General features: G+C 36.5%; 2 protein-coding genes and 2 long non-coding RNA genes across 5 annotated transcripts; 3 read left to right on the plus strand and 1 right to left on the minus strand.

The window, feature by feature from the left end:
• The first annotated feature begins 15,333 nt into the window (after positions 1-15,333).
• Positions 15,334-16,397, plus strand: LOC143177427 (uncharacterized). Its single transcript, XM_076375321.1, has 2 exons — positions 15,334-15,734; positions 15,804-16,397. Exons 1-2 carry the CDS (start codon positions 15,473-15,475, stop codon positions 16,058-16,060), a joined length of 519 nt encoding a protein of 172 aa, XP_076231436.1. The 5' UTR covers positions 15,334-15,472; the 3' UTR covers positions 16,061-16,397.
• A 426-nt stretch (positions 16,398-16,823) lies between these two features.
• On the plus strand, positions 16,824-18,355 carry LOC143177428 (uncharacterized). The gene is made up of 2 exons (XR_013001566.1): positions 16,824-17,470; positions 17,567-18,355. It is a non-coding gene; the product is annotated as an uncharacterized LOC143177428 (long non-coding RNA).
• A 5,879-nt stretch (positions 18,356-24,234) lies between these two features.
• LOC143177409 (uncharacterized) lies at positions 24,235-26,117 on the minus strand. Its single transcript, XR_013001559.1, has 2 exons — positions 25,970-26,117; positions 24,235-25,037 (listed from the first exon to the last, which is right to left on the minus strand). It is a non-coding gene; the product is annotated as an uncharacterized LOC143177409 (long non-coding RNA).
• An 18,690-nt stretch (positions 26,118-44,807) lies between these two features.
• On the plus strand, positions 44,808-47,279 carry LOC143176958 (leucine-rich melanocyte differentiation-associated protein). Of its 2 annotated transcripts, XM_076374640.1 has the most exons (5): positions 44,808-44,953; positions 45,441-45,477; positions 45,862-46,122; positions 46,245-46,505; positions 46,627-47,279. In XM_076374640.1, the coding sequence occupies exons 2-5, from the start codon at positions 45,461-45,463 to the stop codon at positions 46,859-46,861; spliced, it is 774 nt and encodes a 257-aa protein (XP_076230755.1). In that variant the 5' UTR covers positions 44,808-44,953; positions 45,441-45,460; the 3' UTR covers positions 46,862-47,279. The 2 variants fall into 2 exon arrangements, with proteins under 2 accessions (XP_076230755.1, XP_076230757.1); XM_076374642.1 differs by lacking the exon at positions 45,441-45,477 and having other exon boundaries at positions 46,627-47,275.
• Positions 47,280-69,783: the final 22,504 nt, after the last annotated feature.

Below are 69,783 nucleotides of genomic sequence, written 5' to 3' on the forward strand. Positions count from 1 at the left end.
TAAAAGAAATACTATGCAAGACGTTAGCAATTAAAAATTTTTTTTTATTTAGACTCGCTTCTGTTGAAATTGTAAACCTTTAACAAGTTATAGGCCCAGGCCACGTGTTCAATAATTAAAACAGCAGAAACATAAAGAATATTTGAAAAATGATAACTAATCAACACGTAAACCTGCCCCAGCTTGCCTCAGGAAATTTCAATAATTGGAAATTTAGAGTGGGTTGTCTTTTGGAAGAAAAACAACTAACTGATACGTTGGAAAAGGAAGAAAATGATTTTCAATTGGATGCTGATACACGAGTGTTCCAACTAAGCGATGCAAGGGCAAAATCAATAATTGTTCAATGTATAACTGATAAACATCTGGATTTAGTAAAGGATGCAAGAACCGCAAAAAGAATGATGCAAACTATCACTGATATATTTGAACGAAAAACTATAGTATCAAAGCTGATACTAAAGAAAAAACTTCTTACACTGAAGCTACAAAAGGGAATGAAGTTAGAAGATCACTTTCTAACTGTAGACTCAACAATAAGGGAACTGGAAAATGCCGGTTCAAAAATGGATGAGTCAGATAAGTTGTGCCATTTGTTACTAACACTAAGTGAGGAATATAAGTCTGTAATAACTGCGATTGAAATAATAAATACAGACGTCACAATGGAATTTGTGAAGTCTAGATTATTAGACGATGAGTCAAAACTAAGAACTAAAGGTAATCACAGAGAACACGGGGAGGAAGTATCATTCAAAGCTCTTCCAATAGTACGTTATAAATGTGGTAAAGAAGGTCACAAGTCATTTGACTGCTACAAATTTAAAAGAGACGGCAAGTGGTTCAAAAGAGCAAGAGGGAGTAAATTCAGAGGAAATAGTAGGTCCATATCGGAAACTGCAAATAGAGCTGACAATAGGAAGGAAAATGAGATAGCATTTGCAATCATTAATAATTGTACAGTTTCAAACAATATGAATATATTTATACTAGACTCTGGGGCAACGAAACACCTGGTATCCAACGCCATGGAGAAGTATATGTAAAATATACAAATATTGGACCAGGAAGCAAACTTCAAAGTGACCGATGGTGGAGTAATGAAAGCAAAGAAAAAAGGGCTAATTAAAGGTACGTATCAGAACAAAGAAATAATATTTGAAGCACTAATAGTAGATGGCATGGATCAAAACTTGTTGTCAGTTGCATAACTAACAAAAAAGGGTAATACAGTACTATTTGGAATAAATAAAGTTTTAATTAAAAATGAAAAATACACATTTAAATGTAAAGAAGTTAACAAGCTATTTGTACTAGAAATAAACCTAAAAATAATGAGGAACAATGCAATAGTGCTATATCAACAAAAAATATATAGCACAGAAGATTGGACCATCTGAATAGAAATGGGTTAACACTCTTGGGCTTGCCATGCAGCAAAGAAAAGTGTAATAGTTTCATTCGAGGCATATCAACAAGAAAAACATACAGCCAAAAAGATCACAACAAATAGGTGATCTAATCCACACCGATATAGCTGGACCTATAACACCTGCATTCTATACAGATAAAAGATACTTCCAAGTATTAATAGATGATTATTCGCATTTTACAATAGTAAAGTTATTAAATACTAAGGATGAAGCAGCACAAAATGTAATAGACTTTATTGAGTTAATAAAAACACAAAAGAATAAGAAAACAAAAAGAATAAGGTGTGATAAAAGAATTCAAGTCAAGCACTCTCCAAAGTTACTGCAAATCGAAAGGAATAGAAATCGAGTATACAAACGTCTATACACCACTGCAGAACGGTACTGCTGAACGAATGAATCGTACTTTATTGGACAAAGTAAGAACAAAATTAATAGAATCAAAGGTTCCAAAGGAATTATGGGGAGAAGCATTAAGATGCTCTGCATATGAATTAAATAGATCACCCACAGCAGCGAGTAATGGAATATCACCAGCAAAATTGTGGTATGGGATAAACGACTTATCTAAACTTCGAGTTTTTGGCTGTGTAGTATGGGCTGTAAAATTACCAAGAGGAAATAAACTTGATACAAGAGCAGAAGCTTTGACAATGATAGGATATCAAGGAGCTGGATATAGACTGTGGGATGCAAACGAAAACAAATGCGTATGTTCAAGAGATGTAATGTTTAATGAAGAACGAATGGCTCATGAAGCCAAGGATACTCTTGTACTACTTAAAGAACCATCGAATAAAGAAGACGTTGAAGATAAACAGAGAGATGTTACAATTAATAAAGAAGATGATGAAGATACTGCCAATAAACAGATGAATTTGGTGACAAAGCAAAGTACATCAACACGAACAGGAAGAAAAGTGAAGACTCCAAAGCATCTAAATGAATACGAAATATATCAAACGTACTGCTTATTCGCAGGAGACAAAGATCCTGAAACATATGAGAAAGCAGTAAATGATAAAGGTTGTAAAGCAGCAATAGAAAAAGAGTTAAATACACACCGAGAGTTAAATACTTGGAGTGCATCAAATTTACCAAATGGGAAGAAAGCTATCGATACTAAATGGGTATTTCGAAGTAAGGAAGATGAAACTAAGAAAGCTCGAATCGTAGCAAGGGGATTTCAAATGGAGGAGGAGAATTACCTTAATTCATGGTATGCTCCAGTAGCGCGAATGTCAAGTATAAGAATAATGTTGATCTGCGCATTAGAAAACAACTGGCCGGTTAGACAACTTGACATTCCTGCAGCATTCTTAAATGGAACTTTGGACACAGATGTATATATAAAACCACCAAAGGGTTTAGAGGTAAAATCTGAAGTATTAAAATAAAATAAGGCTCTATACGGTTTAAGAGAGTCACCACAGATATGGAATACTAGCTTTAATACCTTTGCAATTAAGAATAATTTTGTTAGATTAATAATGTATGGATGATAGTGTATGTAGATGATATATTAATAACTGACAATGAACGAAAAGTACGAAATCTAATAAGTTTGTTACAGGTAGAATTTAAAGTCAAAGATTTAGGTGACGTACAAAGATTCTTAGGAATGGAAATAAAAAGAGAAAAAGAAATGTATAAAATAATACAAACTCAATTAATAGATAAGGTGTTACGAGTTTTTGAAATGGATGAATGCAGATGTATAAATACATCAATGGAGATAGGATTTAATATAGAAGAAGAAGAACAGAATGATTATGTTCCTTATCGTAGGCTAATAGGCAGTCTAATGTACGTAGCTATAACTACACGACCTGATATCATGTACGCGGTGTCATATTTAAGTAGGGCTTTAGATAGGTCGACCAATCAAACTTTGAAAGCAACAAAACGTGTGTTACGATATTTGAAACAAACAAAGCTGATAGGATTAATATATAAGAAAAGAAATAAGAAAATTGAAGCATACACAGACGCAGATTGGGCGTCAGATAAAAAGTATAGAAAGAGCGTAAGCGGTGGCATAATATTATATAGTAATGATACAATAACGTGGCATTCAAAGAAACAAAATTGCATTGCGTTATCTTCACCTGAAGCAGAGCTTATAGCAGCTACTGTCGTAGCACAGGATATTATCAGTGTTGAAGGCGTAATCTCAAACTTTAAAATGAATACAGATTCAAAGTTATATTGTGATAATAAGAGTGCAATATTTATGTCAAAGAACCACGAAAATTCGAAATGAAGTAAACACGTTGACATAAGAATACATTTTCTAAAGGATTTGATAGAAAAGAAAATTATTGAAATTGATTATGTTAGTTCAGATGAAAATGTAGCGGATATGTTAACAAAGGCGCTTTGTAAAGATAAACTTGTAAAACTTAGAAATAAGTCGGGGCTGATAGAGTAAGAATAAGTCTGCGTAAACGTTAATATGTAACGATTTCATATGCTACTTGTAGTAACACATATGAAATCGAGGAGGAGCATTGAATAAACTGTGATCAGGAGTTGTGTGACGTCACTTCTCCCTAATGGCGTGCGAACTTCTTCCGTTACCGGTGCTTCATTGTTAATGTCTGAGAGATGTGCGTGCAAAGAGTTATCTGATTTAATCAATACATTAAATGTTTAGTTGTTGTAAACAGTGAAAAGAAATACTATACAAGGTGTTAGCAATTAAAAGTTGTTTTTATATTTAGAATCGTTTCTGTTGAAATTATAAATCTTTAACATATAGATGATATATTGATACCCACGAAATCGTAGAAAAAAAATTGTTCAGATGTTCTCTAAGTTATTCAGATATTGATGCGCTAGAAACTACAGATGCGAATTGATGAATGTAAATTTTTTAGAAATCAAATTCAATATTTAGATTATATTGTAAACAAACAAGGGATCAAGCCAAGTGAGACACATTTCATAGCATCAAGTCCCTAGAAATGCAAAGCAATTGCAGCGGTTTTTAAGTCTCAATATTTATTTTTACAAATTTGTATACAACCTTTCCTTGATCTCTTGCCTAATTTATAAACTAATCCGTAAAGATTTGTCGTCGATTGGAATGAATTGGAACCTTTTAACCTCTTAAAAGAAAAATTGACAACTGTTCCAGTATTAGTTTTCCATTCTTCTAATGAACACACTGAATTACATACAGACGCAAGTTGCTATGGATATGCTGCCATACTTTTGCAGAAGCAAAAAGCTCTAAATTACACTCTCTACTATATTTTAGTAGAATAATTACCGAACCCAAAACCCGTTATCACAACTATGGGCTGAATCTTATGGCCATTATGCAAGGTGTTTCTGAACAGTTTGGGATAAATTTATGGAATGATTCTAGAATCCAAAATAAGACGAAAATCATCACTAACGTTTTCGCGTTTGACGCTTCGTTTGTTAGCTATAAACGTCTAAATATCTGGCGAAAAGTACCAGAAATGAGCCCGCGCGGAGGCCTCGAGCAGTGGTTGCCCAAACGGCAATATCGCACTGACGCAAGAGGTTACTCACCGTCGAACAGCTAATCGAAAGCTTGATCCGAAATTGAGCTTTGTCTATTCGTTACACTCCATAGGGCAACTCTAAATATTCACTATGAGATGGAAAGAGTCAGTATGACCATTTTCATGTAAATTGTCTGTTTACTTCACATATCTACATATCACGATTCTCTTATTCGCGAATATTGAAACACTATATGAGGATATCGTTGAATAATACTAAATCTGCCTATTCTTTACAATCGAAAGGATAACTCAAATCACGACCTATGAAATTTTGGAATAGAAAGGGTTAATGTGTATACCCTCCGACGAATCTTTTGATCCAAATCCACAAACGAAAACGTTTCAGACACTACTAGAAATGTTAGCACAAAATTTGGAGGAAAAACGCACACACATTGCAAAGAAAGGACTAGATTTGTAGGAAAACTCGGCACATATCACGAATATTCGCACAAACGTTTAGTGCGAATATCCGTCGCAAAACTAACTGCGACTTATTGGGGAAACTCGTCGAGGACCACCCACAACACCTGGTGTTGTTAAATATCTGGTTCGTTCCCCAAAGGTCTTTAGCTTTACTGAAAGCTTACGCTCTCTGAAAACTGAGTCGCTGCGTGAAGAAAGTTCTTTAATGTTTGACATTCAAATTCCTGGTTTTAATGATGCATTTACGCCTATTGCACTAATCGCCACTGCCAATCGCTAAGTTCCCGTTAATTAAACATGGATCCTTCACCCAATGGTGCATGTTCGATTATTTCCGGAAAATCCTCTTTACGCGTTGGCGCATGTTCGACAGCAAACGCATTGTATAAAGTGTATGAGTCAAACTCGTCAAAAAATGTGAACGGGTTAAAATAAATTTGACATTCATTTTCAAACCAGTCTACTCTGAAATCCTTTCTGGATCTTCATGAGCGATGTCTACGGGACATCACACTCTTCTAAACTAGGACGGCGCACAGTGATCGATTTCATGATTTTAGCGGGACAAAATCCAATTTTTTCATATGAATATTTTACGACAGTATAATTATATAATTGTAGTTGAGGGTCTAACTAGTTCAAAATGCAGTATATTAATGCATATAATTGCCACAAAACCTTAAAAAAATAATGATAAATTTACGCTGTAGCGATAGCATATTTGTCTTAGTAAGATATATTCAAATATAGTAGATGCTTGAACTGTTTTTTTAGCTGTTACGGATAAAAATATAAACTTTGAGTATATGAATTCGAATAAACAAGGTATCTACACACATTATGAGCCGTTATTACATGATTAGACACCTTTAATTACAATATATTAGGTTTTATTTATAATGTAATATTTAAGAGTCATACATGAAGTAAACTAATATTTACGAGGTTATCAGAAAAAAGGTATACAAAGCTATACTTTAATTCTTGTTTCATTCGATGCTACAAAGTCTTGGTTTGCTGTGTACAAAGTTTCGTAAATACAAGTAATTGTCAATTTTATAGACTTGTGACTTTTGCGCAGAGCGAAGAGGCGGCTCAGAATGTACGCATGCCAGTGAACTATACCGTAATGGTGCCCCCACTACGACTGGTATTTTATGCCAGTTAGCGTTCATAAAATTTTAATCCATGGAGCTGATGTAATTGATTCCTTATTATTGCCTATTGGGCATCTATCCGAGGATGTTCAAGAGGCAAGGCATAAAGACTAGGGAATATGTACTTGCAGCTCGTGTTGATTTCACATATTTTTTTTATATTGTAATTTTCTATTCTTTTGCGGGGTCTATTTTTTTGTGGTACCCCTTTTTGTCCTCGACTTTTTCATGTACTTGGCCTAAATTTTTTACTTTTATGAAGTTTTTTGTGGGAATCTCACATCTTTTTACAAAGATTATCAGCAGCCATGAACTGTCTTATCACGGGACGTAATTACGGATAGATTCTACGTAAGTTCAACAACTACTAAAAGAAACCATGTGCACCACATTGCCAACCTATAGGTATTATATTATATGTATGTATAGTACCTTGTGTTGTTAAGTTTATAACAGTGATCTCCTATTTCTATTTTAGTAGTAGGTATTGCTTTGATGTAGAAATTTTTCACTTTTGTTGTTCCGCTTGTTTAAAAGACAGTTAAATTTCGAATCTTTGTTTCGTCCGCGAGAACCGCAGTACGTTAGCATGCATGACCGACCGAAGGTCGCCTTCGGTAGGAGACTACTGCTTGGTTGAGCCTTGATATTTGGCAATAAAACAGAGAGAGCTAACGTAAGTGCGACACTTCTGCGTTACCTGCGTTCTACCACCCGTTTAGCAGCAGCCCGCGTGTGACGAATAGATACACACGTAGTGGTGAACGGTGAGTGCTAGAACATCTGACCATTATCAGCCACCAAGCCTAGCCAGTGCTAGTGATACTGTGTTTAAAGCTCGCGAATCTCGGCTTACAACCGTGATTCGGACGAGGCAAGCCTTCTTGGAAGGCAGGTTAAACAGAGAAAAGGAAGATCCCTCCTCTTTGTACACTCGTCTACCGACGCTTTCTTCAGAGCACCGACTAGATAATAATAGACCTAACATCCTATGTATTTTTTTGTCCCTGATTTTTGGGGTGCTAGCACCCCATTATCATTTTAGTGTCACCGCCAATATTACCGACAAAGTCTCAAAGCAGATTGCAACGCGACGAGTTTTCGAAATTACAATTAAAATGGAGTAGATAGGTTATATTAAGCCCGCAATTTTTGAATATTTATGTAAGAGTAATAATTAATAACTACATTGCGAATTTCATTCATTTATGCCAAAATATAGTAAATATGAAGAATATAAATCAAGTTGTAATATTTAGAAAATAAGACATACGGTTATTTAAGTTTCATTCCTTTATTAAGTATCTTGAAAATTTTAATTCTCTTATAAATATATTTGACACAATAACACAGAAAAAAGAAATACAATAAAACAATGCAAAATGCAAAGTATAGATCTCCCTTTAGAAACATATTAAAAAAATCTTCTAAGAAGGAAGCACTGATATCAGCGATTTTCAGATAAAGAGTAAAGAAAAAACCATCGAAGAAACCCAAGAGTATCAAGAGAAATACACCAATAATTGAGGGAGCTTCCCAAAAACTAACAAGAAATGATAGACCACCAACAAAAGAAACAAGTTACAACACTATCCTATCTTTAGATCTAGTACAAAATACACAGCCATTAGCACGGACAGAGCCGCCCCAGGTCTCACCACGTGGAGGTTGCTGTGCTGGAGACCCACAGAGAAATAGATGGAGTCAAAGTTCCATCGATCTCCCTTTACAAAAATCTTAAATTAACAAGCCAAAGACATGAATGGAAGCCAAGTTCCATGCATGCCTTTAGCTTGGATCTTAAAGTAGGACATTGTCGAGTTATCATTAGGAATGGATTGGTTAAATTAGACTCTACCGCTAATGCAACCGTGAAATAGACGAGCGATGGTGCGAGCTCTACCACCTTGAAGGCCGGTAGGTCGGAGAGGCGCACGGCACTACGTGATTCAGTCAGTTGTCCATTGACTCCCTGCTGCCACACAGGAGCTACCGAAGTAGACCTGATTCCGACAGGCTGGTGAGGAGAATGTTCAAAAGGCGGAATCGTGTAGTTTCCACAGTCGAGTGTGTCTTTTCACACACCCTACTGTGTCTGTGGCGTCGCTCCTAGTACAGACCCCCAAGGGGAGAACACGCTTTACGACCAACGATTCCACGGTTGGTCACATGCTTCTACCAAGAGAAGCAGAGGTGACTTCCTCACCAAAGATGAGGAACAAGTATCAAAAAAGGAAGTTAAGAAACGACAACTCGACAATTGTACAGTGATTTTAAACTGGAAAGGCAAAGACATGGATGGAAGCCAAGTTCCATCCACGCAACTGCCTTGGTTCTCAAAGTAGAGAAGTGCCAAGTAATCGTTGAGAAGAGATTGGGAATATTTAAAATCCACCGCGAAAGGCAACCATGAAATAGACAATCGGTGGTGGGAATTCTTCCACCTTGAAGACGGGTACTAGGAGAAGGCGACTGGCACTTCACAGCCCAGTCAGTTGCCTGACTGAACTGTGGGGTTTCCACCTTCAAGTGTGTCTTTCCACACACCATCCAGTGTCCACGTCGTCTCTCGCTAGCACAAGCCCCCAAGGGAAGAAGAACAAGCTGCATCGACCGCCGATTCCACGGCTGCTAGTTGCTTCTACTAAGAGAAGCAGATGACCTCTTCACAGAAGGTGAGAAGCTAATGATCGTGCAAAAATGGCTAAGAAGTGACAACTTGACAGTGTTACAAAGATTTTGTAATAGAATCTTAAAAGTAGTCTGAGTGATTGAGATTTATATACTAGAAGTGGTGAATCCCTCGACGGATGCGACGTCTTCGTTCTTCAGTCTTCAAGTTAAGAGTAAAGAGAGAACCAGCGAAGAAAGAGTATAAAGACTAATATATGAATGATCGGGGGAGCCTCCCCAAGAATACCCCAACGTTGGTACAGCCATTGGCCCGGACAGAACCGGCCCGGGTCTCACCACGAAGAGGTTGCTGTGCTGGAGACCCATATAGAGATCACAGAAACGAGAAAGGATCGACAGAACAATCCCTACTCGGAATCAAGGGAGAACATATTTAAACAGAAAACAGAACTGGATGATGTTGCCATATGAGTCAATTCTTCTTTTAGTACTTTAATTTGATGTTCACCTAAATCCTGAAATTTTAAAAATTAGAAATGGAAATGAAATCCCTCAGAAAATACGATGTCTTCGTTCGATGAATGTTCTTCATGTAAATGAAATGTGAATAATAATTATAATCAGTGATGATATGAAGAAGAGAATAGAGGGTCATGCAGCAGAGAAGAAAGAGAGGAATAACAGAAGCATGTCAATGATTGCAAAAACAAGGCATGAATCAGAGATAAAGAGATATACATAAATGATTGATGGAGCCTCCTCAGAAACAAAAAAGAAACCACAGATGTTACAGAGAACGAAGAAATGAATACACATCCGTGCGTAACTGCCCTTACATCTAATACAATAGATACAGCCATTGGCACGGACAAAGCCGCCCAGGTTTCACCACGAGGAGGTTGCTGTGTGGGAGACCCACAGGGAGATAGATGGAAACAAAGATCCATCGATCTCCCTTTACAAGAATTTTAAAATGAAACTTATGACTAATAAGGCAGAAAGATGATTGAAAGACAAGTATAAGAAGTAGAAACAGTAATTGGATTCCATTGAATCCAAAACTTAACGGTAATAAAGAGATAAAGTATAACATGTAGCCCGGTAGGAGGTGGGGTACCAGGAGTCCCTCCAGGATCCTCAGGGAGGTCCTCACCCGCCGGAGGACCCGCGGCAAGTGAGACACTCGTGCTCCTGCAGCGGTATTTATACTGTCTTGAGGAAGATGAGAAACCAATCAGAGAAGTTCTTCGGTTGATTAGAATTTCGAGACCGATCTAACGAACAATATTTGGCGAGAAATTGATATTTTTCATAAAATACTCACTCGAGCAACAATTTCTAGCACACATGTTAATAACAATCACACACAGTGTGCATTTGTGTCTTCTTAGTTAACAAATGTGGAAATTATTAACTTTTAGTATATTATTTATCGTTCGATTAATCTCGCAACTCTTGAAAACTTCTTAATGTTTCTTTAACTAACAGTTATAAATGTTAATAACTTGCATCAGTCACTGCTTGCGATTGTTATTAACCCTCGGACGACAAACGCTGGGTCAAAAGTGACCCTGAGACCGCTGGCTCTCTATATGAATGTAAAACAATCTATTGTCCGAGGGATAACAATCTTCTGGTCAGTCGCTTCGGAGTTTCCAGCGGGTCTGAATCGTCCTGGCGATCCTCTGGAAGAACTTCCTGGATTATCAGTTTAAAGATCAAACGATGACATTTTCTGTGTATTTTGTATGAAAAATTAAATTAAAACAAGTTTATATACATGCTAAAACAATCGAGAAAGAGCGATTCTGCATGCAATAATAAACCAAAAATAAAGAATATAAATTGTTTATAATATTTATAATATGTTTTTACGTCTGGGTTAGGTCTGGGTATGCATAAGTAATTAGTGCTTAAACGTAGGAATGAAGGAAGAAATGTAAAAGAAATAATTAAGCTAGATGAAATAAGAAGATGAATATATGAATAATAATAAATACAAGGGTAGAACTGAGTAAATGTAAAACAGAATGAAAACGGAATACAGGTTGTAAAAAAAAGGAAAAGGAAAAAAAAGAAAAAGAAGAATAAAATATGAGGCGTCATAAGGCAGAAACAGATTAGTTGAATAACAGTAGAATAAAATAAATGTAGGGAAAATCTGAAACAGAATGTAGAGTAAAATTTTGTACGAAAAAAAAAATGGTAATAAATAAGAAGAAAGTCCTTTGATAGGATAAATATACAAGCTGAATAAGAAACGTATAAGGGAACAGCATGATCGATATAGAGTAGGAAATTTGTACGTAAAAAAAAAAAGAAAAAGAAAGAAAAAGAGATAAGAGTCCTTTTATTAACAATTAGGGAAGGTAAGTATAGAATATGATTAAGACAAATTGTAAGGATATAGCATCTGGTCGAGAACATCACGAGTATAGAGTAGAAATTTCGAACGACGCAATTCAGAAAGAGAAGGGGGGGAGAGAGGGAAATTTGGGTAGAAATAATGGAACGACATTGAACAATGCATATTTAAATATCAGTCGATTGTATGTATAATTAAAATAAGGGTAGAAAATTCGTACGATAACATTAAGGAACAATTCGAATAAACAATGTAATTGTAAAAAAAAAACATATAATGAATGAGTTGATTCAATTTGAATAAACACAAATCATACCAGAATCCGTTTTAACAAATTATTGACATATCCTATGATGAAAATCCTGAAAAGAGGTTGGAGAAAGAAAGGCGTATAATAGGAAGTAAAGAGGGGAAATAACATTCTGATTCACGCATCCTTCACGAAACTGGACCATATCTACACACAAATGGTGTGGAATAGGCAAGGAGTAGGCAGCGTATCCAATCCCTGGGATAGTCTATTCCATAGTAAACCTTATATGGCAGAGCATAGGTTTAGATGATTCTCCGGTTCTAAAAATCATTCGCTCCATAGTTAAACCGTGAAAGGTGGAACATAGGAGCGAATGAGGTTCAGATGAAGAGCGAATGAGCGAAAGATCCAATGCAACTTGTCCTATAGTTCCTCGGAAACGTAGAACATAAGTGCGAGATGTTTTCCAAAAGAAAAAACAACCCCCTTTCTTTACTTACCATATGTTATACGCCTTGTGTACGAGAAATGGGAATGGCAAGTCAGATGATGGTGAGCCAGTTCCAAATTACCTATTCACAAGGATATGGGGATTCTTACGAATGGCCTCCCTCAAATACGGGAGAAGTATAGAGGCCGGAGAGGGGGAAGGTTTACACCCCTTCTCAGCAATGTAACGATCTAAAAATTGAGCTACGAATTCTGGAGGTTGGAAGTCTTCAAGGAAATAGGTAGAGAGGGGAGGGGAACTAGAGCACAAGGAGTAAAATTATTCGAGGAGGAGGGGGTAGAGGGTGAGGGGGTTATCGATACCGTGGGGTGGAGGGGGGACTAGACTTGCGTATCCGTCAAAGGGAGGGGGAGAGCGTTCGTCTCTGAGCATAAGAAGGAAGGAGAGTAAATTTTTGGAAGAAAGAGACGCGTCAAAAACACTGACGGAACTGATATTGTCGATAGTTCGATCGAAAGACATTGGTTATCTGGTCGATGAGACAATTTCGGTGAAATTCAGTTGGGTCGACAACGGAGAGGGAGGGTGGAAGATTAGTCGGGGGGGGGGGGGGGGGGGGGTACGAGAATACCTGGTCCTAGGTCGCGAGGGAATAGAATTTGCAAAAGATTAGGAAGGCTTCCAACCGAGGATAGAGTTGTAGCGGTTCGACGAGAGTCGAGTTCGATCCCTTCGCAGACGATCGGTTGCGTCTGAGGAGCCGTTTCGTCTCGTCTCGTTTTAATTAGGGAGGAATCATGGCACGGCTTCGATGAGGACGTACTCCCGGTTGAAGGCACACCCTGCATAGGCTCGGGCCAGTAAAGCAGGGGTGATCTGGAGATCAGGGCAGAGGGTAGGAACGGGTTATTGTCTCCATGTTTTGGCATAAAGTCGGACGGTTACGTCTGATAGTGGCCTGGGAGTCACACCGGTGATCACTCCCCCCGTTAAAAACTCGCATAACTTCGCATAGGTCTGGGTATATACAAAATAAAAGGAGAAGTTGCTAAAAATACATTAATTTAATGTATTTATTTTTTAACTAGTTATAATAATTAATAATTAAATCCCCCCCCCCCCCCCCCCCCCCCCTCCCCGGCCTGGTCTACGATTGCCATCGCGACCCCGACCGCGGCTTCTCCCGTACTTCTATTAACGGACTTTCTTTTTAAAGTCCCGGAACTGTAATATGAAAAATAGACACCTGTTATTCACGGAGTTTACTTCGTTCTTGAGCAAAAAATGAATAGATAAATTACTTAGAGCTTTAGCATAAGATCGCCTATGATCTACGTACCTTTTGTCGTCATGCCTCCTCTAAAGCTAGCGCCGACGCAGACGCCGACACCAACGCCGACTCCGACGCCGACGCCGGAGTCAGTGCAAGCTTTAGAGGAGGCATGACGACAAAAGGTACGTAGATCATAGGCGAACTTATGCTAAAGCGCTAAGTAATTTATCTATTCATTTTTTGATCAAGAACGAAGTAAACTTTGTGAATAACATGTGTCTATTTTTCATATTATAATTTCGGGACTTTAAAAAGAAAATCCATAACTGGAAGTATGGGAGAAGCCATAGTCGGGGTCGCGGCAGCAACCGTGGTCCTGGCCTAGAGGGAAGAGGCGGGAACGGGGGGGAAAATTTAATTATAAATTATTATAATTAAAAAGTAAATATATTAAATTAATGTATTTTTAGCAATGTTTCCTTTTATTTTGTATATACCCATACCTAACCAAGACCTAACCCAGACCCAAGAACATATAAATATTATAAACAATTTATATTCTTTATTTTTAGTTTATTATTGCATGTAGAATTGCTCTTTCTCGATTGTATCAGCTTGTACATAAACTTGTTTTAATTTAATTTTTCATACAAAATACACAGAGAATGTCATCGTTTGATCTTTAAACTCACCCCTCAAAATTTCATAAAAATTTTTGAAGATCTCATTGAAAATATCTATAATATCAAAAAGGCTGCTTGTGCCTTGTTGCGCTTGCCGGTGACTTGGACCTAAGCGTTTCAAGCTTCTTTCCGAATCTTTCCGAAGCCGTCCGAAGCAGTCCGAACCGCCGAGCTCACTTTATGTTCGAACCTTAAGGCCGCTTCCCATTGCTGTAAGTTCAGGCCGCGAGCGCGTTCGCCGTCTACTTGAAAGTGTCAAGTCTACGAGCAGGAAGGTCTGAAGTACCCAGCGAGCCTGCACCGTGATCTGCTTAATCACCAAACGAACCCGACCGATCCAAAGCGACCATGCACCGTCATCGCTGTCGCCGCCGCAGGCGGTCGGCAAAGGGTAGGGTCTTCCGTCCCACAGTGTGTCGCCTATTGTGGTAATTTGGAGCAAAACTCATTGCTCCTAAATTAATCCAATGTCAAATTCTCGAAACTCGCGTGCCAACTCAGGGCAGCACGGGTCTCCTGATTAGGCGCTACCTGGTGTGTTCAAGCGGAACTAAACTTGTCAGTTTTTTACTCTGTTTTATCTCTAACCTTGCAAAAAGCACTGCCAAATCGCGCTGACGCTTTACGTCCTTATATTGGAAGGTTTTGAGCTGGAAAAGGGCTCATTCGATAGAAGGTTCAATCTAGCCCGCGCTTGTCATGATTTCGCTCAGAACAATCTCTAAATTAGCTAAAAATGCTTAGATTTCATGGCTGTGAATTTATCGATTTTTGCTTTACTTTGAACACTCATATTACTGAACATCAGCAGAATCTGATTAAATAATGACCAGCGCGGGCTAGATTGAACCTTCCTCTATCGAATGAGTCCTTTTCCATCTCAAAATCTTTCAATATAAGGACGTAAAGCGTCAGCGCGTAAACTTCTGGTTTTGCCTAATTTTGTCGGTAATGTCATCGCCCTGACATATTTGATCCTAGGCCCTTAAAGGCCTCCTATTACCAAGGTCTGTAGAATAGAATGGTTGCCTGGTAACCAATAACAACCAAAGTGTTGAAGTGGGAGGCGGCCATATTGTTACGTCACCCAGCGTGCTACAGGCCACACACCAGAGCAGCCGTGACTGTGATCATACTCTGACGTTCGAAGTGAATTGATTCATCGTGTGCAAAAGAAAAGCTATTAATTATCTATTTTATATATTAGTTTTTATATATTATTGTGATACTTATATCGTGATAAATAAATTTTATTGCCATGCCAAGTGGTACTGTTTGCAGTGTTGCTACGTGTAAAAGCAACTCAAAGAAAGTAAAGAAAAATCAGGAGCATATAATATTTTTTACATTTCCTAAAGATCATGAAATTAGGACAGAATGGATCAGAAAATGCTACAGGAAAGATAAATTTAATTCGGAATACAAAAGAATACGTAGTTTACATTTTGAACCCAATGATTATGAGGATGAGTTACAAGCTAGATTAACTGGATCACAATTAAAAAAGCTAAAAAGAACTGGTAAATAGATTATATTAGAGGTTTATATTTGCTTATGCCTTTTTCTTAAATACTAATTTTGTTTTTCAGCAATTCCTTCATTAAACTTATTACCACCAGAATACAGAACAGAACATAAAGAAAGTGGGACAGAATCTACAAGAATCCAGAGATATAAAAAGAGAGAAAGACAGGTGTTAATTGAAAAAATACTTCAAGAAGAAAATATAGTGGAGTCTGAATCTGCAGAACAAATTCTGCTTGCCCAAACCAATCATAAACCTATAGAACGTGTGGAGGAAAGCATAAGCAATAATTTGGCAGTACCCAGCTGTAATAAAGAGTGAGTGCTTACAATTAAAAAAGAGCTAGAAATGATGTGTCACGAAAATGAAGTATTAAAAGCAGAAAATATGCAACTAGAATCTTCAATGAAAAAAGAATTAAAAATACTGCAGCAGGAAAATCAAATATTGAAAAGAAAAATTGAACTTGACGACAAAGAAAAGGATTTATTAAAGCATAATATTTCTAACCTTGAAAAGTAATTAAAAGGAAAAAGGAATTAAATTTGAGGAGAAAGTGAAGTTAGTATTTGAAGATTTTTTAACATCTAATCAAGTGGACATCATTTTAAAGAAAAAGAGTAAAGCACAATGGACTGCAGAGGAATTGTTGAAAGCATTTACGTTAAGGTATTTCAGTAAGCGTTGCTACGTATACTTAAGGGAAACATTACATTATCCCTTACCAGGATTATCTACTTTACAACAATGGACTGCCAATATAAATTTAAGGAGTGGATATGTAGAAGATGTATTAAAAATTATGAATACAATTGGCAAAGAGAAAAGTGACATTAATCGAACTACCATTTTATGCTTTGATGAGATGAAGGTTGCATAAATGTATGAATTCGATCAAAAGAATGATGAAATTGTTGGTTTGTATTCGAATATGCAAGTTATAATGGCGAGAGAATTATTTGATAAATGGAAGCAACCTGTGTTTATAGAATTTAGCCAAAAAGTGACAAAAAACATATTAGAAACTGTAATTATAAAGTTACATCAAAATAATTCTAACGTAGTGGCCTGTACTTCAGGATCAGTGTACATAATACATCAATCAAGCATCCTGTAACAAACAATCTCATTTATTTCTTTGCGGACATTCCACATTTGTTAAAATTATTGAGAAATTGGTTTTTAGACACTGGCTTCATCTTAAGCAACGGTGATATATTGAACAAGGATCCAATAAAAGCATTAATGCAAATGGCCAGAATAGAAATCAGCTCATGTTATAAATTAACCAAGTTGCATTTAAACTGAAAAGACACAAAGACAGAATGTAAAATTAACAGCCGAATTGTTTTCAAATACTACAGCTACTGTGTTAAAACATTATTTACGAGGGGAAGATAAAAGCAGCACAAAAAAATTAGGAGAGTTTTTTCAATTAGCCAATAGCTGGTTTGACATAATGAATTCATATACACCAACGACAAATATTCCCACCAAGAAACCATATAGACTGAATATAGAGTTTCAGAATGAAGTTCTAAATGATATGTTAATAACAATTAGTGGTATGACATGTGTAGGAAAACAACTATGCAAATTTTCCAAAAAGGGATAATAATGTCCATAAAATCGCTTATAAATTTGTTCGAAGACCTCAAAAGTAAATTGAATATTACATATATTTTAAATCATCGTCTAAACCAAGATTGTTTAGAAAAACTTTTTTCTCAGGTATTGTAATAATTATATACATATGTATGTTAATACCTTCATTGAAATATAATATATGATTATTCAGGGAAAATGAAATTTTATTTTTCTTTTCAGTTGAGAACACGAGGAGGTCTCCATGATCATCTATCACCTTTAAATGCTTTGTACAGAATGAGGATGATTTTACTCTGAAAAAATCCAGGTGTAGTACAAACCAATTCAAATGTAGAATCCTCCCCTGAATTAGAACAAGAGGAATATCTATTAGTCAGTGCATTACAGCAGGCACATATCGAGACTCTACAGTTACCAGAGCCTTATAATATTCTAAATATAGCTCAAAGCGAAAGTAGTGCTAGTTCTGGAAGTACCATCATATCATCAGAAAAGGATGTGTCAGAGAAAGATGGTTTAATATACATTGCCGGCTATTTGGCCAAAAATTACTTAACCAAATATCCTCATCTTGGCCAATTTACGTACAAGACAGATGAAGCCACAAGTCTTCATAGTTACAGCATGCCATCTTGACTGCAAAGTTTGTCATATGGTGGCTTAGTTCAACCTTCGAATGAATGGGTAGAACAAGTAAATACTATGAAAAACTATTTTCAAAAATTCCACAAGAATAAATTTAAACGTGTCAAAAACATTACGGATAAAACAAAAATATCTACCAAAATATCCACCAATATCTAAAAAATATCCCTCCTGAATTGATCAAACAATTTTGTAGGCAAAGGATATTTATTCGTATAAAATTTTTGAATTTGCGGAAATAAGAAGCCAAATTAAGAAAAAGAAAACTATCGTCTGAAAGCAAAATTGCGAAAAAAATACAAAAGTTTGTATTATAAGTATGTATATTCTTTTTCACATTTAATAAATATCGTATTAGTAGTATTTGAGTATTGTTTCATTAATATATCCACTACCACCATGAATTCGATGAATCTGGCCAAAAATATGACATCATTTAAACTATTTTATTCTGTAGATGTTATTAAGTGCAGTAGAGCTTTGATTATCCAAACTCAATATAGATAGTTAATTTCTTTTTATTTTCGATAAATTATTAATACAATAGTATAAAATGATAGGTCGAGGTTTAATCGAGGTCCTTCTATAGTTTCATCGTTATTACTTCGAATAGTCAAAAATCTAAATAACAAAGATCGAGGAAAGCCCAGTTCGGCTAATCGAGATTCTACTGTAGTTTTGACACATTTGTTTCCTAAGATTCAATAATTTCATTAATGTTTAATAATCTTTACATAGAAAACTATATTCCATACAGAAAATTTAATTTAAAAAGTTATTGAATATTGAAGATTTCTGTTTCTTTCACTTTTTTTGCCAATGTATTAACATATGGAGATTCAGTCTATTCCTTTTCATTATGTGCCACTGGAAGATTAACAAAGGACGACAAACAAAGGTAACAAAACATTTTTAAGTACAAATTTATATTAGTATATTATTTCTCGCAATCATGAAAATTGCATTTTCTATGCAAATTAGAACCACATAATTTGTATTAATTCGAACGGACACGCACATTCATATGCGTACACACTCATAAAATCGTCTCTTTCGAAAGCCAACGTGATGTACGAAATCCGACCAAGCAACCGCCATGCGGTGTACATCGGATAACGTTATTGCCGGCGCGGCGACACGCCAACTTTAACAGTTAATAACTCAACAGTGGCGTGGGCAAAAACACGTGTAAGAATGCTTGACAACGTTTCCATATCTGCTACAAGACTATACAATCATAAATATACGGTTCCATTTAAAAATTTAAATGTAACTTTCACGGGGCTCTCCAAGGTCATCGCGAAATCAAACAGTTATTATCACAGTATGTCCCCCTTGATATCATACAACTTTTACCTGAAACATTTTTTCTCATTTTTAATATTTACGGAAATAACCACCTGTACGCATTTAAACAGAAAATAGTATATGTTTCACATCAAGATTTTTAGATATTTCGCGATAGTAGCGACGGTGCAATTAGATTGAATTACATATAGTGCAGTCGTATTCCGTCGAAACACACTGGAAATAAGCTATACAGGGTGTCCCAAACTAAGTGCGAGAGCCGGAAATGGGAGATTCCTGGGGTGATTCTAAAAGACATTTTCCTTTGCAAAAATATCCTCCGAAGCTTTGTTAACGAGTTATTAAGGAAAAACCCCGACCAATCAGAGAGCGCGAATAGCTCTCGGCCGATCAGCGACAGGGCACAAGCTACGCGGAGCGTCTGCTATTCACCGTGCTCGAGGCTTGTACAAGAAACTCAAAATGTTTACGTCAATGCTCAGTTTCTCCTAAACTATTGGATGAAAAATTATGAAAAAAATTAGGACCATATTAACTATTGAGACAAATATTATAGAATTTTTTCAGATTTTTAAATTAATTATCCAAGCTGTAAAATATAAAAAACGAGAAGAAAGAATTTTATAATGCCGATTTAGTAAAGTAATGCCACAGCAAAATAAATAAAAAGCAATGTTTTCATAGTTCCTACGGATTGTACGTTATTTTACTGTGTATTAACACATTGAAAGCTCTACAAGAATACTTATTTCATAATGAATGAACAAAAATTGGACGTATTAGTTGCTGTAATCGGTAAAAAGTATGGAAACATTGATTTTTATTTTTTTAATTACGACGGACCAAAGCAAAAAATGTTTAAATGAATTGAGATTAATAATATGACTATAGTAATATGAGTAATTACTATCGGTAAAACTCACCCATTCGGAGAAGAATTCACCTGCTGCCTGAACACTTGCTTCATTGGGTCACTGTGCTGATCCCGATCACTGAGGGATGATGCCTAGGTAGCGTTGATCGCAGGTACAACAGCACAAGAAGCCACTTTGTATTTACAACATTACGCGGTCACTAACACTGATCACTTCACTAAACGAGCACTTGACCTTTTAATGACCGACAACCGATTACTTTGAAACGTTCTGCGGCATTCCGTAAATAAAAACAAGATGTTGCACAGTTCGGCAGCGAAATTACGATCGATACTGACGATTTTTTCCGAAGTCTCTTTCCTCGTGCCCTCGCATCCCTCCAGCACGACTTTTCGGGGTGTAGCTTCGTCAAAATACTCCAATTTGATTTGCTAGCTAACACCAACAGGGTTGGATCTTCCTCGGTTACTTTTTTAGTGGAGGTGGTAGTCTCTCCTTCGAGTCGAAAAAGTCACAAGCAAATTCATGGGGAAAAGCAAAGGCATATCGGATTAGCGTAGGAGACCGTAACGAGAGTCTCGCAGATGTGGCCGTTTATGATTACAGGTATTGCCTTGCCTAGTTCGAAGGAGCCATCCGTACCCGAGACCGAAGGCCGCGAGGGTCGTGTCGCGCTTACCATGGAAGTCCTTTCGATGCATTCGGATCGATGAAATATGGAATTGCCCGTTGTTAAAAAGCGAGTTGGGGAAACTCTTTTGCCCTTATACATTTGGTCAACGAATGTCTGGCAGAGACTAATTCGTCGCTGCATCGGGGGTTAAATACATCAGTTGTACTCGAATCCCTTTAACTATTTCAATGTCTGTTCAATGTACATTTATTCTTATTGTTTGCCCTGCTATCTTTCAAAATATTTTTATGAAACAAAATCGAAAAAATAAACAGATATTCGTTGAAATATTCCGAAGGAAAAAAAGTATTGCCATTGTATTGAATTTAATTTCCAAGTGGTTTATAAAGGAGGTCCTGATTTTACCTGTACCTAAATGCATTTACGTACGTGTAAAAGATCCGTCAAATGTTTAATACATGGGTAAGCCTCCCCTATAGGTCGAAAAGGTTTACGAAAATTGGGGAAGAGAGAAACAAACATCGGATGATCACTGTGTATGTGTGCCGTAGTAAAATGCTGCCGGTCGCAGGACTCTGATATTGAAGTAACTAAAGAATGAGAATACAATTGCCGTACTTTCTCCTCATCGACGAGTTTGTCTGTCTATGCGAGACATCCGTTGACCAAATGTTTAATGTTCAGAAGCTTTCCCCAACTGGCGTTTTAACAACGGGCAATTCCATATTTCATCCGTCCAAATGCATCGAAAGGACTTCCATGGTAAACGCGACGCGACCCTTGCGGTCTCTAGTCTCGGGTACCCATGGCTCCTTCGAACTTGCAGGGCAATACCTGTGATCATAAACGGCCACATCTGCGAGACACTCGTTACGACCTTCGCTTTTCCCCATGAATTTGCTTGCGACTTTTTCGACCCGAAAAAGAGAGTACCACCTCCACTAAAAAAAGTAACCGAGGAAGATCCAACCTCGTTAGTGTCAGCTAACAAATCAAATTCGACTATTTCGACGAAGCTACACCCCAAGAAGTCGCGCTGGAGGGATGCGAGGGCACGAGGAAAGAGACTTCGGAAAAAATCGCCAGTATCCATCATAATTTCGCCACCAAACTGTGTAACATCTTTTTATTTGCGGAATGCCGCAGAACGTTTCAACATAGTTGATTGTCGGTCATTAAAAGGTCAAGTGCTTGTTTAGTGAAGTGATCAGTGTTAGTGACCGCGTAGTGTTGTAAATGCAAGGTGTCTTCTTGTGGCCTTGGATACCTGCGATCAGCGCTACCTCGGCATCATCCCCCAATGATCGGGATCGGCATAACGACCTAATGGAGCAAGTATCCAAGCAGCAGATGAATTCCTCTCCGAATAGGTGAGTTTTACCGATAGTAATTACTCATTACTAGAGTCATATTCTTAATCTCAATTTATTTAAACATGTTTTGCCTTGGTCCGTCATAATTAAAAAAATAAATATCAATGTTTCCGTACTTTTTACCGATTACAGCAACTAACACGTCCAATTTTCGTTCATTCTTTATGAAATAAGTATTATTGTATAGTTTTTAATGTTTTGATACACAGTAAAATAACGTACAATCCGTAGGAACTACGAAAACATTGCTTTTTACTTTTTTTACTATGGCATTACTTTACTAAATCGGCATTTTGAAACTCTTTTTCCTCGTTTTTTATGTTTTACATCTTTGTTAATTATTTTAAAAATCTGAAAAAATTCCAAAATATTTGTCGCGATAGCTAACATGTTGCAGCATTTTTTGTTATAATTTTTCCATCAATAGTTTTAACAAAATTGGTTAATATGCTTCTTGTCTCTCGTTTTTTATGTTTTACAGTTTTGTTAATTAATTTAAAAATCTGAGAAAATTCCACAACATTTGTCGCGATGGCTAAGGTGTTCCTAATTTTTTCATAATTTTTTGTCCAATAGTTTATGAGAAATCAACACTAACACTGTCTTTTTTTTCTACAACTTGGGTAATAATTTAAAAATCTGAAAAAATTCCACAATATGTGTCGCGATAGTTAGCGTGTCCCTAATTTTTTTCATAATTTTTCATCTAGTACTTTAGATGAAATTTGGCAATAACGTGTAAAAGGTCTTGAGTTTCTTGTACAAGCCTCGAGCACGGTGAGTAGCAGACGCTCCGCGTAGCTTGTGACCTGTCGTTGGTCGGTCGAGCGCTCGCTATTCGTGCTCTCTGATTGGTCGGGGTTTTTCCTTAATAACTCGTTAACAAAGCTTCGGAGGATATTTTTGCAAAGGAAAATATTGTTTAGGATCACCTCAGGAATCTCCCATTTCCGGCTCCCGCACTTAGTTTGGGACACCCTGTATATGATAGCTGAATGCTCGCGCCAAGTATACACGCACCACGAGTGGTGGAGATAACTGGCGAGAGCTTGCCGAGACTATCTATACACGAGGGTCTGGAAAGAAGATGTTGGAACTTTTGAGCTTTTTAAAAGTATCTTAGAAGATGTTTTCTTCATGGGAGTTGATTAATTATCGCTCTATGAACCTTTATCTACGTATTGATGTAAATATTAATGAAATTAGTGCATTATTGAAAAAATAGCATATTAAGCAGCTCGTGTGCCGGAAAATGGGTGGTAATATTCTAGGAATATGTTTGTAAGAACTATATCACTAGTTGAGTTCCAGCGAGAAAGATGGACTTATGTAAATTTGCGCGAACGAGAAAGATGCCAAATGCGATTTTCCTAGTCCTAAATCAATTTAAAAGTGTGTCGACATTGTTCGATTGAAGTGATTGGTAACATATCAGGAGTTTTAGGAGAGATTCGTACCAAGTATGAATGAATAATATGAATAATAGTGTGAAACTTCTTGCTAATAAATATATTTTTATTGGATAAATAAAAATGTTTATAAACTAGCAGTGTTATTTTTATTAATCGTGTACTGATGGTCGGTTTTTATGAAATTGCTGTGATTATTATTTTAAATCGGGTAAATTTGATGATTATATGATTTTCGTTTCACAGTTATTATCTCTATAACTGTGTACTTTAAATGAAAGTAATAAAGGAGTTTATATGTTTTCAGTTTAATTTATTAATTAAGTTTATTTTATAGTTTCAATTATTTAGGCATAAGCATTATTTATGCGTTTATCAATTTTTATATTTATAGATAGTTGAAGTAGAAATTTTTATAAATCAAGCACCAATTAAAATAATCAAATTAGAGTTACTAATTATTGCAATTCTTTTAATGAAATAGAAATATCGTATACACAGTCCAAATTAGAATAACAGCCTCAACTATCACGGTTACAATAGCCATAATAAGTACAAAGGACACGAAAGGAAAATCATAAGTACACATATTTTACTAGAAAATATAGTATCATAAAAAGGACAAAAATAAAAACACAAAAAGTATCTCATTAATAAATTTATTAATTATAGAAAGTAATTGCAGCTATAATCATAACAACAGCCACAACTGTCAGGGTTGCAACAGCCACAACTATTAGGGTTACAACAGCTATAAATAGATATAGATATAGAAAAAGAAAATCGTGAGTAAACATGTATAATGTTAATTATCATGTAGGATGGACGAATCCCGATGTGTGTGTGTGTGCAAACACGTATGTGGTCACGAGGTATCGCCGAATTCGCGCGACGCCGAGTAAACACGCAAGGCAAAACCGTTGGAAAGGCGTTGTGTGTGTGTGTGTGTGTGTATATGTGTCTGCCGTAATTAGAAATCAGGCGACAGAAGACAATATTTGGGAGTTGCGAAGAAACGGTCACGAAGTGCGAACGTTATCGAATTCAAATTCCTTTGTTCTTTACATTATTCTTTTAATAAACCTACATACCATATATAATTATAAGTTACAGTTATAGTTATAAGCATAAGAAGCTTCTAATTCGATTTTTATTTACTTTTATATGACTATAATTTATAAATCACATGTTTATTCACGACTCTTCTTTTCAGGATTTATTTTTGTCTTTTGTGATTTTGACTCTCATGGTTGCGGCTGTGGTTGTTCTTCCTCCTTTTTTCTCTCAAAATCATAACACGGCAGAAGTTACGGGATTGCTTTCTTAATTATTGTTTCTTTAACAACTGCAAAGCTATTCAACGGCGTTTCTCCTCCTGCACCCAACAATTTGTGCTCGTTACATGCGGGGTAGTTTCGTATAATTATAAAATATCAATCCATTCCCCTGTAACAAAGTTCACAAAAGAGTTATGCATTGTAAAGTCTTCCCAAGACTCATATCATCCGCCGTAATACATCCATAAGTATCTTCTATACATTCTTCTGTTACACATTCATAATCGTCTTTGTCTCCTATAACGTAATAACGTATAAGTTATATTTACAAAAAGAAGCAACGAAACAAAAAAAATGGAATAATAATCAAAGTTTACGAACTTGTTTCAAAGATTCTCAACAGCTACAACAAGTAGACGTAAAGAAAGATAATCGTTAGTAACCATATAAGTTAGAACTATATGAGTTACAGTTAGAAAAAACAAAATAAATAATCAAATTGTCAGCTTCTTGTGCTTACAATAACTATAACTTGTACTTGTAACCATATATGTAAACGGTGGTTATGAAAAAAGAAAATAATGGTCGATATTTTCTACGCAAACCACGTTATTAAAATTTTTGTAACTAGCGATATAGAAATACCGTCAACGCAACAACCACGGTCACACAACAGTAGCCACAACTCAAAATGACGATAGCGATATTCATACCGAGAGTGGGACTCGCATACGTTACAGGGTGATCCTCTAGCTAGGAGACTCAAAGCAGTGTTACTATGAAAACATCGCAGCAGGACTTTATTGTGACGCAAAAGGTTCAACACGATCCTTACGAGCTTTCCTGTTGCGGTGTTTTTGTGGCGGCACTGATTTTGAATCTTCTAACGAGAGGTATAAGCTCTCTATGAGTACAGGTGTAGTTACGTAGCAGGTACAGTTTGAGTTGTCTGTGTTAAGTTTGTCTACGTAAGATGAGGCTACCGGATAGGACCGAGCTTTCATTTATTTTTATAGGATACCTACATATTGTAAAGTTTTGTTTAATGATTGTTGAATGAATAAGTTATATGAATTTATATATTTAATAGTTATTACTTACTTTTACTGTTTGTCTCTTTTCTTGTATAGTCATTTTCTTTCCAGGTTTATGACGTTGTAAAGGTTGCGGGATTGCTTCCGTAATACCTGGAGTGCCGCCCAGTGACGGTTTTCTTCCCTAATCCTCCATCCTGCTCGTCGTCCGCTGGGTGGTTCTGTAATTGATGAATTTATTAATAAAATATTAGTTAAAAAATATTTGCTTACTATTTTCTTGTTCTGGTGTCACGTGTGGTGGTTGTGACCCCGACCCGGATGGTTGGGGTTTTTCCGGTTGTAGTTGTTGCTGGGATTGCGGCTGGGGTCGTGGTTGTACCTGTAGTCGTAGTTGTGATTGGGTTTGTGGTCGTGGTTGCGACTGTGGTTGAGATTGTGATTGGGAGGGTAGCTGTGGTTCTTGCCTCGGTTGTTGCTATAGTTGCTGGTGTTGTGTTTCTGGTTGTTGGGGTATTTCTATTTGATTAGGAAAATTTTAATAAGTTTTTAAATGTTAGTTATTATTTTATTTTTTTTATATTTGTACTTAATAATAATAATAAAACTTACCATAATCGGTAAATTCATTAACGTCAAGTAATAACATTTCTTCCTGAAAGAATTAAAAAGGAATGAATTAGAATAATAGAATGTTTATGTTTATTAATTTTTATTTAAAAAAAAATTTTGTATAAAATAAAAGAGGGAATTTGAGGAAGATCGAGAACAGTAATAATAGTTTGTTTTGATTTCAGAACACGAAAATTAGAAATTCCGGATTTAGAATTTGGAATTCAAAATTATAAAAAAACTTTTGAAATCGGTGCGTCTTATATGTCTATGCCTTTGCCTACGTGATGTTTGATAGCGATCGTATTAAGATGTGTATTTAGTAATGCGTATTTATGTGTTGCGTAGTATATCATCCCGTATACGTATTATTATTTAATGATATGGTACGGTGCTACGATAAATAATTTTGTCCTGTACCGTTACTGCATATAATAAAGAACATAATTATATATATTGTTGTATCATTTCATTGTGTAGTACGTAAAATAACATTGTGTAGTCATTGTGTAGTACGTCTGATTTTGTAAGCGTGAATAAACATTTCTTATAGATTTCGACGTGCTGATTACGAATCTGTAAACCGTCTTTTCCCCGAACGTACAGTTTCTGAAAAAATCAATTTTGAAAAAAATGACAAATTTTCAACTTTGGGATGTTTTTATGCTTTTACCGTAGTAATTTAGTTGCTCTTTGTACGAAATGATTCTGTGGACTCTCCCGAATAAAATAATATAAATAGTTATTAGATTATAAACATCGAAATAGGTTTAAATAACAATTAAAGTGAAAAGGACACCCAAAACACACCCATTTTTGCTGATATTTTTCACTTTATTTCAAAAAGTAAGGGTCTCGGAGAAAATTTGACTATACCACGCCATAGAGCAAACCTTTCTACTAAGGAAAGCATCAAGCGAATGTTCAAAATTATTTTTGTTTTCAATATAGAAATAAAATAGTTTCGCGAAACGCGCGGCGGCGACAGTGGTACTCAATGACGTCAATGCGTATAGGGACCGCTGAATGGCAGGCGGTAGGCGAGGCGTCCACCGGCGCGCGCCGCCGTTATTGAGTACCACTGTCGCCGCCGCGCGTTTCGTCAAACTATTTTATTTCTATATTAAAAACAAAAATAATTTTGGACATTCGCTTGATGCTTTTCTTAGTAGAAAGGTTTGCTCTATCGCGTGGTATAGTCAAATTTTCTCCTAGACCCTTACCTTTTGAAATAAATAGAAAAATATCAACAAAAATGGGTGTGTTTTGGGTGTCCTTTTCACTTTAATTGTTATTTAAACCTATTTCGATGTTTATAATCTAATAACTATTTATATTATTTTATTCGGGAGAGTCCACAGAATCATTTCGTGCAAAGAGCAACTAAGTAACTACTACGGCAAAAGCACAAAAAAATCCTAAATTTGAAAATTTGTCATTTTTTTCAAAATTGATTTTTTCAAAAGCTGTACGTTCTGGGAAAAAACGGTTTGCAGATTCGTAATCAGCACGTCAAAATCTATAAGAAATGTTTATTCACGTTTACAAAATCGAAAAAAAGTCAAAATTTGTCGAACAGTGTAATCATCTTTATAAGTTTTCTGAATTTGAACTATTTGTAGTAGTACTATTATCCTGGTACTATTACTGTTCTTGATCTTTTATAAAAAAAAATGTATAAATAATTTATAATTACTTACATTAGTGTCGACTTTCATTTTTTGGTATATTCAGTCTGAAAATTAAAGAATAAAAAATTAATATAACGATGATAAGGTAATATTATGTTATATAAATGACACAAGTATTTTTAATTATTTGATTAAAATTTTGTTTGAAAAAGATTATGTTATAAAAACGATGACACGTATCTTTTTTCTTCGAGCGTATTGCGTTGATTGACTGACTGACTGCCTGAGAGTCGCGATTATTTTTTATTAAAGCTAGAAGATTTTGGCTGGGAGGGCAAAGAGAATTCTCTGCACGTATCACACACCATCAGTATTCAATGGTAGATCTGTCGCTTGTGTATCGTTGATGTATGTGGAGGTTTACAACGTGTGGGGGTTCTCTTTTCCCTCTTGGTCAAAAATCTTTTGAATATCTCTATCTATACATAATCTTTTCAATGGATGGAGCGTTACTATTGCCATCTTTTGTAAAACCTGTTTGTTTTTACCTTTCGATATTGCGATGTCGATTGATCGATTTAATGAATCAACGTTTCATGTTTTAGGGTTTACAATTGTCAATCTATAAATAGGTCGATAGTTAATGTTTTATACGGTAGATATAATTTTCAGAGGTTTTGAGTAGAATGCGATTATATGTAACTTTTGTACTTAATTTTTCATGGAATGCAAATATACTCTTACGGATAAATGATTTTGTATTATTATACGAACGCGTTGCTTTTAGCGTGCTTTTATCGTATTGATCGTTAAATGTCGATAAATGTCGATAAATACTATTCTGTGACGGATTGAATTTTTGTTACAGCTAGTTTTATTGATGGACAGGTTGAGGGCGCATTATGTACTAAATATCGATTATACATAGGTGACACATACATATACAGTAATGCTGCGGACGAGAGCCGTTTCGTCTACACGGACGAGAGCCGCGATTTATCCCCACTACCTTGTTTGATACGTGCTGCCGAGAAACCAATTCTTGGAACCATCGCGTTCGAGCTCGACGCCCGAGAACAAGGACGTCATAAAAAACGATAGCATTAGGGATTTAAATAGGAAAAATTGAAGTTTCTTATTCGCAAACGGATTTTCGCGCAAGTAACACCAATCGATTCCTTGTGCTCTCCCGATTAAAATGATGTCAAACACGACATGATTCCGATTATTTTTAACAAAGATACATAAAACTTGGTTTGTAGAACGAAAGGTCATGCTCGTAAACAGACCCGGGCGCGACTCTCGTCCGTGAGAGGTAGTCGATTTTAAGCACGACCAGTCCCGAGCGCTGCTCTCGTCCGTGAATGGTAGTCGATTCTAAGGCACGACTAGACCCGAGCGCAACTCTCGTTCGTGAGTGGTAGTCAATTCGACGAGCGCGGCTCTCGTCGTAGGGCTAACTCCCTATTATTCCCTCATATTTTTGTGTTTAATTATTTAATGACTGAAATTATTAAGAAAATGAAAGCGTAATACAAAAAGTATGTATATAAGTTCCGTTTTAAATGTTTAGAAATTTTTATTTTTTTATTTTTAATATCTTCTTTCCGACATCGATTAAATATAATATACATAAATTCTGTTTATGTCATTTTTAGCTCGTAAAGAACTGATAGAAAAGTAACTTTGACGATTCTCCGTAACCGTCGCAGGGTTCCAACGTTTATTATTTAAATATCTTTATTATAAATAATAGGAATCATGTCGTATTTGATATCATTTTTATCGAGAGAGCACAAGGAATCGATTGGTGTTACTTGCGTGAAAATCTGTTTGCAAATAAGGAACTTCAATTTTTCCTATTAAATCCCTAATGCTATCCTTGTCTTTTCTGACGTCATTGATTTCGGGCATCGAGCTCGAGCGAGACCCTTTTGTTTGCTTCTCCGGTCGTATACCAATTATCTCGGCGACCGAGAGCAAAAGAAGCCGAATCGACTACCAGTCGCGGACGAGAGTCGCGACCAGACCCGAGAGCGGCTCTCGTCTGCAACATTACTGTATACAATGTTGGACAAAACAAGTTGTCGGCGCGGATGTCGCCATTGCTGCGCCTACTGGTATAACGGCTTTTAATATGAACGGTTAAACTCTTGATAGATTGTTTCAACTTTCGATCGAGCATGATCATGTTTCGAAATATAAACAATTATCGGATCAAGTTTTGCAATCCTTGCGTTATGAGCTACCAAACGTAGTTCTATTTATAATAGATGAGGTATCTATGATATCTAATGTCACGTTGCTCTGCATGCATCTTCGATTGACAGAAATTTATAATACTTTCGAGTTAGAAAATGGTTGGTTCGATGGAAAACATGTTTTGTTTTTCGGTGATTTGCTTCAACTTCCGCCTGTACGTGAAAAAACGATTTTCGTGCGATTATGATGAGTTAACTATAACTGTGCGACAGCAGTTTGATACGCGATATCGTGAAATACTTTCTAGGGTTCGCGTTGTTGCATTGCTAGACTCTGATACGAAATGTTTGATGTCCAGAAAACTAGAATTTACTTCTTCGAATTGTGTTGAACGTTTGCAAGAATTGTGTGATTATATAAAGAAACTGCCGTTTGATACGGTTTGTTTATTACCTACCCGTCACATGTGCGATGCTTTAAATACAGAAATGCTTAAGGCAATATCATCAGACGAAATTGTGCTCGAAGTTGAAGATACGGTAGACTGTGTGGCGTACTCGACCAGGTAGTTGGGTCGAGCGAACGCGCACGGCTGTTGGCCATTTAGGGCCTACGAATTGTTTAAGGAAAGGCCTTGGGCTTTGAAGTGCTTGCAGCCGTGTGCAAGGATGAGTCATGATGTTTGGGTGAAAATTGTTTCTCGGGCCTGGAAAGTCTCACTCTGGTTTACGACACGGTTTTTCCTTACGAAGACAAGGATTGCGGACCAGAGTGGGCATTCCGTGTTCGCCGGTCGTGAGTCAAACATCGAAACGATCCGACTGCGCTGCCCTTAACGCAAGGGTCGATACATGAAAAGAAACGTTACTTTTCATAGGTTCTATTTGAATCAGCTTGTATATAGTAGAAATAAATATTAGTGATAGGTAATAGTGTGTAATTATTAATCTCCACGTCATATCACCGCAATTGGTGACCCCGACGTGATCTCGGTGTAAGGAGGTGAACGTGTGAGACTTTCGAGCAGTACATTTTCGTTTTAGTGTTTGATCTGTGAGTGTTGCGAAAATGTCGCTTCCCGGTGGTGGACACGATGGACCCGGTAATGGGGACCTTGACAATGTGAACATAGTGAGCCAGCAGAATGTGCGGATTCCGCAGTTTTGGCCGCATAAAATCGTGTTGTGGTTTAAGTTGCTGGAGGCGTATTTTACATCTGCGCGTATTGTGAAGGACGAAACAAAATTCAGCGTAACAATCGCGAATCTAGGTGAGAAATATATTGAACTAATTGAAGATGTTGTGTTAAATCCGCCGGATGAAGGCCAATACGAGGCTCTGAAACGCGAGTTAATTAAGAGGCTCGCAGAGTCGGACAGTTCGCGAGTGAGGAAGCTGATGGAAAGTGAAGAAATTGGTGACCGGACGCCGTCGCAGTTCTTCAGGGATTTGAAGAAGCTGGCCACTCCGTCAACGCCTGACGATTTCATCGTAACATTGTGGAAGAATCGTCTTCCAGCTAACACGCAGCGAGTTCTAGCTGTTACGTCGGAAACAAATATCACCGCGCTGACGGAGATGGCGGATCGCATCCATGAGATTCGACCAGAGGGTGGAAGCATCGCATCTGTGTCTGGGAATAGTGAAATCTGCGAACTGCGAGAGCAAATTAAGCAACTGCGTTTGCAGATTGGCGCCCTGACTAAGCAACGGCGACGGTCTCTTTCGCGATCTGGTCAACGTAGACGATCACGGAGCCGAGAAGGATTGTCACATTCGAAAGAAGGTTCAAGGTCAGGTCTTTGTTGGTACCACGAAAATTTTAAAGAACGTGCAACGAAATGCCGGGCACCTTGTACTTGGGTGTCGGGAAACGAGAAGAGCCGTCCGTAGATGCGGCAAGCGACGACGGTTCTCCATCTCGCCGCATTTTCGTGACCGACAAAAGCTCAAAGATAGCTTTTCTGGTGGACACGGGTGCGGACCTGTGCGTGTATCCACGCCATCGGTTATCCGGACCGTGTAAAAAGTGTGATTACGAACTCTTCGCGGCCAACGGATCTAAGATCGCGACGTATGGTACGATTGCGGTGGAGTTGAATTTCAAGCTTCGTCGAAGTTTCAAGTGGCGTTTTGTGATAGCTGACGTTAGTACGCCTATCATTGGTATGGACTTTTTATGTTTTTATGGACTGTTGGTGGACCCACGAAATAAACGTTTGGTCGACTCCGTGACCAATCTGTCTATGACGGGATTTGCTGTCGACAACGAGGAACCTGGCTCGATCAAGACAATTCACGGTGATTCGGGATATCATCGGCTTCTTGCTGAGTATCCGGATTTGACACGACCGCCGGTTTTTGGAAGGGACACCGTAAAACATAATGTGCGACACCATATCGAGACGACGCCTGGACCGCCGATTTTCTGCAGACCTCGTCGCCTGGCACCTGACCGTTTCAAGGAGGTCAAAGCGGAGTTCGACCTGATGCTCCAGCAAGGTGTTATCCGGCCGTCGAAGAGTCCTTGGGCATCACCGCTGCATGTCGTTCCGAAGAAGGACGGCAGCATACGACCCTGCGGAGATTATCGGGCGCTGAATGCTCGTACGATACCGGATCGGTATTCTCCGCCGCATATTGAGGACTTTTCACAACAATTGCACGGGAAAAAGGTATTTTCTAAAATCGATCTGGTGAGAGCGTACCACCAGATTCCCGTTGCGTCCAAAGATATCGAGAAAACGGCTATCGCGACGCCGTTTGGTTTATACGAAGCTCTGAATATGATGTTTGGACTTCGAAATGCTGCGCAGACGTGTCAGAGATTCGTCGACGAAATCACGCGTGGTTTAGATTTCGTGTACGCGTTTATTGATGATTTTTTGATAGCGTCGGCCGATGAAAAGCAGCATTACGAACATTTAAACATTTTGTTTAAACGTTTAAACAAGTTTGGAGTCGTAATTAATCCGGCGAAATGTATTTTTGGGGTTGCTGAAATCACCTTTCTCGGTTATACGGTTAATGAACATGGTATTAAACCCTTAGCTGATCGTGTCGACGCGATTATGAAGTTTGGACAGCCGACGACGGTAAAACAACTTCGTCGATATTTAGGCATGGTTAATTTTTACCGTCGGTTTGTTTTCGGGGCTGCAGCGATCTTACAGCCGTTGAATGACCTGCTCAAGGGGTCTAAGAAAGGTAATACGCCTATCGCGTGGACCGAAGTAGCCGAGAAAGCTTTCAAGGATTCGAAACGGGCACTGGCAAATGCTACGATGTTAGCACATCCAGTACCGAGTGCGCCGATTAGCATAGTTGTCGATGCGTCAGATTATGCGATTGGTGCAGTTTTGCAGCAACATATCGGGAATGCATCGCAACCGTTGTGTTTTTTCACGAAGGCGCTATCTTCTGCTCAACAAAAGTATAGCGCGTACGATCGCGAACTATTCGCTATGTATAGCGCAGTAAAACGTTTTCGACATGTTGTGGAAGGTAGGGTTTTCGTGATCTACACCGATCATAAACCTCTGATATATGCCTTTAAACAAAAATTAGAGAAATGTTCGCCGCGGCAGTTTCGCTATCTCGATTATATTAGTCAATTTACGACGGATATTCGTCATGTAAAAGGTTTGGATAATGAGGTAGCGGATGCATTGTCACGTGTTGAGGCAGTATCGCGATCGGTGGATCATTGTACACTTGAAGTTGCTCAGAAGGCAGATGACGAACTGCGTGAGTTGTTGCAGTCGGACTCATGCGCGTTAAAATTGCGCAAAGTGCGTTTCCCCGAGTATAACGTGGATATCTATTGTGATGTCACGGGCGACGCCGTAAGACCGTACGTACCGAAACCTTTGCGACGAAATGTATTTCTATCATTGCACGAGTTATCGCATCCAGGTATACGGGCTACGCAGAAGCTGGTTACGGACCGTTTTGTATGGCCAGCTGTTAATAAGGACTGTCGTACCTGGGCACGTCAATGCATTTCGTGTCAGAAATGTAAGGTTTCGAGACATGTACGTGCACCTATTAAGAGATTCGATGATTTGTCTGGACGTTTTGAGCATGTCCATATAGATATAATTATCATGCAATATTCGCAGGGGTTTAGGTACTGTCTTACGTGTGTCGATCGTTTTACTCGGTGGCCGGAGGCAATTCCAATTGTAGATATGGAAGCGTCGACGGTTGCGTCTGCGTTTATTATGACATGGATTTCTCGATTTGGCGTACCTTTAAGGATCACTACAGATCAAGGACGTCAATTTGAATCCACTCTGTTCGCGGAATTATGTCGATTGCTAGGTACAAAGCATATTCGGACGACAGCTTACCATCCACAAGCGAATGGGATGGTGGAACGCCTGCATCGTCAATTGAAAGCTTCAATAAAATGCCATGATACTAATAATTGGGTGAAAATTTTACCCATCGTTCTATTAGGCATTCGAACGGCTATCAAGGACGATTTGAAGGCAACGGCCGCGGAGATGGTTTACGGGACAGGTATCCGTCTACCTGCGGAGTTTTTTGTATCTAGCAATTCTGTGGCAAATTCCGAATATGTTGCACGTCTCAAGCGACGCGTTAGTGACATCAAGCCGTGTTTGACTACCTGGCACGGATCGAGAAAACCTTTCGTTTTTAAGGAACTCTTTTCTTCGCCGTACGTTTTCCTTCGACATGACGCAGTTAGAGGTCCGTCACAACCACCGTATGATGGTCCTTATGAAGTGGTTGAGAGACGAGAGAAAGATTTTGTTATTCGAATCAATGATAGAAAGGTTCGAGTATCGATAGATCGTCTCAAGCCAGCATTCGTGGTGGCGGATGATATCGAATCGCGGAACGAAAGGGAAGTCACTTTTCCAATAGGAAATGGCAATGATGTTGATGAATCAGATGTACCCGTACAGCCGTCGAGTGTGGTAATAGATAATAACGATAGATTTACTACGCGTTCGGGAAGAAAAATACGTTTCCCTGATCGTTTGCAAGCCGGATTTAATTAAGTATAGTTTAGTTAATTACAATTAAGTGTAGTTTTAATGTAGTGCGTAAGTTTATATATGTGTTAGCAAAATACGTATAATTTTGACAATCCGGCAGTTTTTTTCTATCAGTAACGTTACCACTGGTAAGGGGGTACTGTGGCGTACTCGACCAGGTAGTTGGGTCGAGCGAACGCGCACGGCTGTTGGCCATTTAGGGCCTACGAATTGTTTAAGGAAAGGCCTTGGGCTTTGAAGTGCTTGCAGCCGTGTGCAAGGATGAGTCATGATGTTTGGGTGAAAATTGTTTCTCGGGCCTGGAAAGTCTCACTCTGGTTTACGACACGGTTTTTCCTTACGAAGACAAGGATTGCGGACCAGAGTGGGCATTCCGTGTTCGCCGGTTGTGAGTCAAACATCGAAACGATCCGACTGCGCTGCCCTTAACGCAAGGGTCGATACATGAAAAGAAACGTTACTTTTCATAGGTTCTATTTGAATCAGCTTGTATATAGTAGAAATAAATATTAGTGATAGGTAATAGTGTGTAATTATTAATCTCCACGTCATATCACCTCAACTGTATACCTTATTTGAAGCGAAAAGTATCGCGACTTTTGGCTAAAACTGATGAGAACACTTCTCGTACGGTTGGACTTTCTAAGCGTATAGTTGTTAAAATTGGAGCAAAGGTGATGATCAGACGAAACATCGACGTTACCAAAGGTCTTATTAATGGTCCTATTGGTGTGATATCGTCTGTTTCCAGATCTATTGACGATATGAACAACGTTGAATCGATAAAAATTGTTTTACCTTCGGGATCGGAATGTATGATTGAAAGGATTACCGTGAAATTTGGAGTAATGGATACGGCTTTTATATTTCGAAAACAGTTTCCCATATCGCGCAGTTATGGAATTACTATTCATAGAAGTCAAGGACTTAGTCTGAGAAATGCTATCGTGGATGTTGGAAACAGCGTTTTTATTGCGGACAGGTTTACGTTGCTCTTTCTCGTGTTACGTCGTTGAATGGTCTTCATCTGATTAATTTCGATCCTCACGGTGTAAAAGCCTGTGAATCGGCAATTTTGGAGTATAATCGAATGAGACAAAGTTGTAAATCTACTTTACCGATTATGAAAGTTACGAAAAAACGAAAATCCAAAGTTGCGGATCTTACGTGGGCTACGAGTAATGCGGTTTTACGCGTGCAAGAAAGATCTGATCAAAGGAACATTGATGACTGTATAAAGTGGAATGTATGTGGATTTTTGAATCTGGATAAAGTGTCTTATTACGCGAATGCGATAGTGCAGTGCATATTATAATGCGTATCGATAAGAACGTTGTTATGGCAGGTACATAATAGTAGTTCCGATCCGTTAAGTGAATTGGCTATATCATATTTGGCGGTAAATAAAAGTTTAAATACTATGATTGTTAGGTATTTCGTTGGAGGAAAATTTTCTCACTGTGTACAGCAGGATGCTTCTGAATTTTTTGTGGCTTTATGTACTAAATTGGAATATCTTAAAAGTAAGGTAGAGCATGAGATGTTCGTAACTGTTCTCTGTAAAAATTGTGGCTGTACTGATGTCACTTTGCAACGTAATTGCATAATTCATCTTCCTATAGTTTCTTGTACTAATAAAACGAATTTAACATTACTAAAATTGCTTGAAGAAGAATTTTCAGATTGGCGTAAATTTGATAGCGAATGTTATAGTTGCAAAAAATTTCAAAGAATTATAAAAACGGAAATAATTACGTCTAGAGATGTATTGGTTGTTCAAATGTTCTTAGTCCACGATAATAAAGGCTCTGATTTTACCAAAGTTAAGAGTTGTAGTATAAATGCTGTTCCTACTACTAAAATAATATATAAATGAAAGACCTTATAAAGTTGTAAGTGCAGTGTTTCGTTCCGGAAACAGTATAGGCAAGTGTCATTATACGTGTATGTTTTCTACTTACGTGGATTTCTACTTGGTTACACGTTGACGATGCTGATGTGAATGAAGAAAAATGGCCCAAAGATGCCAAAAACGCTTACATATTTTTCTTGGAGAATTATTCGATATAAAAAAATTGTGAATTATAATAACATTATAAACTATGAGATTCAACACTAGGTAACGTATCAGAAATTATTAACTTAAGAGGGTACGATCAGATATGTCAGAGCAGCGACATTACCGAAAAAATTAGGCAAAAACGAGGGTTTACGGCCTGACACTTTTCGTCCTTATATGAGATGATTTTAAGCTGGGAATAGGTTCATTCGAAAGAAAAAAGTTGGATGCAGTGCAGTCAACTCGCGATTTAACGAAATTCTACTGATATTTAGTAATACGAGTGTTATAAAGTAGAGCAAAAATCTACCATTGACAGCTATTGAAATTTAAGCATTTTTATGTAATTTAGAGAGTGTTTTGAACGAAATCGCGAGTTGACTGCGCTGCGTTGTACTTTTTTCTATCGAATGAACCCTTTCCCAGTTCAAAATGTCCTCATACAAGGACGAAAAGTGTCAGGCCGTAAAACCGTACCACAGTATTGCTTTCGGCTGGGTTATCGATAAAACAGAGCAAAAAATGTGACAAATTTAGTTGGGCTTTTGCGAACCAGGCGACGCCTAATTTGAAAGGCTGCCGAAGTGGAATCGGAATCTGTGATACCCAAATTGGCGATGCGGGTTGCTGAAAATTTCCCCCTCCACTACACACACCACCTTAGGAGTCACGTGTACGTGAGCTCAGCGTTTCGGGCCACTCCGGACATGTTCGAAAAGTCAAAAGAGAATGCGAATGTAAAGTGAACCTTACTCTCTCGCTCTTAAAATACTGTCCAAGTTGCCGACAAACGACACAAACCGCGCGCAATATTTTCATTTGCCCAGACATATTTACGAAAGCCTGTGAAGACATTTACATGACATGACATTTACATGAAATTTGCATGGTATAAGGGGGAAAATTTATTGGCTATAACAAATTATCTTTTAGATTATTATTTTCAAAGATACATGAAACTTGATTTGCAGAAAGAAAGGTCACGTTCATCCACGTATACAGTAATGTTAGAGGTAGTCTATTGAGTAGTCGATTGAATGGTAGTCGATTCGATAGCCGCGGCCAGACCCGAGTGCAGCTCTCGTCCATGACTGGTAGACGATTCGGGTTCCTTTGCTCTCGGTATCTCGGCCGAGATATGCAGAATGCTACGAAAAGTACTCCAATCTACTACAGTGATGATGCAGACGCTGCGCTCGGGTCTAATCGCAGCTCTTGTTCGACCGAGAGCAAAGGAAGCCAAATCGACTACCAGTCACGGACGAGAGCCACGACCAGACCCGAGCGTGACTCTCACATTACTGTATATGTATACGTATACGTATGTACACGCACACATTTGCGTGATCTTCATAGTAATATAAAAACGATATTTGGAAAAAGTCTATCTCGAGAAAGGCATCGATGTGGGCAAACAATGAATAATATGAATGTACTGGTATTTAGAATGTGACACGTGTAAAAGTTATACACATACAAATATCATGTGTCGTTTGATAAATACCACTACATTCGCACGATTCAATGCTATATTGAATCACTGAAAAATCTCAGCAATCAGAAATATCGCGCGTGGCTCGTGCCGCTTGTAGAGATTTGAACAGTTGAATATGGCGTTTCAAGAGTGAGAGAGTAAGACTCATATTCGCACTCTCTCTACTTTCCGCAAATGTCCGAAGTCGGTCGCGAAGCGTCGAGTTCACGTACACATAACTCGTATAGTAGTATGTACAGTAGAGGGGGAAATTTTCTAAGGTACTTCCCGAATTCGAAATCATAGAAATTCTCCACCTTGCGTTCATCAAGCAGCCACGTGTCTATGGATAATACTATTTCTGTAACGAAAACTGTAATAGCAGATACCGACCTGGCAATTTTGAAATGTCACGTGACTACCGTACCCCTTAAGGGTCGGAATTGCCAGGTCGGTATCTGCTATTACAGTTTTCGTTACACAAATAGTATTATCCATAGACACGTGGCTGCCTGATGAACGCAAGGTGGAGCCTTTTTATGATTTCGAATTCGGGAGGTAGCTTAGAAAATTCCCCCTCTATTGCGCACACTACTATACTAGCTATGTGTACGTGAACTCGATGCTTCGCGACCGACTTCGGACATTTGCGGAAAGTAGAGAGAGCGCGAATATAAGCCTTACTCTCTCACTCTTGAAACGCCATATTTAACTGTTCAAATCCCTACAAGCGGCACGAGCCACGCGTGATGTTTCCAATTGCTGAGATATTTTCAGTGATTCAATATAGCATTGAATCGTGCGAATGTAGTGGTATTTATCAAACGACACATGATATTTGTATGTGTATAACTTTTACACGTGTCACATTTGTGTTGACTAGAAATAGGGGGTAAACTTTGCAAAAAATAATTAAATCCCAACAAAAACACTGTCAGTGTAAAAACATGCACCAAGTACATTCGCAAAAATCGTGGTTATTCCGGACTTACAAATTATCGAAATGAAATAAAGCCAAGTACATAAGCCTTTTATAGTTTACGTGAATAGTCGAGTGCGCACTCTGAAAAATTTGCAAGATAAGCATCACTTTAGGAGTCATACACAATGTGCGCTCTAAAAAATTTGCCATATAAGTATCACTTTAGGAGTCGTACATAATGTGCGCTCAAAAATATTTGCGATACAAGTATCACCTTAGGACTCATGCAGAAATTGAAAAAAAAAATAATAAAACGTACTTAGCGGGCCCTTTTACGAAGGAAATGTTTTAATGGGAAAAACATTCCCATTAACTCTGTTAGAACTAGATCTAGGAAATGCAGAGAGTTTCGAATAAACTTGTGGCACCTCTGCTAAAAATGCAGTTCTGAAATCCTCGCTCAGTTGTTACCAGTATAACTCCTAAAGTGATGCTTATCTCGCAAGTTTTTCAGAGCGCACACTCGACTTTTCACGTAAACTATAAAAGGCTTATGTACTTGGCTTTATTTCATTTCGATAATTTGTAAGTCTGGAATAACCACGATTTTTGCAAATGTACTGAATGTTACATTTTTACACCGATAATGTTTTTGCTGGGATTATACTGATAGTGTTTTTGTGGGGATACATTGACAATATTTTTGCTGGGATCGGAATAATCACGATTTTTGCGAATGTACTTGGTGCATGTTTTTACACTGACAGTGTTTGTTGGGATTGATACCTTTCGAGGATATCGATACTTATTTCATATTTTAATGCTATAATAGGCAATTATAGGTAATATCAAAGTTGATTTGTTTATTGTTAGATAATGTATCATATTGGAGCGTGGTTGTGAGTAGAATGTAATTTTATTAATTAATTATTGAAAATTGATGAATGTGTACATACATATACTGAGACGAAGAATTTAAATGTTTATAGACTTATAAATAAAGAAGCAAGATTGTAAAACATGGTACGCATAACCGAATGTAACAGCAATATATATTCTATCTGTCTTAACCATATTTACATTCATGTTGCATATAGTTAGTAAAGCATAATTTCTTGTGTTAAGATATCTTGATGAAGTATCAAATAAATATGTATATCTAATTTCATTTAACAAACGAGTGTGGCATTTAACAGATGTCAATTATTTCGTTGGGTATCAAACGGGTATCGATACCTTTGTAAAGTATCAAACAAATTTTGATTCGATACAGTATTGGTTTGGTAACAAACGAAGGAGCATCGGTATCGAACATTAATACCAAATACATTTTGTTTCAATACTTTAGTATCGAATTGCTTGAATATCATCAATAGTGTTGGTATCGATCATTACTTATCACACGTGGATTTTATGAAACAAAAAATGCAGTGGAGTACAAAATAGTTCACTTTTCCTTGTCTATATCAAATTACCACACTTTTGTCTTATTAAATTTTCTGTTGTGTCATTTCAATTAACACGTATGTGTATTAATTACTGTTAAGTAGTATTAAATACCTGTTCCACTAAACCTGCGATCAAATATTTTTGTGCAATAGTGAAATGTGTTCCTTCTCGCTCATTTAAATCTTACTTTACAGTATGTGCATATTGATCTACATTTTCTTCCAATGAATCGTATGTTATACTAACAATAAGTGATATATTAATATTCCTCCAGTATAAGGAATAATTCTCATTGTTTATTATTGAAAATATTAGAAGGGAAGGATATGTTAAAGTAGTTCATGAAGTTTTATAAAGTTTTATATACTACAAGTGGACATTGTTTTACTAACATTTAATTCTTCTTTTCCTTTCTTTCGCGAACTTTGCAACGGAATGTAACATATTTTTTAACCATTTTTACATTTAAATTGTAAACTAGTCGGTTAAACCGACTATTCGGCCACTTTTGTAGTCGGCAATTAGTCGGCGACTAATCGGCAAAAAGCCGATTGATCGGCCTTGAATTTTAGTAATATCGTGATGTCACAGAAATAAATCAATGTTTATGTTTTTTGTCTAGCGTACTTATATATATTTACTTATTTATTACATATTATATTTATACATATCTGTGTGTAACATAAGTATGATTATGATATAAAATATTAAAAGAGTGATAATTAAATTTTTTTATTTATTAAAGGCAAATTGTGATGAAGGAATGTTAATGTTTCTGCACGTTCAGGAAGAAGGCGGTTTCTTTTATTTTCGTATATGTTACCAGCCTCGGAAAAAAACCTTTCACTGTATACTGTGCTCGCTGGACAACACTGGTATATTTTGGCTAAAGATGTCATTTCTTTTCGGTTTATGATAGGTTTATGACACAGTATGACCGAAGTTCGTGAGCTAAAGAGGATTTTTCATCATCCTCGTAATCAATTTTTTTCGGTACTATTTCATGATAACATTCCCAAAAACTGCAGTGAACTCTATTCTCTGCGCTATCTTCATTGCGATTAGGAGAATCGATCATCAAATTTTCTTTTTCAGAGTCACTCTCTTCAGCCAATCTATTTTTCAGTGTTTGTAATAAGAACTGTGACCTCACGATATGTAAATTTTCTACGATATGTAAATGATCGACCGATCATTAATCGGCCGATTAGTCGGCTTCTTAGAAACCGAGTCGAGATCGGTTAGTCGGCTAGTCGGCCAAAACCCTAGTCGGTGCATCACTACTATTAACATAAGTTGCGAATAAATGTAATAATGCCACTTTATAATTGGCATTTTATGTCTTCTTTAAATTATAATAGTACTGAAAAATCCACTCCATGTACACAAACATTTCAAATGTTAGAAAGAGTAAACCAGGCTTCGGAATTAACTGCTCTTTTCGGCCGATTTTCGAAGGCGACGCCTCCTTTCTCCCTCGTACGTCACTTCCCTCCGCGGCGGCCCTAGTGCTCGGAAGGCCTCAGGCGCGTGCCACAAGAATCGCGCGTCAGGGGATACCACTGACAAAACAAAAACGCATCAACAATATTACCTTATGGGTGATGTGGAAATCTATGGATATAAGTGACGTCGCCCAAATGCGCTACGCGCGATTTTTGTGGCACGCACCTGAAGCCTTCCGAGCACTAGGGCCGCCGCGGAGAGAAGTGACGTGCGAGGGAGAAAGGAGGCGTCGCCTTCGAAAATCGGCCGAAAAGAGCAGTTAATTCCGAAGCCTGGAGTAAACTATTTTTACTAAAATATCTTATTTTAACGAAACTGGAGTATTCAATACTTTCACCTCTTCCTCTTCTTATGCGTATAAATATCTTTCACATAAAAGTAAATTATTTTTTAAATGGTACATATTGTATTCACCTATATTATACAATATATTCAATTCTATGTTAATTAATTTATGTTATTTAACTCTGTGTTATCTAATTGTTCGATATTGTCTGATATCAGGTTTACATGTGCAAAATTGAATTTTATTGGCTGGTAAAAGCTCTGCTGTCGTACTTTAGATCAACATGGCTGCACCAATAAAAATTGAAACCACCGTTTTGTGGTTTACTCTTATTAGAGGGTCTCAAGCAGGGGGGGCCAAGCTTCCAAGTTCAAAGTTGAAGTCACGTTTGCAGCGTCATGCATCGTTTCGGAGAAAACTAAAATGTGTAAATGTGTGAACGAGCGCATGTGTGTGCAATATGTATACGTATCGAGTTTTTCATATAAGATTAACTAATCGTCAGGCAAACCAGGGTAGGTGGGAACGTCATTCAAAAGTTTTTCATTAAAATTGTGGAAATTTATTAAAATTTGAATGAAAAACATTTAAATTACGGCCGTACCTGCCTTGGTTTACCTCTTAAACTACACAAATACAATAAAAATAAAAAATTAGAGGTGAAAATGCACGATGTAGGTATGTATATAACATTTTTTATTAATTATTTTCAATTAATTGTACAATTGACATCATTTAGCGAGCTGATATTAATGGAATCTGAAAAGTATTAAAATTATTTGTAGCTTACATATAATTTACTACATAATTCTTATGAATAGACTGTAAATTTTTATGCACTTAGGGAAATTTGAAATGTGTAAAAAATTACAGAATGCGTATAATTCTCAAAAATATAGAAAATGTGAAAAATAAAGTCCAAATCACAGTATTTAGAAGAAGCAGTAAATTTTTATTTAGGTTCTATTTTTTTAACTGCTATGAAAATATGAAATTGTATAAAAATCCAATCTATTCAATGACTTATATTTTTATTTTATATTACATAGACCTAAAAAAAATAAAAAGTAGACCCATTTGCTCAGTTCATTAGACAACTGAGTGTCCAGGACTCCAGGGTCCTTCAGTATCTTTCTCCTTTTAATCCGTAGATTATTTGTTGATTTCAATATCTGGAAAATATTAAAATTATTTATAGTGTCAGTTAGACTTACATATAATTTACTATACATAATTCTTATGAACTTATATGTTTATTTATATTTTTTCTTACTTCAAGTTGTAAAGTAAGAACCACCGTTTTCCGTAGGGGTTACACTAGTTGCAAAAATACAAAATAATACAATAGTAAAATCTACTATACATAAATTTAAGATACACATACCACACTTATATATGAATATTTTACAATACAGAAACAAAGTTATACATTTTGAGAATCCTACCTTTGCAAGCAAATACAACATGCAGGAAAGAAAAAACGAAAAAATATAATTTGCTATGCACCATGCAGTGTCGTGCAACGGTAGAATCATAGTCCATCGAAACTTTAAAAATGGCGGTGACTGGCTTTCACCGACATGGGATATTTGTGTGGTACTAACTGCAAGTGCAAAAATATGTGTGTGACGTCACTAGCGTCGCGTACCAACACAAACAGAACGAAAACGCGACTTCAACTCTGTACATCTGCGCTTGCCCCTCCTGGTCACGAGGATTTCCAATTGAAATGGACACTCTGTTTGTGTACATGTGTTACACCACAGACCCACTTATAGGGATCAGTGTAGCAGCACCATCTCACAACAATAATACAAAGTAATTTGCCGTTTTCTAGTTTAATCGGTGGGAAGATTTGAAAACAAGATATGCAGGAAAATTCGGTGAGTACTTCGCGTTACTTTAATTAACTCTGTTTTCTATCAATGAATGTTATTGACATTTTTTGTGTGATATTTATGCATTATTTAGTAAGTTAACATTATATAATATCAGAATTCTAACCTCAAACATTTCATTCGCTTCTGTTCGAATCAGTCGTAATATAGGTAGTGTTTTCGGTGATTGTTCGTTTTTTCTTTTTCGTATCTTATCTCCGACTGGCATCAAGTAAACGATAGGCTTTGCATGCTATCTTCGTGGATCTGAGCTCAGTATCAATCATACCGCAAGAAGATTCACTATGGTTGACCCAACTAATATAAACAGGATTGTATATTATACTGAAGCATTACAACTTCTTTTATTTACACATTATTATCTGTCAATGCAAGCTGTTGCTTTAGCCAATGTTAGGGTGAATGAAATTGATAAATATAGTGAGTGAAAAGTATATTGCATGTCTGTAACGTGTTGATTATTTGTTAAAAGTTACTACCCTGTAAGGTGTCATGAGGCAAGGCATAATGTAAGTATTCCATTTACTAATTTCTTTGGGAGTTTATTGTTCATGTTTGTTACTTAAAATTATGTCATTTAGTTTTGCATGTCTATTATCATGCCTGTGTAATATCTGCATATAAATATTTTCCGATATTTAAGAATACAGAAATTATAGAAGAAATTTATAATTTTAATCTTATAATCATTCTTTATTCTGCTTATTCGATTAAAAAATGAATAATGAAAATTGATATATATTTTTCATTGTAATGTGCTTTTCACAATCAAGTAATTTTAAACACATTTCTTTGTTCTTATTTTATTTTAAAAAAATATTTTACATGAAACATTTAAAAGTAAAAAATTTTCAAGTGAAAGATATGCATTAAATTGGATAACATTCTTACAGGTTGGATTATAGTGAGGAGTTAGAATTACAAAAAGAAGCAAACAAGGTGGAACAATTTGCCATGACTTCCTTAGGAAAACTAGTATTTGTAGATATTCATTGCAGACATCCAAAATCTTTATCATCAGATAAACCATCTTTAGATGTTGTTGACTCTTTATCGCTTGCTTTTGAGAACCTCTTTTATATGCCATTTGACATTATTGAAAATTATGGTAATAATGTACATACTCTGGATATTAGTCATAATAGGTTTAGTAGGTATGTACATGTTATTGAAAAAATATATATATATATATGTATAAATTTAAACATATTTCTAAATGAGGAGAGATAGGAAAGGCGAATAAGCTGTGTTTGTTTTATATTCATTATCTTTTTAGAAACTTACAGTTCTTGGCAGAATTTGAAAATTTAACATCTCTCAACTTAGATCATAATGAGATAGATGACCACACTGTATTTCCACTTATGCCAAAACTTCAACTTCTGTGGTTAAATCATAATAATATAGAAGGATTGTATCCATTTATTAAGAATCTCTGTGAGAGTGTACCCAACCTCAGATATTTATGCCTTATGGGTAATAAAGCAGCACCAAGTTATTTAAATGGAGGAACCTTTTATGATTATCTACAATACAGGTGCGAAAAGAAAAAACAAGGAAACTATTGAATATGTACTGAACATTTAAGTATTTGCATTGTATGTATTTATGTTTTGTATATTATTTAAACCAATGTTTTCATTTTTTTTAAATAAAAGGTTATACGTCATATCTTGGTTGCCCCATTTGGTACATTTGGATGACAGAACTGTGACACCAGAACAACGTCAGGAAGCAAAACGGCTATTTAAGCGACCATTCTTAGAAAATTTGTCTGAGCATGCTCCTCTTCCAGAGTGCATTAAACATCTTCACAACAAAATTACAAATATGTTGTTCAAACCAACACTGCCTTACAAATTAAAAGCAAGGGGAACAAATTTTATTATTTAATACAGTATTAAGTTATCGATATGGTTAAATGTAAATGTTATATACTTTTACAAGTTAAATTGACATAGAAAACAAATACATATATTTTCATCTTATATAAAATAAACTACACAGACACAATCACATGGGGCAGTATGCAACAGAGTATAATGTTAGGTATGATAATGCACTGAAGTATATGATTATATTAATCTGTGTTATACTTCAGTCAAACTAATGTAGTTAACTAATTCATACATATTACATTACTAATAAATTTTAAAATAAACATGAATGTAACAAAGACAAGTATATATACATATAATTATATGTATGTTATTTTATTTTAATTCGTGTAATTCATTTATGATTGAAGAAGTATTTAATTACTTACTTCTGAATAATGTTTTTTCTTTTTTAAATATTACATATTATAGACTTGTTATTATAACATGTATTCATGTGTGCATTTGTTCACAAATATTTTATACAAAAAGAAAATAAATATTTGTATTAGAAAGCTATCTGTGATTGTTTTCAATGATAATTTTGTAATTATTTATTTTTCATATTTAGTCTGTCAATTTTTGAATTTTTCATCAAATTTTTGATACATTTATTATTTAAGCACATGGTAATATATTCTAAATCATTTTGTTTTTGAAGTTTTGCTTCTTGATCTACGTCTATTATCTGTATCCTTTCTGTTCAGTGTTATTAGTCTATTATGTTTTCAAGCTTTTTTTTCTAAACTTTCTACACAAATATGAGATCTGTATTATCTCTAATTATCTCTAATTATAAATTTGTATTTGTAGTACCTATTATACATACAAGTGAAGAATGAATATTTATTGCATTTTATATTAAACATCTATAATAACTTAAGATGTAGTTATGTTATTTAATATGGAATTAGGTAAAGAAATTAATTCATTTTCATTTATGACTCTATTTTAAGTGTACATACTTATTTTTACATTTTGGCATTTTAAAGCACTAAGCGCAATAATTATCAATACAGTACAAATTGTCAAAACAAGTGCCACAACCTTGTAGTACATTAGTAAACACGAGAACATCTAATAAGACTCGTGTTAAGAATTGTATACTGTTCATACAGAAAGCAAAAATAAAAAAAAATATTGCCAAAGTTATGGAAATGAGTAGTTGTGTTGTGTGTGAAGTTAGAGGGATACATGAAACGTAAGAAATAATATCAAAGATTTCAGAGTAGTAATTTTGATTTTTCCGATCGAGAAAGTTGTGAACAATAAAAAAATTCAGCTGGGAAAAAGTCCTTCCACATACGATTTCAGATCTTGCAATATCATTTAACAGGTACGCACTTTCAAAATATCGGAAATGGTACAAAAAACCATCGATTACTTCACTGTATAAAAACGGTCATATTTCCTCTTTAGAAGTAGTATCGGTGAATATTGAAAATTAAAATTTGTATGGTTTTCTTTTTATAAATACATGGTAAATTTATCTTATAAAGACACTGAACTAATTTCTACACCTAATAAATATTTCATATTAGTATTTTCTGGATTATGGAGTCCACAGTTAAAATTCTTTACTCCTATCTCGACTTCGACTTTTCTTTTTCTTTGACCTCAGAACTCCGACTCCAACTTTATAGCCTTGATTATATCAACGACGAGTTAAGTTTTTGTATAGGTTTTGTGAAAATGCAGTTTCGCTTAAAATTTTTGGTGAACTCGTCAAAAAGGTATCTGTTCATGGTTTTCGATGATTTTGAAATATGTTATAAAGAAGAAGATTTTGAACAACTTTTTCCTATGCACACAACCGGCGACGGTCAACTTTAGTTTTTGGGATGTTCGTAAAAAACTGTTGCTGTTACTACTACATTGAATTCCACTTATACGTTCGTGACACGACCCTGGCAACCAATATTATAAGCATTGTCTTTGAAACCTTTACTAAGTAAAATAAGTTAATTCATTGGTCAAGTTCAAAAAAAGAAAAAATCTCCCAGGTGACCCAACACTTATAAGGCTCCAGTGAATCTTTGTGTACTGGATGAACTTAGACATATTGGGTCCTTATACACGATGTTGAATTGAATGGGAGATTTCTTTTTGGACTAGGTCAATCTATTCCACTAATTGTAAGTAAAAATTTCCTGGACAATGCTCAGCTCAACAGTTTCAGCTAATTCACCTCTTAGAATATTGGTTGTCGGTTCCGTGCTATGTTTATAGAAACACCGGAAAAGGGGCCGTCGTATACTGACGCATACGTTGCTGCGAACACACACGTATAAGCAGAATTCAATGTAATAGTAGCAAGTTTTGTTTGCGAATTGTATCCCGAAAAATAAGGCCGACCGCTGGTTATGTACATACACTCCAGGACAAAACTATAGGACATGTACGACAATTGAAGGAAATTATGTTACATTTTTTTCATTCTGTATTCTTAATATTATTATTCACATCATATAAATATACTTTACATAGTTGTATGAATTATCCAAGACTACAATTCGCAGATCTTTGACAAAACATGAAAATACGTTTCTTTGACTGCAACAAAACATAATGTGTACTGCCACCTTTGTTTATAATAACTTCTACTATTCTGTTTGATAACAATCTACAGTGTGCGGCACAAATTAGTCCCCGCGATTTTTTAGCCCCTTCGGATAGTTTGACAAAAAAGTGTGCTCGCATTTTGAGGTAAACAAACGAACGTAAGCATTGCTTCAGAATCTGACAAAAAAAAAAAATATTTGGAGCCAAATTGAAAATGCAAATGTTAAGAATGTACATGTAATTAATTAGTAATTAACTTAAATTTTCAAACTGCAACCCATCTTTTGCAACGCAAACTTCTGCTCTTTGTAACAAAGTCTTATGTGTAGCTTTCAGTAAGGAACTTCTTTTTACATTTATACACGCGTGAATTATGCGTTCTTTAAGATTTTCAATACTATCCACAGGTCTTTTATACACAATCGATTGTAAATATCCCCAAAGATGAAAATTTAAAGTGGTTAACTGTAGTTAAATACGTTTTTACTATTGCAGCATTATGAGCTGAACAGCCGTCCTGTTGGAAATACATATCTTCGTTGATGTTTTCCGGAATTTCTTGTAACAATGTAGAAAGTTCATGTCTCAAAAAATTTAAGATCTTGCGACACAAACGGACAACAGCTGAATAAATGAGCATGTTAACATTCATTTGTTTATCTCAAAATGCGAGACGTTGCTATTACATATTGTCGAATTATTTTAAATATTCTGGCAACCGATTTATGGCGATATTTTCTTTCAAGGTTATCTGAAAGTCATCTTATAACAGGTCGTTGAATTTTTTTCGGCGTCGCTTATAATATTATGAAGTTAAAAATACTCAATTTCGTTTAAAGATAAGACGGCAACCTTGATTTGTTTTTAAAAATCAATTTTTTTTTAATTTATAGAACTGCAATTTTTTGTTGATTAAATACTGATTAACTTTGGTAGGAAACACTTTTCTGTCAGACAATCCGAAGGGGCTGAAAAATCGTGAGGACTAATTTATACCGCACCCTGTATATAATCTTTTAATACAATTTTGATCTAATGAATTCCATTTGAGTGAAATACAATTTTTCAATTTCTTAATATTATTAATTTGTTTACCATTTGCATAAATTTCTCTGGCAAGTATCCTCCTACGATTGTCAGTGATCTTTAAGTTGGGGGATTTTGTTGACTACGGTAGAACATCGATATTACTGGTTTATAGAAGATTTTTAAGATTTTTCACGACATAAACATTTGCGTTATCATGATGAAATATAAAATTGTCTGATACCATGTAATGAGCATATTTTACTAATTGTTTCCCAATCATTTCTATGTAGGATGTTTCAGAACAGCTCGGAATAACTTAATGGCTTATTCTAGACATCAAAATGAGACAAAAATTAAGAATAACGATTTCGCGTTTGAGGCTTCATTTGTTAGTTATAAGTGTCTAAAAATCTAGTGGAAAGTACCAGAAATGCAATGATTGCCTGAATCGCAGTATCGCACTGACGCATGAGAGGAGAGAGGTCACTCACCGTCGAACATTTGATCAGAAATTTTACGACACTCAACAAGGCTACAGGATCCAAAATTTAGTTAAAATTGATGAATATCATTAAATAACAATAATCTTGTCTATTCGTTGCAATTTATAAGCCAACTCAAAAGACACTATGAGATAAAAAGAGTTAATATGTCCATTTTCATGTAAATTGTCTATTTACTTCACACATCCACACATTACGATTCTTCCATTTGCGAATATTAAAACACCATACAGGGATATCTTTGAATTACACTAAACCTGCCTCCTCTTTACAATTCAGGGGGCAAGTCAAAACGCCCTATGAACTTTCGGAGTAGAAAAGGTCGATGTGTCTATCCTCCGATTAATTTTCTGGTTCAAATTCATACACGAAAAAACTGCACATACTATTAGAAGTCTTGGCATAGAATTTAGAGAAAAATCCGCACACACAAGGGGATTATCGCAAGAAAAGAACTAGATTTATAGGAAAACTTGGCATGCATTATAAATATTGGCACAAATATTCGAGGCGAAGATCCGTCAAAAATCTAACTGTGGCTGCTTGAAAAACTCGTCGAGGACCTCTACAACATCTGCTGTTGTTAGATACCTGGGTCTTCCCCCAAAGGCCCTTAGCTTTACTGAAGGCTTAGGCTCTCTGAAAAACCGAGTCAATGCGCGAAGAAAGTTCTTCAATTTTTGGCGTTCAAATTTTTTGTTTTAAGGTGGGAATCTCATTTTTTGAGTCAAAATAATCGATTTTTTGTTTTCAGCGAAATCTTATAGTTTAGGATCTTAAAAACGTACATGTAAAATTTTTAATTTAAAACTCCGGAGAGTTTGGAGTGTGTATGTTTTCAGAAGATAAGCGTGATGAACTAAGTGGACCTCCACAAAGACCTTTCTCCCAAGATATGTCGTTCGAAATGGAAAACCATTCCAATCAGTCAGTCTGCATTTGTAAGAGCTTCAGTCAGCATTTCGAAAAGTCTTAGTCCATGTCGCAAAGGGCAGTATGAAATACATTCATCGTTACGTTTCACCTTCTTGGAGTTTGTATCCGATAGTTTCATCTCTTTACATTATAAGTGGTAAAGTGTTCCGGTGCGCAAAAGGAGGCCTTAGAGATAGTTGAAAATTTCAGCAAATGGATCGCTTCATATTTTGTGAAGTTTTGACTAGGATAGACGTATTCAATAAAAAGTCATGGATAGGATAAAAGTCCACAGTTCAGAAGAAGTTCTTCTCGCACTGATAGAGCGAAAGAAAGTAAAACCTGGTATATACATACTCGGAAAACGGAAACATTTGCAAATACATCGTCAGAAAAATGATCGTCAGCACATAACGAAGAATTTACAAGAAATCCAAGGCATAGTTATCGGATTGTCGCTTTCTTGGTCTGTATTTACTACAATTTCTCAACTTGTCACTTGTAAAAAGTGTACAAAACAAGTAACTTTTAGTGAGTCTAATACTTGTGGACTAAGATTCAAAATAGTAGTGCAATGTAAGTGTAGAGCACAATACATGAACTTGTCTCCTACGATTGAAGACAAATGGTACGAAATAAATATGAGAATTGTATTGGTCATGAAAATGTTGGGAATTGGCATAGAAGGCATTAATTTATTTTGTGGCCTTATGTTTTCTCTGCAACAGAGAAAATTTACTGTGGAACAAAGACAATATTTGATATGTTGAAGAATGTTAAATCAATTGCGAAGTTTTATTTGTATGATTGCATTGTCTTTTTGCATAAATAAAATAAGTACACTTTTGGTTTGTCATTGCTTGTAGCTATGCGCCTTATATCTTGCACTGATCATTCTTTAAATCGTTAGATATTTTGTGATTTCAAATTCACTCATTATACACGCACATGCTTGCATTCTTGGCGAACGCCATTACACACCTATATTGCCAACACTCAAAGCTATAACAATAAACTAAAATAGGAACTTTCATAATGTAACTAAAAACATAAATCTTAACAAAGAAAAAAGCAGTAGAAGAGGAAAAAATTAAAAACACTGAAAATGGTAAATCATTAACAGAGATAATTGTGTCCGAGGATGAAAACTGGAAGAAGCGAGGCTTCAACTTGTTGTTTGGGATCACTACATTAATTGGAAAATATATCAATAAACTTATTGTGATAAAGATTGAAAGATTGATAGGATTTATGATGCGGACGTGACTTCATTACTATTTTTGAGTTTAAGAATTTCGTCTCTGCATAATTATTGCAGCTGTTTAGTATTAACGTTGTAAACAGAAAAACTCCAAATCCTGAACATAACACGGAATCCTTGGTTTTTTTCCTGGGACTCAATAACAATTGACGTGTCGTAAATCCCCTGGGTAGGGGCACGTGAGGATCCTGGCGACTCTTAGACTCCTGGAGTCAGATCCAAGTCATGTACACGTTGGTTTACGTATCTAGAGACGCGGCAGCGTCTTGACGCCAAGCCCATGAAAAAGAAAGTATATCATTTACGACCAAAGATCCTGAATATCGATCGATATCTATATATATGTCAACTGTTGCTGCCGCGTATCTTTTACTCGTAAACCGGCTATTCCAACCTTACCTGAATCTAATTTTTTTAATATTTCATCACGCCTGCAATATTTTCTAAATTTAAAGGCACTTTTCTTATATAAACCGCATATAAGCTTTCGATTAAGACCAAATTCAATAAAATCGGTCCACATATGACAGAGATATCTTAATATCACGTCATGAGTTCTTCAGAAACGCTAAGAAAATTTTTCTTGTTCATCAGTCCCAAATTTTCGTCGACATAATACGTATACGCGTTGCACGCACGCATTCAGCCAAAAGGAACTAATACATGATGTTTCGTTCGTCGACTCTCGGGATCATTTGGCAGAGCTCGGCAACCGTCATTGGAAAGAGAACCTACCAAGTGTCGAATGCATTTCGGACGCACCGGCGTGGAGGTCATCTGTAGTAGAAGGTTATAGAACGGAGAAGCATGTTCATTCGCACAAGTTTCTGGAAATTTGTGCCATGCTTGTGCGAAATATTTTGTAACAAATTGCAGCCAGAATTCTCAATTAAAACATTATCATTTGATCGTTTTAACTGCTTTCAGGTTGTAATTAACTAGTTGATAAATTTTTCTTCTGCGATTCTTCATTACGTTTGTTGTCATATAAAGCGAAATTATATGAAGGCTTTTTTGTTTAAATTTACAGTACGTAAATTTAAAGTAATGCTTATTAATGCATCACTTGCATGCACATTTTTGGAAAAGACATCTATTGAATGAATTACTACATGTCTAAAAATGTTTTCCCAAAATTTCATCTCAATATTTCAACAACTTAGGTAATTTATAATATTCATTCAAAATTATGTGAAGTCATTCCCTATGCAAATTATCTTTGACCACGCCAAGTTGAACACAGCATTTTAGCTGTGCAAAGTTGTGTCATTTTAAGCGTAGTTGGAAAGCACCGAATCTTACATTGTGGCTCAAATGTCATTTGAGAAATGGCAAACACCTTTATGTATTCGCAGCTCATTTCGATATCACATCTTTTTTATATTGTTTATTACCTTCTATTTTTTTATGATTCATAATCCTTTTTTTTTATATGTATTTGATGGTACTTTTTTCATCCTCGACTTTTTCATGTACTTGACGTAATTTTTTTACTTTTTTGAAGTTTTTTGGTAGGATCTCCTACCACTCAATGTACCGAAGGGTTGACGGAATGTAAACTATTTCGCCATTCGTCCTCTGTTCTCCCTTCTACTAAAATTTGCTTGTAAGAAGGAGAAATAGGTTTCGTTGAAAGTAGGCACAAGACAAAAAGTGAGAATGAAATGAACTTTTGAAAACGCACTTTTCTCTTGCTTTTTTTTTTAGCTTTTACTTGGTCCTCGTTTAAGACCATCAGTGATCAGTGACCATAAGTGTTTTTCACAATAAACTTATGTTACAATCGATTGTGCTAATTGAACCAGCATATCTCTTAACAAGACACTCAAAATATATTGATCTCACAGTAAAATCCGCGTATTGTCATGCTTGCAAAACATGGGAATCAGAATTAGGAACCGAAGAATATAATATTTGGACAGGGAACCATAAAGAAAAGTGTACTACAAATCATGATGGATCAGCTGGGAAAATAGAAGTGGAAGGTATACGAGAAATGTTTCAGCGATCTTGGGTATTGTGTCAAGTACGGTACATAAATTACATTGGCAGTAAGGATAAAAACTTGTAAAGCTTTGTTAAATGGAAAAGACGAATGTCTTGGCCATGTTGAAAAGTGCATCGGTTCGCGACTGAGAAACATTAAAATAGTTAAGTAACTTGCAGCAAAGAATAAGTTAATCGACAAACTAATAAAGAAACTAACACTATATAACGGTTTAGAGATTAGGAAATATTCACAATCAGAGTCCATCGATGATGTGTATGGTGCTATACATATAGACTACATACTTTCATAAAATATCTACGAATGAAAATCCAAGACAAATGTATTATCCACAAAGATCTCAAAGTGAGTGTAAATAGCTTAAAGCCAATGTTTGGGACACTTTAGACAAATTTAAATATGACCATCACTGCATGAAGATGTTGCGAAGGCTATAAGGCTAATCTATGAAGGTTTATCGTAAAAAAAGTTATTAGAAGGATGTTTGGGTGGTGAAACACAGAACAGTAATGAAAGTTTAAATTGTACCACCTGTTGTCTTGTCCCTAAACATCTCAATTGCAGTGCTAGGACTATAGAAATAGATGCTTAAATTGCAGCCGGAATTTTTAACGAAGATTACTATGCAATATTAAAATTAATGGATATACTTGAAATAGTTATTGGCGAAAGAACGAAGACCTTCGTGAAGGCTCCGATGTAGTGCATTTATAGAGATCGGCCCAGTGGAGTCTTGAAGCTATGAAAGAAGCTCGTACGAAGCTCAGAATGAAAAAACTAGTGAAAGATGAGTTCTACGAGCACGAGAAAGGTTTGCTATATGGCCCTGATATAGCTGATTAATTGTAAGTAGTTCATGTACATCAGTAAAGTATACTTAAAATTTTGAATACGTTTTTCTCAAAATAACTTTTTCGCAACTGGTTGGCATGATTTAAAAACACTATTTTATCGATCAGTTTATAATTTTTAGTGCATGTTATGAAAGTATCTCTCTATCGTTTAATGAAGAAGAAACATGATACGTTCTGTACTTTTATTTCATTACAAAAAGAATCGGCTCATTTTCAGAGTAAAATTGAGAATGTGGATTTAACAAGTCGCCATTTTCTAAAGTGTTTTTATTTTTTTATTATCCTTCGTTAAATGATAACCACATACATATAAAGTGATATCCCACCTTACCTAACCGTTTTATATGTCAAAGAGAGATATGCCAAGTATTGACCAAGGGAGTTTGCGCAGAATTGTGGTTGAGGATAGGCATAAGCAAAATATATAATAGAATTTTCGCCAGGAAAATATTATATCTAGTTGAGCATGTAATAAAAACATACAGATAGATTTTAAATAAATTTACCACATGGTTTTATTACTGAAAAACTTAAAAATAATCGACTTTCTTTATCGAGAAAATGAAATTCCCCCTTAATGATTTCTGTAAACAAAATTCTCAAATGCGAAGTCATTATTCTTGATTCTTGTGTTATTTTGATATCTAGAATTACCCCTTAAAGTTATGCCGAACAGTTCTAAAACATCCTGTAAATGTTTTACTACTAATTCTGTTATGAATAAACTTAGTTTCACTTTTGCTATGGTATCTAATTGCAGCCCACACCATAACCCTTCGTCTACTCGTTTGCCTCTTTTGTTGTATTAGCTTCTCTTTTCTCAAATCATGAAAATAATACTGGAATCTATTATCCATTTCTCGTTAGAAATTATAACGTTTCGCCATCGTTTATTCCATTAAATTCTTACTCCGGCAAATTCCAATCAAGGTTTCTTATGCTTTTCGATTAGTGATGGTTTTCTGAGGAATTTTCGTCGTTTTAAATAGTTTGCTTACTTTATAATACGTTGAACTTTTCTTCTGTGTGTATTAACAACACCGGCTTCTGTAGCAATTTGCTATGATGTAAGCATCGAATTATATGCAACTCTTAAAATTGCACGCTTTTTCGCGGCAAGTTATAGTTTTTGAACAATCATTAAGATGTTTTTTACGCATGTTTTATTATTTTTTATATAAATAGCACAACAACTCCTATTTAAACACTTTTTTATGGAAATCATTTATCATTTTGATTCCACTTTCGCTCAATCTTTTTCCACGCGGCAGTTTACTTGCATGTATAATGCACAATTAGTAATTATCTCTAAAGTGAAAATTATGCATTAGAATATTCCATTTTTACTTACTAACAGCAATTGTCTTATAGTTTTGTCGCAATTCGAAGAACGTGCTTTCATTTTTAGTTCAAATTCTTTGAGGTATAATTGTGGATAATTCATAGGACTCTGTACATTATATCTCTAAAGAAGGTAAAAAATAATGTCCAATGTAATTCTCTTTAATTTTCGTACATAGCTTACAGCTTCAACACAGAGTGTAGAAAAAGTTATTCAAAATCTCGTCTTCTGTAGACGCAGAGTGCAAAGGTTTACTGCAGCCGTTTTGTGCGTACTATCTTATAACCTTTGTATCGATTATACATTTTCGATAAGTTTATCAAATTTTTTAGCCCACTATCAGTTAAATGCATATTTACTATTGCATACTACTTTTAAATTTTTTGCATTGTAGTAAAATTTGAAATAGGATTTTGTAATTCATTTATTGACATATGTATATCACGTCAATTTTAGTTTTATAGTTTCTTAGAAATAAATTATTTATCTTAATTCGTCTTCCTATTTTCAGCAAAGAAAGTTTTACATATATTTGTTTCATTCAGCAGGCATTGGCTGTGCTTATTATAATGCGAAACTCCATTTTACTAGGAAGAATGTAGCATAACATTTAAGAATTTCAGTTTAGCATCCTGTATTTGTATTTATGTACCGTTTGTGATTTCTGCGAAATTGATCAGATATTTGTTTGTTAATGAGAAATGTTACTCAGACACTCGTAAGATGTGAAAGATAAGAAACTTTATTGAACAAGTTAGGATAAGTCACAAATTCTATTTTATACGAGCATAAATTGCAAATAAACAGTGACTTGATAAACCATAAGGGAATATCACGTGACAAATTAACGCGATTGCGACTCCAATAAATGTTCAATTGCACGATGCTTTTTTTGTTTTATATGTTAAATAAAAGATCGTTTATTATCGAATAAATTATATTCGTATAATATTCTTTTATGTGATTATTATTAATGTAAGTTTCTTTCTATCAACATTCACTTTTTTCTTAATTTGTCGAGACATTTAAATAACTCTTCACATAATTGAGTCTAAATAATCGACTCAGTATCAATTTAGTTATGTTCCACTTATAGTATTATTACTATATTTTCAAAATTTATTTTAACAATTTTTTCAAATTTGAAACTGTTTCATGACGGATGGTTAAGTTGCTGGAGAATTATTAAGTCAACTCTTCATTTCAACGTTAAGTAATGGAAATAATAATTTGTGAATATTACTTTTATTTATTAAAGATGAGACATAATCAACACACTAGCGAAAATTGTGTTCGAAAAAAAGTTCAGAATATTTTAAACTATGTCAAAACGTTTTCTGCGAGCTATTTTTATCTTAGGTTTAATCTTATCTATTATTATGCCGTGCTCATATCGATATTTATACGATAACCTTAACAGTTTTAGCGATTACAAATTGAAATTACGTGTCCCATACGTGGCATGGATTGAAATCTTGATTAAGATCTTTCTTGGAAAATAAATATGTTTAATAAGTATGAAGATTCCAGACAGGTAAGATTTCTGTTACTTTTTTCCTGATTCTAAGTATGGATTTGGTTATCTTAATAAAAGAAATAATCGTAGAAGAAAATATAATGCATCTGTTTTATAAAGAAAACTGTATCTAATCGCTTAGACTTAAGTAATTTCAAGAATATACACTGTTTGAATTAAAATATAAACTATATACTAGAAAAAAATCCTATACGTACATTCATAAAAATAGTATTGTCTTTGTTACCATGAAATAATATAATGATTTAAGAAGTAAAACAAAGTTATTTAGAGAGAATAATGCAAACTGTAATTATTAGAGTAATTGTAAGATTGCCAAATTATATACCAAATGTCAAAAATGGAAGAAATATTATTATAAATTCAAAATTTGACTGTTTCGGACCGGTGTGAAAATACAAATTGTTACACAGTAGCTTGAATGTATAGTATACTGAAAAGTGCATTTTAGAAGATCTTTGAAAAGATAGTGTAGAAACCTCGAGACGTTGTGCATGACAACGACAATCCTACAATACAGAATAACTGTCAAATTGTTTATGAAAGAAGGCAAGATCCAATTACCATATCAGGAAACATTCTAAATTTATTAAATTTAAGTGCGTTGACAATTACAATAAGACGAAGACCATATGAAGTTGGATTAAAAAACTGCAAAACTAGATGCAAACCACACATGAATAAGAAGCATTTGAAAAAATATTTGACTTTTGTTAAGAAATACCTAAAAATGCGACTATCATTTTGAAGAAAAATATGTAGGAATAAAGATCGAATAAAGGTCCATTTATACAACGGACGAGCTGAACACGAACCGAGCCGGACGATTACACCGACGAAATACGTATTGATAGTGTTCTATCGTTTGTAATTGTATATTTTTTATTTTTCGCTAGGATGTATAATATTTGCTTAGCTAGTACTCAGTTCGTCGGTTGCATAAATCGACCCTAAAACGTTTAAGAATTTGTTTATTACATTGACTGTTCAATTTAGTTGTGGATTACTAATAATGTGGGAATATGTTTTATGGAATTGGTACATACTTCATTATCTATAATGGGATTATAAAAGCAGAAAAATATACAGAAGAATTTCATTTATCCGTACCTCATTTATACGAACGAAATAATGCTCATCCTCAGATATACGAACTCATAGTTAAGCATTTATTATGTCAACTACGATCGTGTATAGTTTCAGTTATATTGTTACGTCTTAACTAGACGGTGGTGATCTCGAGCGGCAGAGATCAACCTTAGGGGTTCTTGCTCTTTTAAAGTGCTAAAACACACCTTGAGTAAACTTTCTCTTATAAATAAGGGAAGGGGAGGATGGAAAGTGAACTGTATAGCTTGTTTGGGTTTAACAATTGTAAGTGTATTTGGTGGTTCGTTGTTTACATACCAACCCCTTCTTCTTAGGTTTGTGAGTATAAAGTCGCGGACGCCACCTCGCCTGTGTAGCCGGTCGCTGGTCGCTCGGGGTTGCTTCGCGTTGCTAGTTCCTTCGTCTTGCGCACTTCTCTACTTTGTACTTCGCGGAGTCACTCTACGCCAGGCTTCGGAATTAACTGCTCTTTTCGGCCGATTTTCGAAGGCGACGCCTCCTTTCTCCCTCGCACGTCACTTCTCTCCGCGGCGGCCCTAGTGCTCGAAAGGGCTCAGGCGCGTGCCACAAAAATCGTGCGTGGCGCATTTGGGCGACGACACTTATATCAATAGATTTCCACATCACCCATGAGGTACTATTGTTGATGCGTTTTTGTTTTGTCAGTGGTATTCCCTGACGCGCGATTCTTGTGGCACGCGCCTGAGGCCTTCCGAGCACTAGGGCCGCCGCGGAGAGAAGTGACGTGCGAGGGAGAAAGGAGGCGTCGCCTCCGAAAATCGGCCGAAAAGAGCAGTTAATTCCGAAGCCTGCTCTACGCGGTCAAGAGATGGCGGATTCGAACTGCGCGGAATTCTTAACTATTCCCCTCGACTCTTTACGCTATTTACCGTTGCTACGCGTTACGCCCTCACTGTTACAATGTTACAATTCTCGCGTCGCGGCGATGGTCAGAGATTCGCTCTGATCTCCGGGTGGCTGAGCCTGATTTACAGGACTCTAACGACTCTAAATGACTCCAACAAAAGACCGTCGATCGATTGGCTCGCCTGCTCTTTATAATATTCCTTTTGGGTCATTCTTCGTAATACCCAAAAGGAAAACGCTTATGTGTTATTTTCTTACATCAGCTCGGCGGTGTCGGTTATACTCGCTCGCATAACAATGTTGTGAAATGCGTCAGCATTTCTCGCTTATTGACAACGGAAAAGGGGACCAGATGAAGGCCGGATGTAACAATATGAACGTGCATTCTTTGTAGTTCATCGATATACATATCTTATACTTAATTATTTCGAGAACATTTACAAGTACATAATACTTCCCTGTTCTTTCAGGTATAGGGTGTAGTTTTTTGATATAATAGACCAATTCTCTGGTAGTACCTCTTGAAATTTGCAGGATCTCGTTGTAGAGGCTCTCATTATGAGAGACAGGATAGTGTGTCTTGGTGTTTTCCTTAATCAGCCTGAGGCTTTTTATTATCTCTGCTGGTGTGATGACTTTCATCACGGGTGAAGGATGCCCTTATGAGTTAGAGTTACGGCTTTTTTGAGAGTATCGATATCTCAAACAGTTTCTTTCAATGCTGTAATGATGATTAGCTGTGACTTCAAGTAGGCCTTCTGACAATCAGAGTTGACGATTGTAGTCAGGGTTTTTGGATGTTCCGCACCGCGGTTGTACGTCTTGGTCAACTTTTGGAGGCTATCTCTCATAATTCCACGTAAGATGGTAAACTAGTTATGGACCACCCTTTCTTGTTACTTGGTTCTCGTTTACAAAGATTTTGTTGATATTTTGGTTGATAAATTTTTAGTCGTTTTCGTTTAGGGTGCCAAAAAGGGATTTACTAATTTGATTAATAAAATTAAAGGCTTCTCTTCTGCGCCGTCGAAAGTTCTCCAACTAAATTAAAGCAGGCAATTGTTTCTTGTTCTGTAATTTCCGTTGGATTTGACTAGATATTAACTCGATTTTGTTAACGCTTTCGCATTTTCTGTTGCACATTTCGTTTGTCTTCAGTAACATTTAAGATCTGGTCAAGTTTGTCTCATGTATATTTGGTGTATATTTTGTTCTTACTAAAATTTTAAATGTTGTAACATCCCCAAGGCAAAGCTACGCTGTAAATGGAAGACGTGCGATGAAGGAGTTAACACCTAAAGCATAGATTTCACGTTAACAATGGGTTATTAAATAGTTATCTTCTTCTAGTTTATCTATAATAATAACTTGAATTGTCATAATTATTGAGATCAGAGCTTTTAAACTTAACTATACATTTCTTTGTGAATTATAAACGACTTAATTTAAACCAAAACTAATTATCACTTAATGAAACTAATGACCATAGAAAACACGTGCTCGTTCTTCTGTATGCGTTGTTGCAACAACTTCAGACCGCTCACTCTTACTTTTCACACACATCCCATGCAAACCCGTTTTACATATACTTCGACCATACATAAATCATACTTTTAACATGAATATTTAATATAATTGTCACAGAATTTGAAGCTATGATGAATAATGAAGAAATGCTTATGTTTAGCTGAACGATAGTTGCGGTTAGGTTCTCTACATTTAATACTATTCGTGAAGCAAGAGAATCCTCGGTCGAAACGCTATGTAATAGTACGTGTGTGTATAGTATGAACTTTGTTCCAAATGCCTCAGTCGCTATCAGAAATATAGATGGCTATAACCCTGAAGCGGTCTTGAGATCCCTTAGATCAAGAATCCTCGATATTCTGTCATGTATAGCATGGTTCACAGCACTTGTATTCCAGATGATTCATCCGCTTATAGCAGTGTAACCTCCCTAGAGCGATGCTACGTTGCCCCTGGAAGAGCAGGATTCCAATGGACGAAAAGTGGAGATTCTTGTGATGTGCAGTTAAGGAGTTGAAATCTAAAGCTTAGATCTTTTTTAACAAAATTTATCTAATAAAAACCTATTCCAATCTTAACATTTAATCCAATAATTAATTCCTACTCTAAAGGCCTAGCAGGATATGGGGGTCAAAAGTGCCCTTGAGCCGATTTTCATCGGGTATGTGGCATTCGATAGGGTATCAAAAGAAAACATTCTGTGCCAATATATATTTAATATATTTAATATATATATTAAAATAAATAAATTATATAAAATAATATTATATATATATATTAATAATTAATATTTCGCGGTTGAGGATCCTTTATAGGGAGCGCAGAGTAAATGTATGGCTCTGTGTGTGTATGTGCAAAGGGTCTGGTTTCGTATGGCCTGGTCGCTGTCAAAGCTATAGGTGGCTATAACGTCGGGGCGGTCTCAAGTCTTCGGGAAACAATTAACCCTTGCTTGAATTGTCTAAGCATCCGTAAGTCTTTTGTTATGTAGGTTTTATCAGTCGCTACCCTTGAGAAAATCTCTTCAGGAGCGGTCTTGATTTCTGTCAGACTGAGAACGGCTTCTAGCGCTTGTTGGTTGCCGATTCATCTGCTTTATGGCAAGTGCGAACTATAACCTTAAAGGAGTATCAATTACTTTATTTGCTAGAACGGTGAGTGGTCTCGATTCAACAGGGCTTAGTGTATCAGCTGTCTCCAAGATGTCGCTCACACTGCACTATACTTATACTGCACTAACTTTGTACTGCAAACCTACGTCTATAAAGGAGCATCGAATACTCTTGATCTCTGGAAAACGGTCGTTACCTCTAAAGGAGCGGTCTCAATCTCTGGATGAGTACCTCAGCTGCCTCTCAGATCCTCGTGTTCTCGCAACTCGATGTCAGGGAAAAGTGTGTCTCTTGCTATTTTCGCAGCTCCTTGTATACGAGCTACCCGTCAGTCAGAGTTCACGCATGTGTAATATTTTATTTCTAATGGCGCACTTATTCTAATCTTGAATGTTTTAGATGAAAACGTACGAAATACGTTTTTGATCGCAAATAATAACGCACGTTCGCCCGCATTTTCGTATTCCATGAGTTTTCCCACATCTTCTGCACAAAAATTTGTTGTCCACCTTATTTTTATTTTCCTTTTTCGCTTGCCTGCTCACCTTTCTATCATAAAATTGCTTTTTCTCAATCTTCTTTTCTATTTTATCAACTTTTTTATCTTCATTTATATACTTCATTCTTTCCTTCACTAGTTCACCCGCCTTGCACAATTCAGGAGCTTTTTCTAATTTTAGATCTTTTACGCCTAATAATTTTTCTTGAAGTTTGACATCATTTATGCCAAGTACGACTGTCTCTATGTCGCGCAGACCTCGACTTGCGCGACCTCTACTCGCAACAATCACCCCTTAAGTTATCGGACACCTGGTGTCGAACACCCTGTATAGCTGACTTTGACGGGAACATTCCTAAATTCCGGGACAACCTCGAAAAAGATATTGGAAACAATAGCTTCAATCTTAAGTTCCTTGGAAACAAGGTCAGAGTTAACTTAAACTGTGTCGAGAACCTCAAAAACTGCAAAAACCAACTCACAAAAGCTAATGTCCCCTTTCATACATTCACATTAAATTCTGTCAAGGTCCTCTCTACAGTACTCAAGGGTCTCCCAAGAATGGAAACTAACGAACTTATAAATGAAATACGCAGCAACAGCCTAAACCCCACCTCAGTTACTACCCTCTCAGGCAAAAACAACAGTCCAACTTCATACTATGCCACATATAAGATCTTCTTTCCCATTGGAACAAGCTTTACCGCAGTATCCAGAGTAGGTTTTCTATTCCAAATCCGCGTTTAGTGGCATATATTCATGTCCAAAAAGACACGCACACAATGCTTCAACTGCCAAGCTTTTGGGCACTCCTCCGTAAACTGCAACCACTCCCCCGTTTGTGTCAAATGCGCAGGCAAAAACCGCACTGCAAATTGTGCCAAAACCATTGACACTCCTTCTTTCTGTGCTAATTGTAACGGCAACCACACTGCCAACTATAGACAATGCCCCTCACTTTTCAAATTTCTCGATGTCAAACGTCCCGAAAACCCTCTAGTAGAGCTCTCCCACTCTCGTCCTTTACCAAACTCACTAGTCAGGCTCGAGATTTCTTATAAACAAGCCTGTCAACCAGACAAAACCATACCGGTATACTCTCACCATACCAATAACGTATCCAACAACCGATCTACATCCTCGTTAACCTCCTCCTTTGAAAATATCATGCACACCTTCAACGAAATCAGTAAACTATGTAACATGGATAAAATGTTAGCTGCAGTGCAAGAACTCCGAAAACGGCTCAGAATTTGTAATAAAAACTTCAAAAAGATGCAAGTCTTCATGGCAGTCTCCCAAATGCTAGATTAATGGATCTATTCCCCAACTTCTTATTATGGAATGTTTGCTCTATTACCAAGCATAAAATAGAATTCAGTCTCATACTAAAGAAACATAATATCCATATTGCACTAATCACTGAAACCTGGCTCAAACCAGGCCTTGACTTCTCTATCCCTAATTATATAACATACGGAGGCGATAGAAGCTACGGACCGCATGGTGGCGTGGCAATTCTACTGCACAAATCCCTTCCATTCCAACCATTACCCATCAGATATTCTGACAATTTTGAAGCAGCATTTGTTAAAATCCTGAATCCCTCTATCTTCATTGGAGCCATCTACAACCCACCTAACGGCGTCTTATCACCTGGAGACCTCGAGGTTATCACTGGAATAGGATATCCACTCATCATTGGAGGTGATTTCAATGCGAGGCACTCAACTTGGAAAAATAACACTAATAACTGCACAGGACTCAACCTCTGTACACATTCACAAAGAGGCACAACATCATACACCCGGATGAATTCACCTTCCATGGAAACCATAGATGCAATCCCTCTACTCTTGATATATATCTAACCAACCATCTCCAACTAGCCTACAGAGCAACGGACGATTTCTCTTCTCCTCACCGACCTGTACTACTGTGGACCATAAACAACAAATTACGTTCTCCTGACACCCAACGCACCGTAGACTGGAAAACATATGGGAAACTTACACATGTCTTCCAACTACAAACTCAACTGCCGCAAACCACCAACATCGATTCCTGAATTTTTTTCACTAAATCAATATCTCAGAAAATGTCATAATAAAGCTTCCACCTTCTCCCCAGCTACAGAAATCTACTCCAGACAATCTACTAAAGGCATACATCGGACTCAAGAGAAGATACCGTCCACAATTGCAGAAGCTTGGCCTTCTTTAACTGACCTTTTCTTTAAAGACCAAATTTCATTCTTATCCAACGAGATAAACGCAAGAATCGTGCACGTACGCAGAACTTCCTGGAACGAAAAACTAAAATCACTACAGAAACCGGATTCTACCTCCTAAAGAACATACAATTCATTAACCAAAATCTTCACTCCACTTTCACCCCTAATCATAAACGGAAGTCTAGTCGCAGAGAACCAACTCAGGGCAAATGCCCTAGCTCAGGTATTTGTTAATATCCACAATTCCATCGCAGGTATTCCATCTCATCAAGATGCTGAAGCCCTTACACTCATCCAGGAACTGGATTGTGAGACTCCAGTCAACCCCCTAGACGAATTCCACATCCCTCTCAAGGATGTATATAGTGCAATAGGATCCCTCAAAACCAACAAGGCTCATGGATCTGACAACATGGTCTCTCCTATGTTAAAGCATGCTTCCAGAAAAATCATCCTCCAATTTTATTATATTTTCCGCTCCTCTATCCAACTTTTCTATTTCCCTGACTCTTGGAAAATAGTCAAGGTCATCCTAGTACGCAAACCAGGTAAACTAAAAAAATCAGTAGAAAGTTAGAGGCCCATTAGTATCCTTCCTGTTCTAAGTAAAATCTTTGAAAAATGCATACTCTTTTATCTCAGCTCCAACAATATTATAATTAATCAGCAGTTTGGCTTCAGAGCTGGTCACTCAACTATTCAGCAGCTACTCAGAGTCACACAGGACATTACACATGTGCTAAGTGTTGGAAGAAATGTGGCAATGGTCTTGCTTGATTTCTCCAAAGCCTTCGATACAGTATGGCATCACGGACTACTGCTTAAGCTACACAGACTTTAACTTCCTATAATCCTCATAAAATTACTAAAATCCTACCTATGCTGATGACACAGCAGTATATACCTCTTCCTGGAATCAAGATGATCTTGTAAAGAAACTTCAACTCTACCTTGATCAAATCATCAAATTCTTCGCAGAATGGAAGCTCACTATCAATCCCTCCAAAACACAAGCTATCATCTTCTCTAGGAAAAAGAAATCCACAGATCTCTTTTTAACAGTTCACAACATTCCTATCCAATGGTCCTCCACTGTCAAATACCTAGGACTTCTCCTAGACAACCGAATACAGTAATGTTGTGCACGAGAGCCGTTTCGTCTACACGGACGAGAGCTGTGGTTTATCCCCACTATTTCGTTTGATACGTGCCGCCGAGAAACCAATTCTTGGAACCATCGCGTTCGAGCTCGACGCCCTAGAACAAGGACGTCATAAAAAACAACGTTAGCATTAGGGATTTAAATAGGAAAAATTGAAGTTTCTTATTCGCAAACGGATTTTCACGCAAGTAACACCAATCGATTTCTTGTGCTCTCCCGATTAAAATGATGTCAAACACGACATAATTTCGATTATTTTTAACAAAGATATTTAAATAATACAGGTTGGAACCCTGCGACAGTTACGGAGAATCGTCAAAGTTACTTTTCTATCAGTTCTTTACGAACTAAAAATGACATAAACAGAATTTATGTATATTATATTTAATTGATGTCGGAAAGAAGATATTAAAAATAAAAAAATAAAAGTTTCTAAACATTTAAAACGGAACTTATATACATACTTTTTGTATTACGCTTTCATTTTCTTAATAATTTCAGTCATTAAATAATTAAACACAAAAATATGAGGGAATAATAGGGAGTTAGCCCTACAACGAGAGCCGCGCTCGTCGAATCGACTACCACTCACGGACGAGAGTCGCGCTCGGGTCTAGTCGTGCCTTAGAATCGACTACCATTCACGGACGAGAGCAGCGTTCGGAACTGGTCGTGCTTAAAATCGACTACCATTCGCGGACGAGAGTCGCGCCCGGGTCTGTTTACATAACGCGATGAGCATGACCTTTCGTTCTACAAACCAAGTTTTATGTATCTTTGTTAAAAATAATCGGAATCATGTCGTGTTTGACATCATTTTAATCGGGAGAGTACAAGGAATCGATTGGTGTTACTTGCGTGAAAATCCGTTTGCGAATAAGAAACTTCAATTTTTCCTATTTAAATCCCTAATGCTATCGTTGTTTTTTATGACGTCCTTGTTCTCGGGTGTCGAGCTCGAACGCGATGGTTCCAAGAATTGGTTTCTCGGCGGCACGTATCAAACGAGGTAGTGGGGATAAACCACGGCTCTCGTCCGTGTAGACGAAACGGCTCTCGTCCGCAACATTACTGTAGCGCAGCGTGCCGTAATACGAGTGCGCGTCGGTTATCGTACATTTCGGTTAAATGTTTCCAGGCTGCCGAATAATTTTCGTCCGAAATCGTAAAGGCGCTGATCGCAGTTTCTGCTTTACCCGATAATGACAATCTTAAATATTGTAATTTCTGAATTTTGCTCAATCCCGGTTGTAAATGAATGAGATTATTAAACGCGTCCTTAAACCTAAGCCAATTTTCGATACGTCCGTAAAATTTTGGCAAGTTCATTTTCGGCAACTGAACGGGTAACGGAAAGGGCGATACAGATGTTTGATTACAATTCGCCGTTGCAACTCGTGGAAGTCGAAGGTTCAGAAGGTTTCAATGAATTCGTATTACTCGCGAATCTATTGACCACTACTGTGGCTCTAGCCATCACGTCATCGTAATTGTCGGTGGTAGCGTTTCGCTCATTTTCGGCATCGTCATAATCCTCGATTCTACCGAGTTCATCTTGGATTCTATTGAACGTTTCGAATTGATTCTTTATTCGTACTATGCTGTCGTCTCAGGTCCGGATGTCGTCGATGACTCGTTGCTGACCGTTGGTGATCGTTCCTCTTGTCGTGGGTTGGCCGCACCGCTTCCAAGTCTCGATCCTTTGGTTGAGCCTCGAACGAACAGGCGTCTTCTCACAGTTCTTTTTCTCTTCGGATAGCTCGGCGGAGTATCGTTTCGAACGCACTGAACACCTACAGTTCACTATCCGTCTCGAAGGACCGAATTGATATAAATCTTCACGGTTGTAAGCCATGTTCGCGATCCGGAGATTACTCGCCTAATTAAATTTGAGTAAGTAGTTTAGACGACAGTAGATTTTTAGACGACTGTCTTAAGACGAACTTGAGACGACTCTCTTCGATGCCTTTTTGACGATGACTCTTAGACAACGACTGTGTTTGCTTCCGGAGTCCACTTCCTCCTCCGTTTCATTTCCTCCGAGATACGCGTGTAGGGGTGTCAACTCGTTTTCGGGCGTTGACCAGTCGAATCGATTGGCTATCGATCTGGGGAGTAACATCCTCCTCAGTCACCTTGGAAGGGCGGACAGCACGCCCACTTCCTTGTTCCCGCGACGGTGGTAACGGAAGGCCCCATGGCCCGGTGACGGTGGTGGAGGAAGCCTGTTTCCTTCCCAGTCGAAGGCCATGGTTGAGGAGGAATAACGGGACTCCAGATTAGCAAGGCGATTCCGCACGAGTGTCTCGCAGATGTTTTATTGCTTATTTTTCACCGCTCGACAAAAGCTCGAAATTATTTTATACTAGTCGCCAGATGCGTGATCCTTAGCTATTGAAATCTAAAAATAGAATTTC

The sequence above is a fragment of the Calliopsis andreniformis genome, chromosome 3, assembly GCF_051401765.1.
Source record: "Calliopsis andreniformis isolate RMS-2024a chromosome 3, iyCalAndr_principal, whole genome shotgun sequence".
Classification (NCBI taxonomy): Eukaryota; Metazoa; Arthropoda; class Insecta; order Hymenoptera; family Andrenidae; genus Calliopsis; species Calliopsis andreniformis.

Excerpts from the sequence above, each read along its gene's own strand:
- LOC143177427 (XM_076375321.1), top strand. The coding sequence starts at position 15,473 with ATGCCAAGTGGTACTGTTTGCAGTGTTGCTACGTGTAAAAGCAACTCA. Across the intron at positions 15,735-15,803 it reads AAAAAAGCTAAAAAGAACTG|CAATTCCTTCATTAAACTTA; the intron begins GTAAATAGATTA and ends TTTGTTTTTCAG.
- LOC143176958 (XM_076374640.1), top strand. Across the intron at positions 46,123-46,244 it reads AGTCATAATAGGTTTAGTAG|AAACTTACAGTTCTTGGCAG; the intron begins GTATGTACATGT and ends TTATCTTTTTAG. Across the intron at positions 46,506-46,626 it reads TATGATTATCTACAATACAG|GTTATACGTCATATCTTGGT; the intron begins GTGCGAAAAGAA and ends TTTAAATAAAAG.